Below are 72,089 nucleotides of genomic sequence, written 5' to 3' on the forward strand. Positions count from 1 at the left end.
ACGGATTCTCCTGTACAGTGGCAGATATGTAAATACGGGGTTTCCGTACCATTTCTTGCGCATTACGGTTCGAACACTCGAACACCTATACGGATTCTTCTGCACAGTGGCAGATATGTAAATACGGTGTTTACATACCATTTCTTGCGCATTATGGTTCGAACACTCGAACACCTATACGGATTCTCCTGCACAGTGGCAGATATGTAAATACGGGGTTTCGGGACCATTTCTTGCACATTACGGTTCGAACACTCGAACACCTATACGGATTCTCCTGCACAGTGGCAGATATGTAAATACGGGGTTTACATACCATTTCTTGCGCAATACGGTTCGAACACTCGAAAACCTATACGGATTCTCCTGCATAGTGGCAGATATGTAAATACGGGGTTTACATACCATTTCTTGCGCATTACGGTTCGAACACTCGAACACCTATACGGATTCTCTTGCACAGTGGCAAATATGTAAATACGGGGTTTCCGTACCATTTCTTGCGCATTACGGTTCGAACACTCGAACACCTATACGGATTCTCCTGCACAGTGGCAGATATGTAAATACGGGATTTACGTAACATTTCTTACGCATTACGGTTCGAACACTCGAACACCTATACGGATTCTCCTGCACAGTGGCAGATATGTAAATACGGGGTTTCCGTACCATTTCTTGCGCATTACGGTTCGAACACTCGAACACCTATACGGATTCTCCTGCACAGTGGCAGATATGTAAATACAGGGTTTCCGTACCATTTCTTGCGCATTACGGTTGGAACACTATAACACCAATACGGATTCTCTTGCACAGTGGCAGATATGTAAATACGGGATTTCTGTACCATTTCTTGCGCATTACGGTTCGAACACTCGAACACCTATACGGATTCTCCTGCACAGTGGCAGATATGTAAATACGGGGTTTACATACCATTTCTTGCGCATTACGGTTCGAACACTCGAACACCTATACGGATTCTCTTGCACAGGGGCAGATATGTAAATACGGTGTTTCCGTACCATTTTTTGCGCATTACGGTTCGAACACTCGAACACTTATACGGATTCTCCTGCACAGTGGCAGATATGTAAATACGGTGTTTCCGTACCATTTCTTGCGCATTACGGTTCGAACACTCGAACACCTATACGGATTCTCCTGCACAGTGGCAGATATGTAAATACGGGGTTTCCGTACCATTTCTTGCGCATTACGGTTGGAACACTATAACACCAATACGGATTCTCTTGCACAGTGGCAGATATGTAAATACGGGGTTTCCGTACCATTTCTTGCGCATTACGGTTCGAACACTCGAACACCTATACGGATTCTCCTGCACAGTGGCAGATATGTAAATACGGGGTTTACGTAACATTTCTTGCGCATTACGGTTCGAACACTCGAACACCTATACGGATTCTTCTGCACAGTGGCAGATATGTAAATACGGTGTTTACATACCATTTCTTGCGCATTATGGTTCGAACACTCGAACACCTATACGGATTCTCCTGCACAGTGGCAGATATGTAAATACGGGGTTTCGGGACCATTTCTTGCACATTACGGTTCGAACACTCGAACACCTATACGGATTCTCCTGCACAGTGGCAGATATGTAAATACGGGGTTTACATACCATTTCTTGCGCATTACGGTTCGAACACTCGAAAACCTATACGGATTCTCCTGCATAGTGGCAGATATGTAAATACGGGGTTTACATACCATTTCTTGCACATTACGGTTCGAACACTCGAACACCTATACGGATTCTCTTGCACAGTGGCAAATATGTAAATACGGGGTTTCCGTACCATTTCTTGCGCATTACGGTTCGAACACTCGAACACCTATACGGATTCTCCTGCACAGTGGCAGATATGTAAATACGGGATTTACGTAACATTTCTTGCGCATTACGGTTCGAACACTCGAACACCTATACGGATTCTCCTGCACAGTGGCAGATATGTAAATACGGGGTTTCCGTACCATTTCTTGCGCATTACGGTTCGAACACTCGAACACCTATACGGATTCTCCTGCACAGTGGCAGATATGTAAATACAGGGTTTCCGTACCATTTCTTGCGCATTACGGTTGGAACACTATAACACCAATACGGATTCTCTTGCACAGTGGCAGATATGTAAATACGGGGTTTCCGTACCATTTCTTGCGCATTACGGTTCGAACACTCGAACACCTATACGGATTCTCTTGCACAGTGGCAGATATGTAAATACGGGGTTTACATACCATTTCTTGCGCATTACGGTTCGAACAGTCGAACACCTATACGGATTCTCTTGCACAGGGGCAGATATGTAAATACGGTGTTTCCGTACCATTTTTTGCGCATTACGGTTCGAACACTCGAACACTTATACGGATTCTCCTGCACAGTGGCAGATATGTAAATACGGTGTTTCCGTACCATTTCTTGCGCATTACGGTTCGAACACTCGAACAACTATACGGATTCTCCTGCACAGTGGCAGATATGTAAATACGGGGTTTCCGTACCATTTCTTGCGCATTACGGTTGGAACACTATAACACCAATACGGATTCTCTTGCACAGTGGCAGATATGTAAATACGGGGTTTCCGTACCATTTCTTGCGCATTACGGTTCGAACACTCGAACACCTATACGGATTCTCCTGCACAGTGACAGATATGTAAATACGGGGTTTACGTAACATTTCTTGCGCATTACGGTTCGAACACTCGAACACCTATACGGATTCTCCTGTACAGTGGCAGATATGTAAATACGGGGTTTCCGTACCATTTCTTGCGCATTACGGTTCGAACACTCGAACACCTATACGGATTCTTCTGCACAGTGGCAGATATGTAAATACGGTGTTTACATACCATTTCTTGCGCATTATGGTTCGAACACTCGAACACCTATACGGATTCTTCTGCACAGTGGCAGATATGTAAATACGGGGTTTCGGGACCATTTCTTGCACATTACGGTTCGAACACTCGAACACCTATACGGATTCTCCTGCACAGTGGCAGATATGTAAATACGGGGTTTACATACCATTTCTTGCGCAATACGGTTCGAACACTCGAAAACCTATACGGATTCTCCTGCATAGTGGCAGATATGTAAATACGGGGTTTACATACCATTTCTTGCGCATTACGGTTCGAACACTCGAACACCTATACGGATTCTCTTGCACAGTGGCAAATATGTAAATACGGGGTTTCCGTACCATTTCTTGCGCATTACGGTTCGAACACTCGAACACCTATACGGATTCTCCTGCACAGTGGCAGATATGTAAATACGGGATTTACGTAACATTTCTTACGCATTACGGTTCGAACACTCGAACACCTATACGGATTCTCCTGCACAGTGGCAGATATGTAAATACGGGATTTACGTAACATTTCTTACGCATTACGGTTCGAACACTCGAACACCTATACGGATTCTCCTGCACAGTGGCAGATATGTAAATACGGGGTTTCCGTACCATTTCTTGCGCATTACGGTTCGAACACTCGAACACCTATACGGATTCTCCTGCACAGTGGCAGATATGTAAATACAGGGTTTCCGTACCATTTCTTGCGCATTACGGTTGGAACACTATAACACCAATACGGATTCTCTTGCACAGTGGCAGATATGTAAATACGGGATTTCTGTACCATTTCTTGCGCATTACGGTTCGAACACTCGAACACCTATACGGATTCTCCTGCACAGTGGCAGATATGTAAATACGGGGTTTACATACCATTTCTTGCGCATTACGGTTCGAACACTCGAACACCTATACGGATTCTCTTGCACAGGGGCAGATATGTAAATACGGTGTTTCCGTACCATTTTTTGCGCATTACGGTTCGAACACTCGAACACTTATACGGATTCTCCTGCACAGTGGCAGATATGTAAATACGGTGTTTCCGTACCATTTCTTGCGCATTACGGTTCGAACACTCGAACACCTATACGGATTCTCCTGCACAGTGGCAGATATGTAAATACGGGGTTTCCGTACCATTTCTTGCGCATTACGGTTGGAACACTATAACACCAATACGGATTCTCTTGCACAGTGGCAGATATGTAAATACGGGGTTTCCGTACCATTTCTTGCGCATTACGGTTCGAACACTCGAACACCTATACGGATTCTCCTGCACAGTGGCAGATATGTAAATACGGGGTTTACGTAACATTTCTTGCGCATTACGGTTCGAACACTCGAACACCTATACGGATTCTTCTGCACAGTGGCAGATATGTAAATACGGTGTTTACATACCATTTCTTGCGCATTATGGTTCGAACACTCGAACACCTATACGGATTCTCCTGCACAGTGGCAGATATGTAAATACGGGGTTTCGGGACCATTTCTTGCACATTACGGTTCGAACACTCGAACACCTATACGGATTCTCCTGCACAGTGGCAGATATGTAAATACGGGGTTTACATACCATTTCTTGCGCATTACGGTTCGAACACTCGAAAACCTATACGGATTCTCCTGCATAGTGGCAGATATGTAAATACGGGGTTTACATACCATTTCTTGCGCATTACGGTTCGAACACTCGAACACCTATACGGATTCTCTTGCACAGTGGCAGATATGTAAATACGGGGTTTCCGTACCATTTCTTGCGCATTACGGTTCGAACACTCGAACACCTATACGGATTCTCCTGCACAGTGGCAGATATGTAAATACGGGAATTACGTACCATTTCTTGCGCATTACGGTTCGAACACTCGAACACCTATACGGATTCTCCTGCACAGTGGCAGATATGTAAATACGGGGTTTCCGTACCATTTCTTGCGCATTACGGTTCGAACACTCGAACACCTATACGGATTCTCCTGCACAGTGGCAGATATGTAAATACGGGGTTTACATACCATTTCTTGCGCATTACGGTTCGAACACTGGAACACTTATACGGATTCTCCTGCACAGTGGCAGATATGTAAATACGGTGTTTCCGTACCATTTCTTGCGCATTACGGTTCGAACACTCGAACACCTATACGGATTCTCCTGCACAGTGGCAGATATGTAAATACGGGGTTTCCGTACCATTTCTTGCGCATTACGGTTGGAACACTATAACACCAATACGGATTCTCTTGCACAGTGGCAGATATGTAAATACGGGGTTTCCGTACCATTTCTTGCGCATTACGGTTCGAACACTCGAACACCTATACGGATTCTCCTGCACAGTGGCAGATATGTAAATACGGGGTTTACGTAACATTTCTTGCGCATTACGGTTCGAACACTCGAACACCTATACGGATTCTTCTGCACAGTGGCAGATATGTAAATACGGTGTTTACATACCATTTCTTGCGCATTATGGTTCGAACACTCGAACACCTATACGGATTCTCCTGCACAGTGGCAGATATGTAAATACGGGGTTTCGGGACCATTTCTTGCACATTACGGTTCGAACACTCGAACACCTATACGGATTCTCCTGCACAGTGGCAGATATGTAAATACGGGGTTTACATACCATTTCTTGCGCATTACGGTTCGAACACTCGAAAACCTATACGGATTCTCCTGCATAGTGGCAGATATGTAAATACGGGGTTTACATACCATTTCTTGCGCATTACGGTTCGAACACTCGAACACCTATACGGATTCTCTTGCACAGTGGCAGATATGTAAATACGGGGTTTCCGTACCATTTCTTGCGCATTACGGTTCGAACACTCGAACACCTATACGGATTCTCCTGCACAGTGGCAGATATGTAAATACGGGATTTACGTACCATTTCTTGCGCATTACGGTTCGAACACTCGAACACCTATACGGATTCTCCTGCACAGTGGCAGATATGTAAATACGGGGTTTCCGTACCATTTCTTGCGCATTACGGTTCGAACACTCGAACACCTATACGGATTCTTCTGCAGAGTGGCAGATATGTAAATACGGTGTTTACATACCATTTCTTGCGCATTATGGTTCGAACACTCGAACACCTATACGGATTCTCCTGCACAGTGGCAGATATGTAAATACGGGGTTTCGGGACCATTTCTTGCACATTACGGTTCGAACACTCGAACACCTATACGGATTCTCCTGCACAGTGGCAGATATGTAAATACGGGGTTTACATACCATTTCTTGCGCATTACGGTTCGAACACTCGAAAACCTATACGGATTCTCCTGCATAGTGGCAGATATGTAAATACGGGGTTTACATACCATTTCTTGCGCATTACGGTTCGAACACTCGAACACCTATACGGATTCTCTTGCACAGTGGCAGATATGTAAATACGGGGTTTCCGTACCATTTCTTGCGCATTACGGTTCGAACACTCGAACACCTATACGGATTCTCCTGCACAGTGGCAGATATGTAAATACGGGATTTATATACCATTTCTTGCGCATTATGGTTCTAACACTCGAACACCTATACGGATTCTCCTGCACAGTGGCAGATATGTAAATATGGGGTTTCCGTACAATTTTTTGCGCATTACGGTTCGAACACTCGAACACCTATACGGATTCCCCTGCACAGTGGCAGATATGTACATACGGGGTTTCCGTACCATTTCCTGCGCATTGCGGTTCGAACACTCGAACACCTATACGGATTGTCCTGCACAGGGGCAGATATGTAAATACGGGGTTTCCGTACCATTTCTTGCGCAATACGGTTCGAACACTCGAACACCTATACGGATTCTCCTGCACAGTGGCAGATATGTAAATACGGGGTTTACATACCATTTCTTGCGCATTACGGTTCGAACACTCGAACACCTATACGGATTCCCCTACACCGTGGCAGATATGTAAATACGGGGTTTCCGTACCATTTCTTGCGCATTACGGTTCGAACACTTGAACACCTATACGGATTCTCCTGCACAGTGGCAGATATGTAAATACGGGGTTTCCGTACCATTTCTTGCGCATTACGGTTCGAACACTCGAACACCTATACGGATTCTCCTGCACAGTGGCAGATATGTAAATACGGGGTTTCCGTACCATTTATTGCGCATTACGGTTCGAACACTCGAACACCTATACGGATTCTCCTGCACAGTGGCAGATATGTAAATACGGGGTTTCGGGACCATTTCTTGCGCATTACGGTTCTAACACTCGAACACCTGTACGGATTCTCCTGCACAGTGGCAGATATTTAAATACGGGGTTTACATACCATTTCTTGCGCATTACGGTTCTAACACTCGAACACCTATACGGATTCTCATGCACAGTGGCAGATATGTAAATATGGGGTTTCCGTACCATTTCTTGCGCATTACGGTTCGAACACTCGAACACCTATACGGATTCCCCTGCACAGTGGCAGATATGTAAATACGGGGTTTCCGTACCATTTCTTGCGCATTGCGGTTCGAACACTCGAACACCTATACGGATTCTCCTGCACAGTGGCAGATATTTAAATACGGGGTTTACATACCATTTCTTGCGCATTACGGTTCTAACACTCGAACACCTATACGGATTCTCCTGCACAGTGGCAGATATGTAAATACGGGGTTTCCGTACCATTTCTTGCGCATTACGGTTCGAACACTCGAACACCTATACGGATTCTCCTGCACAGTGGCAGATATGTAAATACGGGGTTTACGTAACATTTCTTGCGCATTATGGTTCGAACACTCGAACACCTATACGGATTCTCCTGCACAGTGGCAGATATGTAAATACGGGGTTTCCGTACCATTTCTTGCGCATTTTGGTTCGAACACTCGAACACCTATACGGATTCTCCTGCACAGTGGCAGATATGTAAATACGGGGTTTACATACCATTTCTTGCGCGTTACGGTTCGAACACTCGAACACCTATACGGATTCTCTTGCACAGGGGCAGATATGTAAATACGGTGTTTCCGTACCATTTTTTGCGCATTACGGTTCGAACACTCGAACACTTATACGGATTCTCCTGCACAGTGGCAGATATGTAAATACGGTGTTTCCGTACCATTTCTTGCGCATTACGGTTCGAACACTCGAACACCTATACGGATTCTCCTGCACAGTGGCAGATATGTAAATACGGGGTTTCCGTACCATTTCTTGCGCATTACGGTTGGAACACTATAACACCAATACGGATTCTCTTGCACAGTGGCAGATATGTAAATACGGGGTTTCCGTACCATTTCTTGCGCATTACGGTTCGAACACTCGAACACCTATACGGATTCTCCTGCACAGTGGCAGATATGTAAATACGGGGTTTACGTAACATTTCTTGCGCATTACGGTTCGAACACTCGAACACCTATACGGATTCTCCTGCACAGTGGCAGATATGTAAATACGGGGTTTCCGTACCATTTCTTGCGCATTACGGTTCGAACACTCGAACACCTATACGGATTCTTCTGCACAGTGGCAGATATGTAAATACGGTGTTTACATACCATTTCTTGCGCATTATGGTTCGAACACTCGAACACCTATACGGATTCTCCTGCACAGTGGCAGATATGTAAATACGGGGTTTCGGGACCATTTCTTGCACATTACGGTTCGAACACTCGAACACCTATACGGATTCTCCTGCACAGTGGCAGATATGTAAATACGGGGTTTACATACCATTTCTTGCGCATTACGGTTCGAACACTCGAAAACCTATACGGATTCTCCTGCATAGTGGCAGATATGTAAATACGGGGTTTACATACCATTTCTTGCGCATTACGGTTCGAACACTCGAACACCTATACGGATTCTCTTGCACAGTGGCAGATATGTAAATACGGGGTTTCCGTACCATTTCTTGCGCATTACGGTTCGAACACTCGAACACCTATACGGATTCTCCTGCACAGTGGCAGATATGTAAATACGGGATTTACGTAACATTTCTTGCGCATTACGGTTCGAACACTCGAACACCTATACGGATTCTCCTGCACAGTGGCAGATATGTAAATACGGGGTTTCCGTACCATTTCTTTCGCATTACGGTTCGAACACTCGAACACCTATACGGATTCTCCTGCACAGTGGCAGATATGTAAATACGGGGTTTCCGTACCATTTCTTGCGCATTACGGTTCGAACACTCGAACACCTATACGGATTCTCCTGCACAGTGGCAGATATTTAAATACGGCGATTACATACCATTTCTTGCGCATTACGGTTCTAACACTCGAACACCTATACGGATTCCCCTGCACAGTGGCAGATATGTAAATACGGGGTTTCCGTACCATTTCCTGCGCATTGCGGTTCGAACACTCGAACACCTATACGGATTGTCCTGCACAGGGGCAGATATGTAAATACGGGGTTTCCGTACCATTTCTTGCGCAATACGGTTCGAACACTCGAACACCTATACGGATTCTCCTGCACAGTGGCAGATATGTAAATACGGGGTTTACATACCATTTCTTGCGCATTACGGTTCGAACACTCGAACACCTATACGGATTCCCCTACACCGTGGCAGATATGTAAATACGGGGTTTCCGTACCATTTCTTGCGCATTACGGCCGAACACTTGAACACCTATACGGATTCTCCTGCACAGTGGCAGATATTTAAATACGGCGATTACATACCATTTCTTGCGCATTACGGTTCTAACACTCGAACACCTATACGGATTCCCCTGCACAGTGGCAGATATGTAAATACGGGGTTTCCGTACCATTTCCTGCGCATTGCGGTTCGAACACTCGAACACCTATACGGATTGTCCTGCACAGGGGCAGATATGTAAATACGGGGTTTCCGTACCATTTCTTGCGCATTACGGTTCGAACACTCGAACACCTATACGGATTCTCCTGCACAGTGGCAGATATGTAAATACGGGGTTTACATACCATTTCTTGCGCATTACGGTTCGAACACTCGAACACCTATACGGATTCTCTTGCACAGGGGCTGATATGTAAATACGGTGTTTCCATACCATTTTTTACGCATTACGGTTCGAACACTCGAACACTTATACGGATTCTCCTGCACAGTGGCAGATATGTAAATACGGTGTTTCCGTACCATTTCTTGCGCATTACGGTTCGAACACTCGAACACCTGTACGGATTCTCCTGCACAGTGGCAGATATGTAAATACGGGGTTTACATACCATTTCTTGCGCATTACGGTTCGAACACTCGAAAACCTATACGGATTCTCCTGCATAGTGGCAGATATGTAAATACGGGGTTTACATACCATTTCTTGCGCATTACGGTTCGAACACTCGAACACCTATACGGATTCTCTTGCACAGTGGCAGATATGTAAATACGGGGTTTCCGTACCATTTCTTGCGCATTACGGTTCGAACACTCGAACACCTATACGGATTCTCCTGCACAGTGGCAGATATGTAAATACGGGATTTACGTAACATTTCTTGCGCATTACGGTTCGAACACTCGAACACCTATACGGATTCTCCTGCACAGTGGCAGATATGTAAATACGGGGTTTCCGTACCATTTCTTTCGCATTACGGTTCGAACACTCGAACACCTATACGGATTCTCCTGCACAGTGGCAGATATGTAAATACGGGGTTTCCGTACCATTTTTGCGCATTACGGTTCGAACACTCGAACACCTATACGGATTCTCCTGCACAGTGGCAGATATTTAAATACGGCGATTACATACCATTTCTTGCGCATTACGGTTCTAACACTCGAACACCTATACGGATTCCCCTGCACAGTGGCAGATATGTAAATACGGGGTTTCCGTACCATTTCCTGCGCATTGCGGTTCGAACACTCGAACACCTATACGGATTGTCCTGCACAGGGGCAGATATGTAAATACGGGGTTTCCGTACCATTTCTTGCGCAATACGGTTCGAACACTCGAACACCTATACGGATTCTCCTGCACAGTGGCAGATATGTAAATACGGGGTTTACATACCATTTCTTGCGCATTACGGTTCGAACACTGGAACACTTATACGGATTCTCCTGCACAGTGGCAGATATGTAAATACGGTGTTTCCGTACCATTTCTTGCGCATTACGGTTCGAACACTCGAACACCTATACGGATTCTCCTGCACAGTGGCAGATATGTAAATACGGGGTTTCCGTACCATTTCTTGCGCATTACGGTTGGAACACTATAACACCAATACGGATTCTCTTGCACAGTGGCAGATATGTAAATACGGGGTTTCCGTACCATTTCTTGCGCATTACGGTTCGAACACTCGAACACCTATACGGATTCTCCTGCACAGTGGCAGATATGTAAATACGGGGTTTACGTAACATTTCTTGCGCATTACGGTTCGAACACTCGAACACCTATACGGATTCTTCTGCACAGTGGCAGATATGTAAATACGGTGTTTACATACCATTTCTTGCGCATTATGGTTCGAACACTCGAACACCTATACGGATTCTCCTGCACAGTGGCAGATATGTAAATACGGGGTTTCGGGACCATTTCTTGCACATTACGGTTCGAACACTCGAACACCTATACGGATTCTCCTGCACAGTGGCAGATATGTAAATACGGGGTTTACATACCATTTCTTGCGCATTACGGTTCGAACACTCGAAAACCTATACGGATTCTCCTGCATAGTGGCAGATATGTAAATACGGGGTTTACATACCATTTCTTGCGCATTACGGTTCGAACACTCGAACACCTATACGGATTCTCTTGCACAGTGGCAGATATGTAAATACGGGGTTTCCGTACCATTTCTTGCGCATTACGGTTCGAACACTCGAACACCTATACGGATTCTCCTGCACAGTGGCAGATATGTAAATACGGGATTTACGTACCATTTCTTGCGCATTACGGTTCGAACACTCGAACACCTATACGGATTCTCCTGCACAGTGGCAGATATGTAAATACGGGGTTTCCGTACCATTTCTTGCGCATTACGGTTCGAACACTCGAACACCTATACGGATTCTTCTGCACAGTGGCAGATATGTAAATACGGTGTTTACATACCATTTCTTGCGCATTATGGTTCGAACACTCGAACACCTATACGGATTCTCCTGCACAGTGGCAGATATGTAAATACGGGGTTTCGGGACCATTTCTTGCACATTACGGTTCGAACACTCGAACACCTATACGGATTCTCCTGCACAGTGGCAGATATGTAAATACGGGGTTTACATACCATTTCTTGCGCATTACGGTTCGAACACTCGAAAACCTATACGGATTCTCCTGCATAGTGGCAGATATGTAAATACGGGGTTTACATACCATTTCTTGCGCATTACGGTTCGAACACTCGAACACCTATACGGATTCTCTTGCACAGTGGCAGATATGTAAATACGGGGTTTCCGTACCATTTCTTGCGCATTACGGTTCGAACACTCGAACACCTATACGGATTCTCCTGCACAGTGGCAGATATGTAAATACGGGATTTATATACCATTTCTTGCGCATTATGGTTCTAACACTCGAACACCTATACGGATTCTCCTGCACAGTGGCAGATATGTAAATATGGGGTTTCCGTACAATTTTTTGCGCATTACGGTTCGAACACTCGAACACCTATACGGATTCCCCTGCACAGTGGCAGATATGTACATACGGGGTTTCCGTACCATTTCCTGCGCATTGCGGTTCGAACACTCGAACACCTATACGGATTGTCCTGCACAGGGGCAGATATGTAAATACGGGGTTTCCGTACCATTTCTTGCGCAATACGGTTCGAACACTCGAACACCTATACGGATTCTCCTGCACAGTGGCAGATATGTAAATACGGGGTTTACATACCATTTCTTGCGCATTACGGTTCGAACACTCGAACACCTATACGGATTCCCCTACACCGTGGCAGATATGTAAATACGGGGTTTCCGTACCATTTCTTGCGCATTACGGTTCGAACACTTGAACACCTATACGGATTCTCCTGCACAGTGGCAGATATGTAAATACGGGGTTTCCGTACCATTTCTTGCGCATTACGGTTCGAACACTCGAACACCTATACGGATTCTCCTGCACAGTGGCAGATATGTAAATACGGGGTTTCCGTACCATTTATTGCGCATTACGGTTCGAACACTCGAACACCTATACGGATTCTCCTGCACAGTGGCAGATATGTAAATACGGGGTTTCGGGACCATTTCTTGCGCATTACGGTTCTAACACTCGAACACCTGTACGGATTCTCCTGCACAGTGGCAGATATTTAAATACGGGGTTTACATACCATTTCTTGCGCATTACGGTTCTAACACTCGAACACCTATACGGATTCTCATGCACAGTGGCAGATATGTAAATATGGGGTTTCCGTACCATTTCTTGCGCATTACGGTTCGAACACTCGAACACCTATACGGATTCCCCTGCACAGTGGCAGATATGTAAATACGGGGTTTCCGTACCATTTCTTGCGCATTGCGGTTCGAACACTCGAACACCTATACGGATTCTCCTGCACAGTGGCAGATATTTAAATACGGGGTTTACATACCATTTCTTGCGCATTACGGTTCTAACACTCGAACACCTATACGGATTCTCCTGCACAGTGGCAGATATGTAAATACGGGGTTTCCGTACCATTTCTTGCGCATTACGGTTCGAACACTCGAACACCTATACGGATTCTCCTGCACAGTGGCAGATATGTAAATACGGGGTTTACGTAACATTTCTTGCGCATTATGGTTCGAACACTCGAACACCTATACGGATTCTCCTGCACAGTGGCAGATATGTAAATACGGGGTTTCCGTACCATTTCTTGCGCATTTTGGTTCGAACACTCGAACACCTATACGGATTCTCCTGCACAGTGGCAGATATGTAAATACGGGGTTTACATACCATTTCTTGCGCGTTACGGTTCGAACACTCGAACACCTATACGGATTCTCTTGCACAGGGGCAGATATGTAAATACGGTGTTTCCGTACCATTTTTTGCGCATTACGGTTCGAACACTCGAACACTTATACGGATTCTCCTGCACAGTGGCAGATATGTAAATACGGTGTTTCCGTACCATTTCTTGCGCATTACGGTTCGAACACTCGAACACCTATACGGATTCTCCTGCACAGTGGCAGATATGTAAATACGGGGTTTCCGTACCATTTCTTGCGCATTACGGTTGGAACACTATAACACCAATACGGATTCTCTTGCACAGTGGCAGATATGTAAATACGGGGTTTCCGTACCATTTCTTGCGCATTACGGTTCGAACACTCGAACACCTATACGGATTCTCCTGCACAGTGGCAGATATGTAAATACGGGGTTTACGTAACATTTCTTGCGCATTACGGTTCGAACACTCGAACACCTATACGGATTCTCCTGCACAGTGGCAGATATGTAAATACGGGGTTTCCGTACCATTTCTTGCGCATTACGGTTCGAACACTCGAACACCTATACGGATTCTTCTGCACAGTGGCAGATATGTAAATACGGTGTTTACATACCATTTCTTGCGCATTATGGTTCGAACACTCGAACACCTATACGGATTCTCCTGCACAGTGGCAGATATGTAAATACGGGGTTTCGGGACCATTTCTTGCACATTACGGTTCGAACACTCGAACACCTATACGGATTCTCCTGCACAGTGGCAGATATGTAAATACGGGGTTTACATACCATTTCTTGCGCATTACGGTTCGAACACTCGAAAACCTATACGGATTCTCCTGCATAGTGGCAGATATGTAAATACGGGGTTTACATACCATTTCTTGCGCATTACGGTTCGAACACTCGAACACCTATACGGATTCTCTTGCACAGTGGCAGATATGTAAATACGGGGTTTCCGTACCATTTCTTGCGCATTACGGTTCGAACACTCGAACACCTATACGGATTCTCCTGCACAGTGGCAGATATGTAAATACGGGATTTACGTAACATTTCTTGCGCATTACGGTTCGAACACTCGAACACCTATACGGATTCTCCTGCACAGTGGCAGATATGTAAATACGGGGTTTCCGTACCATTTCTTTCGCATTACGGTTCGAACACTCGAACACCTATACGGATTCTCCTGCACAGTGGCAGATATGTAAATACGGGGTTTCCGTACCATTTCTTGCGCATTACGGTTCGAACACTCGAACACCTATACGGATTCTCCTGCACAGTGGCAGATATTTAAATACGGCGATTACATACCATTTCTTGCGCATTACGGTTCTAACACTCGAACACCTATACGGATTCCCCTGCACAGTGGCAGATATGTAAATACGGGGTTTCCGTACCATTTCCTGCGCATTGCGGTTCGAACACTCGAACACCTATACGGATTGTCCTGCACAGGGGCAGATATGTAAATACGGGGTTTCCGTACCATTTCTTGCGCAATACGGTTCGAACACTCGAACACCTATACGGATTCTTCTGCACAGTGGCAGATATGTAAATACGGTGTTTACATACCATTTCTTGCGCATTATGGTTCGAACACTCGAACACCTATACGGATTCTCCTGCACAGTGGCAGATATGTAAATACGGGGTTTCGGGACCATTTCTTGCACATTACGGTTCGAACACTCGAACACCTATACGGATTCTCCTGCACAGTGGCAGATATGTAAATACGGGGTTTACATACCATTTCTTGCGCATTACGGTTCGAACACTCGAAAACCTATACGGATTCTCCTGCATAGTGGCAGATATGTAAATACGGGGTTTACATACCATTTCTTGCGCATTACGGTTCGAACACTCGAACACCTATACGGATTCTCTTGCACAGTGGCAGATATGTAAATACGGGGTTTCCGTACCATTTCTTGCGCATTACGGTTCGAACACTCGAACACCTATACGGATTCTCCTGCACAGTGGCAGATATGTAAATACGGGATTTACGTAACATTTCTTGCGCATTACGGTTCGAACACTCGAACACCTATACGGATTCTCCTGCACAGTGGCAGATATGTAAATACGGGGTTTCCGTACCATTTCTTTCGCATTACGGTTCGAACACTCGAACACCTATACGGATTCTCCTGCACAGTGGCAGATATGTAAATACGGGGTTTCCGTACCATTTCTTGCGCATTACGGTTCGAACACTCGAACACCTATACGGATTCTCCTGCACAGTGGCAGATATTTAAATACGGCGATTACATACCATTTCTTGCGCATTACGGTTCTAACACTCGAACACCTATACGGATTCCCCTGCACAGTGGCAGATATGTAAATACGGGGTTTCCGTACCATTTCCTGCGCATTGCGGTTCGAACACTCGAACACCTATACGGATTGTCCTGCACAGGGGCAGATATGTAAATACGGGGTTTCCGTACCATTTCTTGCGCAATACGGTTCGAACACTCGAACACCTATACGGATTCTCCTGCACAGTGGCAGATATGTAAATACGGGGTTTACATACCATTTCTTGCGCATTACGGTTCGAACACTCGAACACCTATACGGATTCCCCTACACCGTGGCAGATATGTAAATACGGGGTTTCCGTACCATTTCTTGCGCATTACGGCCGAACACTTGAACACCTATACGGATTCTCCTGCACAGTGGCAGATATTTAAATACGGCGATTACATACCATTTCTTGCGCATTACGGTTCTAACACTCGAACACCTATACGGATTCCCCTGCACAGTGGCAGATATGTAAATACGGGGTTTCCGTACCATTTCCTGCGCATTGCGGTTCGAACACTCGAACACCTATACGGATTGTCCTGCACAGGGGCAGATATGTAAATACGGGGTTTCCGTACCATTTCTTGCGCATTACGGTTCGAACACTCGAACACCTATACGGATTCTCCTGCACAGTGGCAGATATGTAAATACGGGGTTTACATACCATTTCTTGCGCATTACGGTTCGAACACTCGAACACCTATACGGATTCTCTTGCACAGGGGCTGATATGTAAATACGGTGTTTCCATACCATTTTTTACGCATTACGGTTCGAACACTCGAACACTTATACGGATTCTCCTGCACAGTGGCAGATATGTAAATACGGTGTTTCCGTACCATTTCTTGCGCATTACGGTTCGAACACTCGAACACCTATACGGATTCTCCTGCACAGTGGCAGATATGTAAATACGGGGTTTCCGTACCATTTCTTGCGCATTACGGTTGGAACACTATAACACCAATACGGATTCTCTTGCACAGTGGCAGATATGTAAATACGGGGTTTCCGTACCATTTCTTGCGCATTACGGTTCGAACACTCGAACACCTATACGGATTCTCCTGCACAGTGGCAGATATGTAAATACGGGGTTTACGTAACATTTCTTGCGCATTACGGTTCGAACACTCGAACACCTATACGGATTCTCCTGCACAGTGGCAGATATGTAAATACGGGGTTTCCGTACCATTTCTTGCGCATTACGGTTCGAACACTCGAACACCTATACGGATTCTTCTGCACAGTGGCAGATATGTAAATACGGTGTTTACATACCATTTCTTGCGCATTATGGTTCGAACACTCGAACACCTATACGGATTCTCCTGCACAGTGGCAGATATGTAAATACGGGGTTTCGGGACCATTTCTTGCACATTACGGTTCGAACACTCGAACACCTATACGGATTCTCCTGCACAGTGGCAGATATGTAAATAGGGGGTTTACATACCATTTCTTGCGCATTACGGTTCGAACACTCGAAAACCTATACGGATTCTCCTGCATAGTGGCAGATATGTAAATACGGGGTTTACATACCATTTCTTGCGCATTACGGTTCGAACACTCGAACACCTATACGGATTCTCTTGCACAGTGGCAAATATGTAAATACGGGGTTTCCGTACCATTTCTTGCGCATTACGGTTCGAACACTCGAACACCTATACGGATTCTCCTGCACAGTGGCAGATATGTAAATACGGGATTTACGTAACATTTCTTGCGCATTACGGTTCGAACACTCGAACACCTATACGGATTCTCCTGCACAGTGGCAGATATGTAAATACGGGGTTTCCGTACCATTTCTTGCGCATTACGGTTCGAACACTCGAACACCTATACGGATTCTCCTGCACAGTGGCAGATATGTAAATACAGGGTTTCCGTACCATTTCTTGCGCATTACGGTTGGAACACTATAACACCAATACGGATTCTCTTGCACAGTGGCAGATATGTAAATACGGGGTTTCCGTACCATTTCTTGCGCATTACGGTTCGAACACTCGAACACCTATACGGATTCTCCTGCACAGTGGCAGATATGTAAATACGGGGTTTACATACCATTTCTTGCGCATTACGGTTCGAACACTCGAACACCTATACGGATTCTCTTGCACAGGGGCAGATATGTAAATACGGTGTTTCCGTACCATTTTTTGCGCATTACGGTTCGAACACTCGAACACTTATACGGATTCTCCTGCACAGTGGCAGATATGTAAATACGGTGTTTCCGTACCATTTCTTGCGCATTACGGTTCGAACACTCGAACACCTATACGGATTCTCCTGCACAGTGGCAGATATGTAAATACGGGGTTTCCGTACCATTTCTTGCGCATTACGGTTGGAACACTATAACACCAATACGGATTCTCTTGCACAGTGGCAGATATGTAAATACGGGGTTTCCGTACCATTTCTTGCGCATTACGGTTCGAACACTCGAACACCTATACGGATTCTCCTGCACAGTGGCAGATATGTAAATACGGGGTTTACGTAACATTTCTTGCGCATTACGGTTCGAACACTCGAACACCTATACGGATTCTCCTGCACAGTGGCAGATATGTAAATACGGGGTTTCCGTACCATTTCTTGCGCATTACGGTTCGAACACTCGAACACCTATACGGATTCTTCTGCACAGTGGCAGATATGTAAATACGGTGTTTACATACCATTTCTTGCGCATTACGGTTCGAACACTCGAACACCTATACGGATTCTCCTGCACAGTGGCAGATATGTAAATACGGGGTTTCGGGACCATTTCTTGCACATTACGGTTCGAACACTCGAACACCTATACGGATTCTCCTGCACAGTGGCAGATATGTAAATACGGGGTTTACATACCATTTCTTGCGCATTACGGTTCGAACACTCGAAAACCTATACGGATTCTCCTGCATAGTGGCAGATATGTAAATACGGGGTTTACATACCATTTCTTGCGCATTACGGTTCGAACACTCGAACACCTATACGGATTCTCTTGCACAGTGGCAAATATGTAAATACGGGGTTTCCGTACCATTTCTTGCGCATTACGGTTCGAACACTCGAACACCTATACGGATTCTCCTGCACAGTGGCAGATATGTAAATACGGGATTTACGTAACATTTCTTGCGCATTACGGTTCGAACACTCGAACACCTATACGGATTCTCCTGCACAGTGGCAGATATGTAAATACGGGGTTTCCGTACCATTTCTTGCGCATTACGGTTCGAACACTCGAACACCTATACGGATTCTCCTGCACAGTGGCAGATATGTAAATACAGGGTTTCCGTACCATTTCTTGCGCATTACGGTTGGAACACTATAACACCAATACGGATTCTCTTGCACAGTGGCAGATATGTAAATACGGGGTTTCCGTACCATTTCTTGCGCATTACGGTTCGAACACTCGAACACCTATACGGATTCTCCTGCACAGTGGCAGATATGTAAATACGGGGTTTACATACCATTTCTTGCGCATTACGGTTCGAACACTCGAACACCTATACGGATTCTCTTGCACAGGGGCAGATATGTAAATACGGTGTTTCCGTACCATTTTTTGCGCATTACGGTTCGAACACTCGAACACTTATACGGATTCTCCTGCACAGTGGCAGATATGTAAATACGGTGTTTCCGTACCATTTCTTGCGCATTACGGTTCGAACACTCGAACAACTATACGGATTCTCCTGCACAGTGGCAGATATGTAAATACGGGGTTTCCGTACCATTTCTTGCGCATTACGGTTGGAACACTATAACACCAATACGGATTCTCTTGCACAGTGGCAGATATGTAAATACGGGGTTTCCGTACCATTTCTTGCGCATTACGGTTCGAACACTCGAACACCTATACGGATTCTCCTGCACAGTGGCAGATATGTAAATACGGGGTTTACGTAACATTTCTTGCGCATTACGGTTCGAACACTCGAACACCTATACGGATTCTCCTGTACAGTGGCAGATATGTAAATACGGGGTTTCCGTACCATTTCTTGCGCATTACGGTTCGAACACTCGAACACCTATACGGATTCTTCTGCACAGTGGCAGATATGTAAATACGGTGTTTACATACCATTTCTTGCGCATTATGGTTCGAACACTCGAACACCTATACGGATTCTCCTGCACAGTGGCAGATATGTAAATACGGGGTTTCGGGACCATTTCTTGCACATTACGGTTCGAACACTCGAACACCTATACGGATTCTCCTGCACAGTGGCAGATATGTAAATACGGGGTTTACATACCATTTCTTGCGCAATACGGTTCGAACACTCGAAAACCTATACGGATTCTCCTGCATAGTGGCAGATATGTAAATACGGGGTTTACATACCATTTCTTGCGCATTACGGTTCGAACACTCGAACACCTATACGGATTCTCTTGCACAGTGGCAAATATGTAAATACGGGGTTTCCGTACCATTTCTTGCGCATTACGGTTCGAACACTCGAACACCTATACGGATTCTCCTGCACAGTGGCAGATATGTAAATACGGGATTTACGTAACATTTCTTGCGCATTACGGTTCGAACACTCGAACACCTATACGGATTCTCCTGCACAGTGGCAGATATGTAAATACGGGGTTTCCGTACCATTTCTTGCGCATTACGGTTCGAACACTCGAACACCTATACGGATTCTCCTGCACAGTGGCAGATATGTAAATACAGGGTTTCCGTACCATTTCTTGCGCATTACGGTTGGAACACTATAACACCAATACGGATTCTCTTGCACAGTGGCAGATATGTAAATACGGGGTTTCCGTACCATTTCTTGCGCATTACGGTTCGAACACTCGAACACCTATACGGATTCTCCTGCACAGTGGCAGATATGTAAATACGGGGTTTACATACCATTTCTTGCGCATTACGGTTCGAACACTCGAACACCTATACGGATTCTCTTGCACAGGGGCAGATATGTAAATACGGTGTTTCCGTACCATTTTTTGCGCATTACGGTTCGAACACTCGAACACTTATACGGATTCTCCTGCACAGTGGCAGATATGTAAATACGGTGTTTCCGTACCATTTCTTGCGCATTACGGTTCGAACACTCGAGCAACTATACGGATTCTCCTGCACAGTGGCAGATATGTAAATACGGGGTTTCCGTACCATTTCTTGCGCATTACGGTTGGAACACTATAACACCAATACGGATTCTCTTGCACAGTGGCAGATATGTAAATACGGGGTTTCCGTACCATTTCTTGCGCATTACGGTTCGAACACTCGAACACCTATACGGATTCTCCTGCACAGTGGCAGATATGTAAATACGGGATTTACGTAACATTTCTTGCGCATTACGGTTCGAACACTCGAACACCTATACGGATTCTCCTGCACAGTGGCAGATATGTAAATACGGGGTTTCCGTACCATTTCTTGCGCATTACGGTTCGAACACTCGAACACCTATACGGATTCTCCTGCACAGTGGCAGATATGTAAATACAGGGTTTCCGTACCATTTCTTGCGCATTACGGTTGGAACACTATAACACCAATACGGATTCTCTTGCACAGTGGCAGATATGTAAATACGGGGTTTCCGTACCATTTCTTGCGCATTACGGTTCGAACACTCGAACACCTATACGGATTCTCCTGCACAGTGGCAGATATGTAAATACGGGGTTTACATACCATTTCTTGCGCATTACGGTTCGAACACTCGAACACCTATACGGATTCTCTTGCACAGGGGCAGATATGTAAATACGGTGTTTCCGTACCATTTTTTGCGCATTACGGTTCGAACACTCGAACACTTATACGGATTCTCCTGCACAGTGGCAGATATGTAAATACGGTGTTTCCGTACCATTTCTTGCGCATTACGGTTCGAACACTCGAACAACTATACGGATTCTCCTGCACAGTGGCAGATATGTAAATACGGGGTTTCCGTACCATTTCTTGCGCATTACGGTTGGAACACTATAACACCAATACGGATTCTCTTGCACAGTGGCAGATATGTAAATACGGGGTTTCCGTACCATTTCTTGCGCATTACGGTTCGAACACTCGAACACCTATACGGATTCTCCTGCACAGTGGCAGATATGTAAATACGGGGTTTACGTAACATTTCTTGCGCATTACGGTTCGAACACTCGAACACCTATACGGATTCTCCTGTACAGTGGCAGATATGTAAATACGGGGTTTCCGTACCATTTCTTGCGCATTACGGTTCGAACACTCGAACACCTATACGGATTCTTCTGCACAGTGGCAGATATGTAAATACGGTGTTTACATACCATTTCTTGCGCATTATGGTTCGAACACTCGAACACCTATACGGATTCTCCTGCACAGTGGCAGATATGTAAATACGGGGTTTCGGGACCATTTCTTGCACATTACGGTTCGAACACTCGAACACCTATACGGATTCTCCTGCACAGTGGCAGATATGTAAATACGGGGTTTACATACCATTTCTTGCGCAATACGGTTCGAACACTCGAAAACCTATACGGATTCTCCTGCATAGTGGCAGATATGTAAATACGGGGTTTACATACCATTTCTTGCGCATTACGGTTCGAACACTCGAACACCTATACGGATTCTCTTGCACAGTGGCAAATATGTAAATACGGGGTTTCCGTACCATTTCTTGCGCATTACGGTTCGAACACTCGAACACCTATACGGATTCTCTTGCACAGTGGCAGATATGTAAATACGGGATTTACGTAACATTTCTTGCGCATTACGGTTCGAACACTCGAACACCTATACGGATTCTCCTGCACAGTGGCAGATATGTAAATACGGGGTTTCCGTACCATTTCTTGCGCATTACGGTTCGAACACTCGAACACCTATACGGATTCTCCTGCACAGTGGCAGATATGTAAATACAGGGTTTCCGTACCATTTCTTGCGCATTACGGTTGGAACACTATAACACCAATACGGATTCTCTTGCACAGTGGCAGATATGTAAATACGGGGTTTCCGTACCATTTCTTGCGCATTACGGTTCGAACACTCGAACACCTATACGGATTCTCCTGCACAGTGGCAGATATGTAAATACGGGGTTTACATACCATTTCTTGCGCATTACGGTTCGAACACTCGAACACCTATACGGATTCTCTTGCACAGGGGCAGATATGTAAATACGGTGTTTCCGTACCATTTTTTGCGCATTACGGTTCGAACACTCGAACACTTATACGGATTCTCCTGCACAGTGGCAGATATGTAAATACGGTGTTTCCGTACCATTTCTTGCGCATTACGGTTCGAACACTCGAACAACTATACGGATTCTCCTGCACAGTGGCAGATATGTAAATACGGGGTTTCCGTACCATTTCTTGCGCATTACGGTTGGAACACTATAACACCAATACGGATTCTCTTGCACAGTGGCAGATATGTAAATACGGGGTTTCCGTACCATTTCTTGCGCATTACGGTTCGAACACTCGAACACCTATACGGATTCTCCTGCACAGTGGCAGATATGTAAATACGGGGTTTACGTAACATTTCTTGCGCATTACGGTTCGAACACTCGAACACCTATACGGATTCTCCTGTACAGTGGCAGATATGTAAATACGGGGTTTCCGTACCATTTCTTGCGCATTACGGTTCGAACACTCGAACACCTATACGGATTCTTCTGCACAGTGGCAGATATGTAAATACGGTGTTTACATACCATTTCTTGCGCATTATGGTTCGAACACTCGAACACCTATACGGATTCTCCTGCACAGTGGCAGATATGTAAATACGGGGTTTCGGGACCATTTCTTGCACATTACGGTTCGAACACTCGAACACCTATACGGATTCTCCTGCACAGTGGCAGATATGTAAATACGGGGTTTACATACCATTTCTTGCGCAATACGGTTCGAACACTCGAAAACCTATACGGATTCTCCTGCATAGTGGCAGATATGTAAATACGGGGTTTACATACCATTTCTTGCGCATTACGGTTCGAACACTCGAACACCTATACGGATTCTCTTGCACAGTGGCAAATATGTAAATACGGGGTTTCCGTACCATTTCTTGCGCATTACGGTTCGAACACTCGAACACCTATACGGATTCTCTTGCACAGTGGCAGATATGTAAATACGGGATTTACGTAACATTTCTTGCGCATTACGGTTCGAACACTCGAACACCTATACGGATTCTCCTGCACAGTGGCAGATATGTAAATACGGGGTTTCCGTACCATTTCTTGCGCATTACGGTTCGAACACTCGAACACCTATACGGATTCTCCCGCACAGTGGCAGATATGTAAATACAGGGTTTCCGTACCATTTCTTGCGCATTACGGTTGGAACACTATAACACCAATACGGATTCTCTTGCACAGTGGCAGATATGTAAATACGGGGTTTCTGTACCATTTCTTGCGCATTACGGTTCGAACACTCGAACACCTATACGGATTCTCCTGCACAGTGGCAGATATGTAAATACGGGGTTTACATACCATTTCTTGCGCATTACGGTTCGAACACTCGAACACCTATACGGATTCTCTTGCACAGGGGCAGATATGTAAATACGGTGTTTCCGTACCATTTTTTGCGCATTACGGTTCGAACACTCGAACACTTATACGGATTCTCCTGCACAGTGGCAGATATGTAAATACGGTATTTCCGTACCATTTCTTGCGCATTACGGTTCGAACACTCGAACACCTATACGGATTCTCCTGCACAGTGGCAGATATGTAAATACGGGGTTTCCGTACCATTTCTTGCGCATTACGGTTGGAACACTATAACACCAATACGGATTCTCTTGCACAGTTGCAGATATGTAAATACGGGGTTTCCGTACCATTTCTTGCGTATTACGGTTCGAACACTCGAACACCTATACGGATTCTCCTGCACAGTGGCAGATATGTAAATACGGGGTTTACGTAACATTTCTTGCGCATTACGGTTCGAACACTCGAACACCTATACGGATTCTCCTGCACAGTGGCAGATATGTAAATACGGGGTTTCCGTACCATTTCTTGCGCATTACGGTTCGAACACTCGAACACCTATACGGATTCTTCTGCACAGTGGCAGATATGTAAATACGGTGTTTACATACCATTTCTTGCGCATTATGGTTCGAACACTCGAACACCTATACGGATTCTCCTGCACAGTGGCAGATATGTAAATACGGGGTTTCGTGACCATTTCTTGCACATTACGGTTCGAACACTCGAACACCTATACGGATTCTCCTGCACAGTGGCAGATATGTAAATACGGGGTTTACATACCATTTCTTGCGCATTACGGTTCGAACACTCGAAAACCTATACGGATTCTCCTGCATAGTGGCAGATATGTAAATACGGGGTTTACATACCATTTCTTGCGCATTACGGTTCGAACACTCGAACACCTATACGGATTCTCTTGCACAGTGGCAGATATGTAAATACGGGGTTTCCGTACCATTTCTTGCGCATTACGGTTCGAACACTCGAACACCTATACGGATTCTCCTGCACAGTGGCAGATATGTAAATACGGGATTTATATACCATTTCTTGCGCATTATGGTTCTAACACTCGAACACCTATACGGATTCTCCTGCACAGTGGCAGATATGTAAATATGGGGTTTCCGTACAATTTTTTGCGCATTACGGTTCGAACACTCGAACACCTATACGGATTCCCCTGCACAGTGGTAGATATGTACATACGGGGTTTCCGTACCATTTCCTGCGCATTGCGGTTCGAACACTCGAACACCTATACGGATTGTCCTGCACAGGGGCAGATATGTAAATACGGGGTTTCCGTACCATTTCTTGCGCAATACGGTTCGAACACTCGAACACCTATACGGATTCTCCTGCACAGTGGCAGATATGTAAATACGGGGTTTACATACCATTTCTTGCGCATTACGGTTCGAACACTCGAACACCTATACGGATTCCCCTACACCGTGGCAGATATGTAAATACGGGGTTTCCGTACCATTTCTTGCGCATTACGGTTCGAACACTTGAACACCTATACGGATTCTCCTGCACAGTGGCAGATATGTAAATACGGGGTTTCCGTACCATTTCTTGCGCATTACGGTTCGAACACTCGAACACCTATACGGATTCTCCTGCACAGTGGCAGATATGTAAATACGGGGTTTCCGTACCATTTATTGCGCATTACGGTTCGAACACTCGAACACCTATACGGATTCTCCTGCACAGTGGCAGATATGTAAATACGGGGTTTCGGGACCATTTCTTGCGCATTACGGTTCTAACACTCGAACACCTGTACGGATTCTCCTGTACAGTGGCAGATATTTAAATACGGGGTTTACATACCATTTCTTGCGCATTACGGTTCTAACACTCGAACACCTATACGGATTCTCCTGCACAGTGGCAGATATGTAAATATGGGGTTTCCGTACCATTTCTTGCGCATTACGGTTCGAACACTCGAACACCTATACGGATTCCCCTGCACAGTGGCAGATATGTAAATACGGGGTTTCCGTACCATTTCTTGCGCATTGCGGTTCGAACACTCGAACACCTATACGGATTCTCCTGCACAGTGGCAGATATTTAAATACGGGGTTTACATACCATTTCTTGCGCATTACGGTTCTAACACTCAAACACCTATACGGATTCTCCTGCACAGTGGCAGATATGTAAATACGGGGTTTCCGTACCATTTCTTGCGCATTACGGTTCGAACACTCGAACACCTATACGGATTCTCCTGCACAGTGGCAGATATGTAAATACGGGGTTTACGTAACATTTCTTGCGCATTACGGTTCGAACACTCGAACACCTATACGGATTCTCCTGCACAGTGGCAGATATGTAAATACGGGGTTTCCGTACCATTTCTTGCGCATTTTGGTTCGAACACTCGAACACCTATACGGATTCTCCTGCACAGTGGCAGATATGTAAATACGGGGTTTACATACCATTTCTTGCGCGTTACGGTTCGAACACTCGAACACCTATACGGATTCTCTTGCACAGGGGCAGATATGTAAATACGGTGTTTCCGTACCATTTTTTGCGCATTACGGTTCGAACACTCGAACACTTATACGGATTCTCCTGCACAGTGGCAGATATGTAAATACGGTGTTTCCGTACCATTTCTTGCGCATTACGGTTCGAACACTCGAACACCTATACGGATTCTCCTGCACAGTGGCAGATATGTAAATACGAGGTTTCCGTACCATTTCTTGCGCATTACGGTTGGAACACTATAACACCAATACGGATTCTCTTGCACAGTGGCAGATATGTAAATACGGGGTTTCCATACCATTTCTTGCGCATTACGGTTCGAACACTCGAACACCTATACGGATTCTCCTGCACAGTGGCAGATATGTAAATACGGGGTTTACGTAACATTTCTTGCGCATTACGGTTCGAACACTCGAACACCTATACGGATTCTCCTGCACAGTGGCAGATATGTAAATACGGGGTTTCCGTACCATTTCTTGCGCATTACGGTTCGAACACTCGAACACCTATACGGATTCTTCTGCACAGTGGCAGATATGTAAATACGGTGTTTACATACCATTTCTTGCGCATTACGGTTCGAACACTCGAACACCTATACGGATTCTCCTGCACAGTGGCAGATATGTAAATACGGGGTTTCGGGACCATTTCTTGCACATTACGGTTCGAACACTCGAACACCTATACGGATTCTCCTGCACAGTGGCAGATATGTAAATACGGGGTTTACATACCATTTCTTGCGCATTACGGTTCGAACACTCGAAAACCTATACGGATTCTCCTGCATAGTGGCAGATATGTAAATACGGGGTTTACATACCATTTCTTGCGCATTACGGTTCGAACACTCGAACACCTATACGGATTCTCTTGCACAGTGGCAGATATGTAAATACGGGGTTTCCGTACCATTTCTTGCGCATTACGGTTCGAACACTCGAACACCTATACGGATTCTCCTGCACAGTGGCAGATATGTAAATACGGGATTTATGTAACATTTCTTGCGCATTACGGTTCGAACACTCGAACACCTATACGGATTCTCCTGCACAGTGGCAGATATGTAAATACGGGGTTTCCGTACCATTTCTTTCGCATTACGGTTCGAACACTCGAACACCTATACGGATTCTCCTGCACAGTGGCAGATATGTAAATACGGGGTTTCCGTACCATTTCTTGCGCATTACGGTTCGAACACTCGAACACCTATACGGATTCTCCTGCACAGTGGCAGATATTTAAATACGGCGATTACATACCATTTCTTGCGCATTACGGTTCTAACACTCGAACACCTATACGGATTCCCCTGCACAGTGGCAGATATGTAAATACGGGGTTTCCGTACCATTTCCTGCGCATTGCGGTTCGAACACTCGAACACCTATACGGATTGTCCTGCACAGGGGCAGATATGTAAATACGGGGTTTCCGTACCATTTCTTGCGCAATACGGTTCGAACACTCGAACACCTATACGGATTCTCCTGCACAGTGGCAGATATGTAAATACGGGGTTTACATACCATTTCTTGCGCATTACGGTTCGAACACTCGAACACCTATACGGATTCCCCTACACCGTGGCAGATATGTAAATACGGGGTTTCCGTACCATTTCTTGCGCATTACGGTTCGAACACTTGAACACCTATACGGATTCTCCTGCACAGTGGCAGATATGTAAATACGGGGTTTCCGTACCATTTCTTGCGCATTACGGTTCGAACACTCGAACACCTATACGGATTCTCCTGCACAGTGGCAGATATGTAAATACGGGGTTTCCGTACCATTTATTGCGCATTACGGTTCGAACACTCGAACACCTATACGGATTCTCCTGCACAGTGGCAGATATGTAAATACGGGGTTTCGGGACCATTTCTTGCGCATTACGGTTCTAACACTCGAACACCTGTACGGCATCTCCTGCACAGTGGCAGATATTTAAATACGGGGTTTACATACCATTTCTTGCGCATTACGGTTCGAACACTCGAACACCTATACGGATTCCCCTGCACAGTGGCAGATATGTAAATACGGGGTTTCCGTACCATTTCTTGCGCATTGCGGTTCGAACACTCGAACACCTATACGGATTCTCCTGCACAGTGGCAGATATTTAAATACGGGGTTTACCTACCATTTCTTGCGCATTACGGTTCTAACACTCGAACACCTATACGGATTCTCCTGCACAGTGGCAGATATGTAAATACGGGGTTTCCATACCATTTCTTGCGCATTACGGTTCGAACACTCGAACACCTATACGGATTCTCCTGCACAGTGGCAGATATGTAAATACGGGGTTTACATACCATTTCTTGCGCATTACGGTTCGAACACTCGAACACCTATACGGATTCTCCTGCACAGTGGCAGATATGTAAATACGGGGTTTCCGTACCATTTCTTGCGCATTACGGTTCGAACACTCGAACACCTATACGGATTCTCCTGCACAGTGGCAGATATGTAAATACGGGGTTTCGGTACCATTTCTTGCGCATTACGGTTCGAACACTCGAACACCTATACGGATTCTCCTGCACAGTGGCAGATATATAAATACGGGGTTTCGGTACCATTTCTTGCGCATTACGGTTCGAACACTCGAACACCTATACGGATTCTCCTGCACAGTGGCAGATATGTAAATACGGTGTTTCCGTACCATTTCTTGCGCATTACGGTTCGAACACTCGAACACCTATACGGATTCTCCTGCACAGTGGCAGATATGTAAATACGGGGTTTCCGTACCATTTCTTGAGCATTACGGTTCGAACACTCGACCACCTATACGGATTCTCCTCCACAGTGGCAGATATGTAAATACGGGGTTTACACACCATTTCTTGCGCATTACGGTTCGAACACTCGAACACCTATACGGATTCTCCTGCACAGTGGCAGATATGTAAATACGGTGTTTCCGTACCATTTCTTGCGCATTACGGTTCGAACACTCGAACACTTATACGGATTCCCCTGCACAGTGGCAGATATGTAAATACGGGGTTTACATACCATTTCTTGCGCATTACGGTTCGAACACTCGAACACCTATACGGATTCTCCTGCACAGTGGCAGATATGTAAATACGGTGTTTCCGTACCATTTCTTGCGCATTACGGTTCGAACACTCGAACACTTATACGGATTCCCCTGCACAGTGGCAGATATGTAAATACGGGGTTTACAAACCATTTCTTGCGCATTACGGTTCGAACACTCGAACACCTATACGGATTCTCCTGCACAGTGGCAGATATATAAATACGGGGTTTCGGTACCATTTCTTGCGCATTACGGTTCGAACACTCGAACACCTATACGGATTCTCCTGCACAGTGGCAGATATGTAAATACGGTGTTTCCGTACCATTTCTTGCGCATTACGGTTCGAACACTCGAACACCTATACGGATTCTCCTGCACAGTGGCAGATATGTAAATACGGGGTTGCCGTACCATTTCTTGAGCATTACGGTTCGAACACTCGACCACCTATACGGATTCTCCTCCACAGTGGCAGATATGTAAATACGGGGTTTACACACCATTTCTTGCGCATTACGGTTCGAACACTCGAACACCTATACGGATTCTCCTGCACAGTGGCAGATATGTAAATACGGTGTTTCCGTACCATTTCTTGCGCATTACGGTTCGAACACTCGAACACTTATACGGATTCCCCTGCACAGTGGCAGATATGTAAATACGGGGTTTACATACCATTTCTTGCGCATTACGGTTCGAACACTCGAACACCTATACGGATTCTCCTGCACAGTGGCAGATATATAAATACGGGGTTTCGGTACCATTTCTTGCGCATTACGGTTCGAACACTCGAACACCTATACGGATTCTCCTGCACAGTGGCAGATATGTAAATACGGGGTTTCCGTACCATTTCTTGCGCGTTACGGTTCGAACACTCGAACACCTATACGGATTCTCCTACACAGTGGCAGATATGTAAATACGGGGTTTCCGTACCATTTCTTGCGCATTACGGTTCGAACACTCGAACACCTATACGGATTCTCCTGCACAGTGGCAGATATGTCAATACGGGGTTTACTTACCATTTCTTGCGCATTACGGTTCGAAAACTCGAAAACCTATACGGATTCTCCTGCACAGTGGCAGATATGTAAATACGGGGTTTCTATACCATTTCTTGCGCATTACGGTTCGAACACTCGAACACCTATACGGATTCTCCTGCACAGTGGCAGATATGTAAATACGGGGTTTCGGTACCATTTCTTGCGCATTACGGTTCGAACACTCAAACACCTATACGGATTCTCCTGCACAGTGGCAGATATGTAAACACAGGGTTTCCGTACCATTTCTTGCGCATTACGGTTCGAACACTCGAACAGCTATACGGATTCTCCTACACAGTGGCAGATATGTAAATACGGGGTTTACATACCATTTCTTGCGCATTACGGTTCGAACACTCGAAAACCTATACGGATTCTCCTGCACAGTGGCAGATATGTAAATACGGGGTTTCGATACCATTTCTTGCACATTACGGTTCGAACACTCGAACACCTATAAGGATTCTCCCGCAAAGTGGCAGATATGTAAATACGGGGTTTCCGTACCACTTCTTGCGCATTACGGTTCGAACACTCGAACACCTATACGGATTCTCCTGCACAGTGGCAGATATGTAAATACGGGGTTTCGGGACCATTTCTTGCACATTACGGTTCGAACACTCGAACACCTATATGGATTCTCCTGCACAGTGGCAGATATGTAAATACGGGGTTTACATACCATTTCTTGCGCATTACGGTTCGAACACTCGAACACCTATACGGATTCTCCTGCACAGTGGCAGATATGTAAATACGGTGTTTCCGTACCATTTCTTGCGCATTACGGTTCGAACACTCGAACACTTATACGGATTCCCCTGCACAGTGGCAGATATGTAAATACGGGGTTTACAAACCATTTCTTGCGCATTACGGTTCGAACACTCGAACACCTATACGGATTCTCCTGCATAGTGGCAGATATATAAATACGGGGTTTCGGTACCATTTCTTGCGCATTACGGTTCGAACACTCGAACACCTATACGGATTCTCCTGCACAGTGGCAGATATGTAAATACGGTGTTTCCGTACCATTTCTTGCGCATTACGGTTCGAACACTCGAACACCTATACGGATTCTCCTGCACAGTGGCAGATATATAAATACGGGGTTTCGGTACCATTTCTTGCGCATTACGGTTCGAACACTCGAACACCTATACGGATTCTCCTGCACAGTGGCAGATATGTAAATACGGTGTTTCCGTACCATTTCTTGCGCATTACGGTTCGAACACTCGAACACCTATACGGATTCTCCTGCACAGTGGCAGATATGTAAATACGGGGTTTCCGTACCATTTCTTGAGCATTACGGTTCGAACACTCGACCACCTATACGGATTCTCCTCCACAGTGGCAGATATGTAAATACGGGGTTTACACACCATTTCTTGCGCATTACGGTTCGAACACTCGAACACCTATACGGATTCTCCTGCACAGTGGCAGATATGTAAATACGGTGTTTCCGTACCATTTCTTGCGCATTACGGTTCGAACACTCGAACACTTATACGGATTCCCCTGCACAGTGGCAGATATGTAAATACGGGGTTTACATACCATTTCTTGCGCATTACGGTTCGAACACTCGAACACCTATACGGATTCTCCTGCACAGTGGCAGATATGTAAATACGGTGTTTCCGTACCATTTCTTGCGCATTACGGTTCGAACACTCGAACACTTATACGGATTCCCCTGCACAGTGGCAGATATGTAAATACGGGGTTTACAAACCATTTCTTGCGCATTACGGTTCGAACACTCGAACACCTATACGGATTCTCCTGCACAGTGGCAGATATATAAATACGGGGTTTCGGTACCATTTCTTGCGCATTACGGTTCGAACACTCGAACACCTATACGGATTCTCCTGCACAGTGGCAGATATGTAAATACGGTGTTTCCGTACCATTTCTTGCGCATTACGGTTCGAACACTCGAACACCTATACGGATTCTCCTGCACAGTGGCAGATATGTAAATACGGGGTTGCCGTACCATTTCTTGAGCATTACGGTTCGAACACTCGACCACCTATACGGATTCTCCTCCACAGTGGCAGATATGTAAATACGGGGTTTACACACCATTTCTTGCGCATTACGGTTCGAACACTCGAACACCTATACGGATTCTCCTGCACAGTGGCAGATATGTAAATACGGTGTTTCCGTACCATTTCTTGCGCATTACGGTTCGAACACTCGAACACTTATACGGATTCCCCTGCACAGTGGCAGATATGTAAATACGGGGTTTACATACCATTTCTTGCGCATTACGGTTCGAACACTCGAACACCTATACGGATTCTCCTGCACAGTGGCAGATATATAAATACGGGGTTTCGGTACCATTTCTTGCGCATTACGGTTCGAACACTCGAACACCTATACGGATTCTCCTGCACAGTGGCAGATATGTAAATACGGGGTTTCCGTACCATTTCTTGCGCGTTACGGTTCGAACACTCGAACACCTATACGGATTCTCCTACACAGTGGCAGATATGTAAATACGGGGTTTCCGTACCATTTCTTGCGCATTACGGTTCGAACACTCGAACACCTATACGGATTCTCCTGCACAGTGGCAGATATGTCAATACGGGGTTTACTTACCATTTCTTGCGCATTACGGTTCGAAAACTCGAAAACCTATACGGATTCTCCTGCACAGTGGCAGATATGTAAATACGGGGTTTCTATACCATTTCTTGCGCATTACGGTTCGAACACTCGAACACCTATACGGATTCTCCTGCACAGTGGCAGATATGTAAATACGGGGTTTCGGTACCATTTCTTGCGCATTACGGTTCGAACACTCAAACACCTATACGGATTCTCCTGCACAGTGGCAGATATGTAAACACAGGGTTTCCGTACCATTTCTTGCGCATTACGGTTCGAACACTCGAACAGCTATACGGATTCTCCTACACAGTGGCAGATATGTAAATACGGGGTTTACATACCATTTCTTGCGCATTACGGTTCGAACACTCGAAAACCTATACGGATTCTCCTGCACAGTGGCAGATATGTAAATACGGGGTTTCGATACCATTTCTTGCACATTACGGTTCGAACACTCGAACACCTATAAGGATTCTCCCGCAAAGTGGCAGATATGTAAATACGGGGTTTCCGTACCACTTCTTGCGCATTACGGTTCGAACACTCGAACACCTATACGGATTCTCCTGCACAGTGGCAGATATGTAAATACGGGGTTTCGGGACCATTTCTTGCACATTACGGTTCGAACACTCGAACACCTATATGGATTCTCCTGCACAGTGGCAGATATGTAAATACGGGGTTTACATACCATTTCTTGCGCATTACGGTTCGAACACTCGAACACCTATACGGATTCTCCTGCACAGTGGCAGATATGTAAATACGGTGTTTCCGTACCATTTCTTGCGCATTACGGTTCGAACACTCGAACACTTATACGGATTCCCCTGCACAGTGGCAGATATGTAAATACGGGGTTTACAAACCATTTCTTGCGCATTACGGTTCGAACACTCGAACACCTATACGGATTCTCCTGCATAGTGGCAGATATATAAATACGGGGTTTCGGTACCATTTCTTGCGCATTACGGTTCGAACACTCGAACACCTATACGGATTCTCCTGCACAGTGGCAGATATGTAAATACGGTGTTTCCGTACCATTTCTTGCGCATTACGGTTCGAACACTCGAACACCTATACGGATTCTCCTGCACAGTGGCAGATATGTAAATACGGGGTTTCCGTACCATTTCTTGAGCATTACGGTTCGAACACTCGACCACCTATACGGATTCTCCTCCACAGTGGCAGATATGTAAATACGGGGTTTACACACCATTTCTTGCGCATTACGGTTCGAACACTCGAACACCTATACGGATTCTCCTGCACAGTGGCAGATATGTAAATACGGTGTTTCCGTACCATTTCTTGCGCATTACGGTTCGAACACTCGAACACTTATACGGATTCCCCTGCACAGTGGCAGATATGTAAATACGGGGTTTACATACCATTTCTTGCGCATTACGGTTCGAACACTCGAACACCTATACGGATTCTCCTGCACAGTGGCAGATATGTAAATACGGGGTTTCCGTACCATTTCTTGCGCATTACGGTTCGAACACTCGAACACCTATACGGATTCTCCTGCACAGTGGCAGATATGTAAATACGGGGTTTCCGTACCATTTCTTGCGCATTACGGTTCGAACACTCGAACACCTATACGGATTCTCCTGCACAGTGGCAGATATGTAAATACGGTGTTTCCGTACCATTTCTTGAGCATTACGGTTCGAACACTCGACCACCCATACGGATTCTCCTCCACAGTGGCAGATATGTAAATACGGGGTTTACACACCATTTCTTGCGCATTACGGTTCGAACACTCGAACACCTATACGGATTCTCCTGCACAGTGGCAGATATGTAAATACGGTGTTTCCGTACCATTTCTTGCGCATTACGGTTCGAACACTCGAACACTTATACGGATTCCCCTGCACAGTGGCAGATATGTAAATACGGGGTTTACATACCATTTCTTGCGCATTACGGTTCGAACACTCGAACACCTATACGGATTCTCCTGCACAGTGGCAGATATATAAATACGGGGTTTCGGTACCATTTCTTGCGCATTACGGTTCGAACACTCGAACAACTATACGGATTCTCCTGCACAGTGGCAGATATGTAAATACGGGGTTTCCGTACCATTTCTTGCGCATTACGGTTCGAACACTCGAACACCTATACGGATTCTCCTGCACAGTGGCAGATATGTAAATACGGGGTTTCCGTACCATTTCTTGCGCATTACGGTTCGAACACTCGAACACCTATATGGATTCTCCTGCACAGTGGCAGATATGTAAATACGGGGTTTACTTACCATTTCTTGCGCATTACGGTTCGAAAACTCGAAAACCTATACGGATTCTCCTACACAGTGGCAGATATGTAAATACGGGGTTTCCATACCATTTCTTGCGCATTACGGTTCGAACACTCGAACACCTATACGGATTCTCCTGCACAGTGGCAGATATGTAAATACGGGGTTTCCGTACCATTTCTTGCGCATTACGGTTCGAACACTCGAACACCTCTACGGATTCTCCTGCACAGTGGCAGATTTGTAAATACGTGGTTTACATACCATTTCTTGCGCATTACGGTTCGAACACTCGAACACCTATACGGATTCTCCTGCACAGTGGCAGATATGTAAATACGGGGTTTCCGTACCATTTCTTGCGCATTACGGTTCGAACACTCGAACACCTATACGGATTCTCCTACACAGTGGCAGATATGTAAATACGGGGTTTCCGTACCATTTCTTGAGCATTACGGTTCGAACACTCGAACACCTATACGGATTCTCCTCCACAGTGGCAGATATGTAAATACGGGGTTTACACACCATTTCTTGCGCATTACGGTTCGAACACTCGAACACCTATACGGATTCTCCTGCACAGTGGCAGATATGTAAATACGGGGTTTCGGGACCATTTCTTGCACATTACGGTTCGAACACTCGAACACCTATACGGATTCTCCTACACAATGGCAGATATGTAAATACGGGGTTTACATACCATTTCTTGCGCATTACGGTTCGAACACTCGAAAACCTATACGGATTCTCCTGCACAGTGGCAGATATGTAAATACGGGGTTTCGATACCATTTCTTGCACATTACGGTTCGAACACTCGAACACCTATAAGGATTCTCCCGCAAAGTGGCAGATATGTAAATACGGGGTTTCCGTACCACTTCTTGCGCATTACGGTTCGAACACTCGAACACCTATACGGATTCTCCTGCATAGTGGCAGAAATGTAAATACGGGGTTTCGGGACCATTTCTTGCACATTACGGTTCGAACACTCGAACACCTATATGGATTCTCCTGCACAGTGGCAGATATGTAAATACGGGGTTTACATACCATTTCTTGCGCATTACGGTTCGAACACTCGAACACCTATACGGATTCTCCTGCACAGTGGCAGATATGTAAATACGGTGTTTCCGTACCATTTCTTGCGCATTACGGTTCGAACACTCGAACACTTATACGGATTCCCCTGCACAGTGGCAGATATGTAAATACGGGGTTTACAAACCATTTCTTGCGCATTACGGTTCGAACACTCGAACACCTATACGGATTCTCCTGCACAGTGGCAGATATATAAATACGGGGTTTCGGTACCATTTCTTGCGCATTACGGTTTGAACACTCGAACACCTATACGGATTCTCCTGCACAGTGGCAGATATGTAAATACGGTGTTTCCGTACCATTTCTTGCGCATTACGGTTCGAACACTCGAACACCTATACGGATTCTCCTGCACAGTGGCAGATATGTAAATACGGGGTTTCCGTACCATTTCTTGAGCATTACGGTTCGAACACTCGACCACCTATACGGATTCTCCTCCACAGTGGCAGATATGTAAATACGGGGTTTACACACCATTTCTTGCGCATTACGGTTCGAACACTCGAACACCTATACGGATTCTCCTGCACAGTGGCAGATATGTAAATACGGTGTTTCCGTACCATTTCTTGCGCATTACGGTTCGAACACTCGAACACCTATACGGATTCTCCTGCACAGTGGCAGATATATAAATACGGTGTTTCCGTACCATTTCTTGCGCATTACGGTTCGAACACTCGAACACTTATACGGATTCCCCTGCACAGTGGCAGATATGTAAATACGGGGTTTACATACCATTTCTTGCGCATTACGGTTCGAACACTCGAACACCTATACGGATTCTCCTGCACAGTGGCAGATATATAAATACGGGGTTTCGGTACCATTTCTTGCGCATTACGGTTCGAACACTCGAACACCTATATGGATTCTCCTGCACAGTGGCAGATTTGTAAATACGGGGTTTCCGTACCATTTCTTGCGCATTACGGTTCGAACACTCGAACACCTATACGGATTCTCCTGCACAGTGGCAGATATGTAAATACGGGGTTTCCGTACCATTTCTTGCGCATTACGGTTCGAACACTCGAACACCTATACGGATTCTCCTACACAGTGGCAGATATGTAAATACGGGGTTTACTTACCATTTCTTGCGCATTACGGTTCGAACACTCGAACACCTCTACGGATTCTCCTGCACAGTGGCAGATTTGTAAATACGTGGTTTACATACCATTTCTTGCGCATTACGGTTCGAACACTCGAACACCTATACGGATTCTCCTGCACAGTGGCAGATATGTAAATACGGGGTTTCCGTACCATTTCTTGCGCATTACGGTTCGAACACTCGAACACCTATACGGATTCTCCTACACAGTGGCAGATATGTAAATACGGGGTTTCCGTACCATTTCTTGAGCATTACGGTTCGAACACTCGAACACCTATACGGATTCTCCTCCACAGTGGCAGATATGTAAATACGGGGTTTACACACCATTTCTTGCGCATTACGGTTCGAACACTCGAACACCTATACGGATTCTCCTGCACAGTGGCAGATATGTAAATACGGGGTTTCGGGACCATTTCTTGCACATTACGGTTCGAACACTCGAACACCTATACGGATTCTCCTACACAATGGCAGATATGTAAATACGGGGTTTACATACCATTTCTTGCGCATTACGGTTCGAACACTCGAAAACCTATACGGATTCTCCTGCACAGTGGCAGATATGTAAATACGGGGTTTCGATACCATTTCTTGCACATTACGGTTCGAACACTCGAACACCTATAAGGATTCTCCCGCAAAGTGGCAGATATGTAAATACGGGGTTTCCGTACCACTTCTTGCGCATTACGGTTCGAACACTCGAACACCTATACGGATTCTCCTGCATAGTGGCAGAAATGTAAATACGGGGTTTCGGGACCATTTCTTGCACATTACGGTTCGAACACTCGAACACCTATATGGATTCTCCTGCACAGTGGCAGATATGTAAATACGGGGTTTACATACCATTTCTTGCGCATTACGGTTCGAACACTCGAACACCTATACGGATTCTCCTGCACAGTGGCAGATATGTAAATACGGTGTTTCCGTACCATTTCTTGCGCATTACGGTTCGAACACTCGAACACTTAAACGGATTCCCCTGCACAGTGGCAGATATGTAAATACGGGGTTTACAAACCATTTCTTGCGCATTACGGTTCGAACACTCGAACACCTATACGGATTCTCCTGCACAGTGGCAGATATATAAATACGGGGTTTCGGTACCATTTCTTGCGCATTACGGTTCGAACACTCGAACACCTATACGGATTCTCCTGCACAGTGGCAGATATGTAAATACGGTGTTTCCGTACCATTTCTTGCGCATTACGGTTCGAACACTCGAACACCTATACGGATTCTCCTGCACAGTGGCAGATATGTAAATACGGGGTTTCCGTACCATTTCTTGAGCATTACGGTTCGAACACTCGACCACCTATACGGATTCTCCTCCACAGTGGCAGATATGTAAATACGGGGTTTACACACCATTTCTTGCGCATTACGGTTCGAACACTCGAACACCTATACGGATTCTCCTGCACAGTGGCAGATATGTAAATACGGTGTTTCCGTACCATTTCTTGCGCATTACGGTTCGAACACTCGAACACCTATACGGATTCTCCTGCACAGTGGCAGATATATAAATACGGTGTTTCCGTACCATTTCTTGCGCATTACGGTTCGAACACTCGAACACTTATACGGATTCCCCTGCACAGTGGCAGATATGTAAATACGGGGTTTACATACCATTTCTTGCGCATTACGGTTCGAACACTCGAACACCTATACGGATTCTCCTGCACAGTGGCAGATATGTAAATACGGTGTTTCCGTACCATTTCTTGCGCATTACGGTTCGAACACTCGAACACTTATACGGATTCCCCTGCACAGTGGCAGATATGTAAATACGGGGTTTACATACCATTTCTTGCGCATTACGGTTCGAACACTCGAACACCTATACGGATTCTCCTGCACAGTGGCAGATATGTAAATACGGGGTTTCCGTACCATTTCTTGCGCATTACGGTTCGAACACTCGAACACCTATACGGATTCTCCTGCACAGTGGCAGATATGTAAATACGGGGTTTCCGTACCATTTCTTGCGCATTACGGTTCGAACACTCGAACACCTATACGGATTCTCCTGCACAGTGGCAGATATGTAAATACGGTGTTTCCGTACCATTTCTTGAGCATTACGGTTCGAACACTCGACCACCCATACGGATTCTCCTCCACAGTGGCAGATATGTAAATACGGGGTTTACACACCATTTCTTGCGCATTACGGTTCGAACACTCGAACACCTATACGGATTCTCCTGCATAGTGGCAGATATATAAATACGGGGTTTCGGTACCATTTCTTGCGCATTACGGTTCGAACACTCGAACACCTATACGGATTCTCCTGCACAGTGGCAGATATGTAAATACGGTGTTTCCGTACCATTTCTTGCGCATTACGGTTCGAACACTCGAACACCTATACGGATTCTCCTGCACAGTGGCAGATATGTAAATACGGGGTTTCCGTACCATTTCTTGAGCATTACGGTTCGAACACTCGACCACCTATACGGATTCTCCTCCACAGTGGCAGATATGTAAATACGGGGTTTACACACCATTTCTTGCGCATTACGGTTCGAACACTCGAACACCTATACGGATTCTCCTGCACAGTGGCAGATATGTAAATACGGTGTTTCCGTACCATTTCTTGCGCATTACGGTTCGAACACTCGAACACTTATACGGATTCCCCTGCACAGTGGCAGATATGTAAATACGGGGTTTACATACCATTTCTTGCGCATTACGGTTCGAACACTCGAACACCTATACGGATTCTCCTGCACAGTGGCAGATATGTAAATACGGGGTTTCCGTACCATTTCTTGCGCATTACGGTTCGAACACTCGAACACCTATACGGATTCTCCTGCACAGTGGCAGATATGTAAATACGGGGTTTCCGTACCATTTCTTGCGCATTACGGTTCGAACACTCGAACACCTATACGGATTCTCCTGCACAGTGGCAGATATGTAAATACGGTGTTTCCGTACCATTTCTTGAGCATTACGGTTCGAACACTCGACCACCCATACGGATTCTCCTCCACAGTGGCAGATATGTAAATACGGGGTTTACACACCATTTCTTGCGCATTACGGTTCGAACACTCGAACACCTATACGGATTCTCCTGCACAGTGGCAGATATGTAAATACGGTGTTTCCGTACCATTTCTTGCGCATTACGGTTCGAACACTCGAACACTTATACGGATTCCCCTGCACAGTGGCAGATATGTAAATACGGGGTTTACATACCATTTCTTGCGCATTACGGTTCGAACACTCGAACACCTATACGGATTCTCCTGCACAGTGGCAGATATATAAATACGGGGTTTCGGTACCATTTCTTGCGCATTACGGTTCGAACACTCGAACAACTATACGGATTCTCCTGCACAGTGGCAGATATGTAAATACGGGGTTTCCGTACCATTTCTTGCGCATTACGGTTCGAACACTCGAACACCTATACGGATTCTCCTGCACAGTGGCAGATATGTAAATACGGGGTTTCCGTACCATTTCTTGCGCATTACGGTTCGAACACTCGAACACCTATATGGATTCTCCTGCACAGTGGCAGATATGTAAATACGGGGTTTACTTACCATTTCTTGCGCATTACGGTTCGAAAACTCGAAAACCTATACGGATTCTCCTACACAGTGGCAGATATGTAAATACGGGGTTTCCATACCATTTCTTGCGCATTACGGTTCGAACACTCGAACACCTATACGGATTCTCCTGCACAGTGGCAGATATGTAAATACGGGGTTTCCGTACCATTTCTTGCGCATTACGGTTCGAACACTCGAACACCTCTACGGATTCTCCTGCACAGTGGCAGATTTGTAAATACGTGGTTTACATACCATTTCTTGCGCATTACGGTTCGAACACTCGAACACCTATACGGATTCTCCTGCACAGTGGCAGATATGTAAATACGGGGTTTCCGTACCATTTCTTGCGCATTACGGTTCGAACACTCGAACACCTATACGGATTCTCCTACACAGTGGCAGATATGTAAATACGGGGTTTCCGTACCATTTCTTGAGCATTACGGTTCGAACACTCGAACACCTATACGGATTCTCCTCCACAGTGGCAGATATGTAAATACGGGGTTTACACACCATTTCTTGCGCATTACGGTTCGAACACTCGAACACCTATACGGATTCTCCTGCACAGTGGCAGATATGTAAATACGGGGTTTCGGGACCATTTCTTGCACATTACGGTTCGAACACTCGAACACCTATACGGATTCTCCTACACAATGGCAGATATGTAAATACGGGGTTTACATACCATTTCTTGCGCATTACGGTTCGAACACTCGAAAACCTATACGGATTCTCCTGCACAGTGGCAGATATGTAAATACGGGGTTTCGATACCATTTCTTGCACATTACGGTTCGAACACTCGAACACCTATAAGGATTCTCCCGCAAAGTGGCAGATATGTAAATACGGGGTTTCCGTACCACTTCTTGCGCATTACGGTTCGAACACTCGAACACCTATACGGATTCTCCTGCATAGTGGCAGAAATGTAAATACGGGGTTTCGGGACCATTTCTTGCACATTACGGTTCGAACACTCGAACACCTATATGGATTCTCCTGCACAGTGGCAGATATGTAAATACGGGGTTTACATACCATTTCTTGCGCATTACGGTTCGAACACTCGAACACCTATACGGATTCTCCTGCACAGTGGCAGATATGTAAATACGGTGTTTCCGTACCATTTCTTGCGCATTACGGTTCGAACACTCGAACACTTATACGGATTCCCCTGCACAGTGGCAGATATGTAAATACGGGGTTTACAAACCATTTCTTGCGCATTACGGTTCGAACACTCGAACACCTATACGGATTCTCCTGCACAGTGGCAGATATATAAATACGGGGTTTCGGTACCATTTCTTGCGCATTACGGTTCGAACACTCGAACACCTATACGGATTCTCCTGCACAGTGGCAGATATGTAAATACGGTGTTTCCGTACCATTTCTTGCGCATTACGGTTCGAACACTCGAACACCTATACGGATTCTCCTGCACAGTGGCAGATATGTAAATACGGGGTTTCCGTACCATTTCTTGAGCATTACGGTTCGAACACTCGACCACCTATACGGATTCTCCTCCACAGTGGCAGATATGTAAATACGGGGTTTACACACCATTTCTTGCGCATTACGGTTCGAACACTCGAACACCTATACGGATTCTCCTGCACAGTGGCAGATATGTAAATACGGTGTTTCCGTACCATTTCTTGCGCATTACGGTTCGAACACTCGAACACCTATACGGATTCTCCTGCACAGTGGCAGATATATAAATACGGTGTTTCCGTACCATTTCTTGCGCATTACGGTTCGAACACTCGAACACTTATACGGATTCCCCTGCACAGTGGCAGATATGTAAATACGGGGTTTACATACCATTTCTTGCGCATTACGGTTCGAACACTCGAACACCTATACGGATTCTCCTGCACAGTGGCAGATATATAAATACGGGGTTTCGGTACCATTTCTTGCGCATTACGGTTCGAACACTCGAACACCTATATGGATTCTCCTGCACAGTGGCAGATTTGTAAATACGGGGTTTCCGTACCATTTCTTGCGCATTACGGTTCGAACACTCGAACACCTATACGGATTCTCCTGCACAGTGGCAGATATGTAAATACGGGGTTTCCGTACCATTTCTTGCGCATTACGGTTCGAACACTCGAACACCTATACGGATTCTCCTACACAGTGGCAGATATGTAAATACGGGGTTTACTTACCATTTCTTGCGCATTACGGTTCGAACACTCGAACACCTCTACGGATTCTCCTGCACAGTGGCAGATTTGTAAATACGTGGTTTACATACCATTTCTTGCGCATTACGGTTCGAACACTCGAACACCTATACGGATTCTCCTGCACAGTGGCAGATATGTAAATACGGGGTTTCCGTACCATTTCTTGCGCATTACGGTTCGAACACTCGAACACCTATACGGATTCTCCTACACAGTGGCAGATATGTAAATACGGGGTTTCCGTACCATTTCTTGAGCATTACGGTTCGAACACTCGAACACCTATACGGATTCTCCTCCACAGTGGCAGATATGTAAATACGGGGTTTACACACCATTTCTTGCGCATTACGGTTCGAACACTCGAACACCTATACGGATTCTCCTGCACAGTGGCAGATATGTAAATACGGGGTTTCGGGACCATTTCTTGCACATTACGGTTCGAACACTCGAACACCTATACGGATTCTCCTACACAATGGCAGATATGTAAATACGGGGTTTACATACCATTTCTTGCGCATTACGGTTCGAACACTCGAAAACCTATACGGATTCTCCTGCACAGTGGCAGATATGTAAATACGGGGTTTCGATACCATTTCTTGCACATTACGGTTCGAACACTCGAACACCTATAAGGATTCTCCCGCAAAGTGGCAGATATGTAAATACGGGGTTTCCGTACCACTTCTTGCGCATTACGGTTCGAACACTCGAACACCTATACGGATTCTCCTGCATAGTGGCAGAAATGTAAATACGGGGTTTCGGGACCATTTCTTGCACATTACGGTTCGAACACTCGAACACCTATATGGATTCTCCTGCACAGTGGCAGATATGTAAATACGGGGTTTACATACCATTTCTTGCGCATTACGGTTCGAACACTCGAACACCTATACGGATTCTCCTGCACAGTGGCAGATATGTAAATACGGTGTTTCCGTACCATTTCTTGCGCATTACGGTTCGAACACTCGAACACTTATACGGATTCCCCTGCACAGTGGCAGATATGTAAATACGGGGTTTACAAACCATTTCTTGCGCATTACGGTTCGAACACTCGAACACCTATACGGATTCTCCTGCACAGTGGCAGATATATAAATACGGGGTTTCGGTACCATTTCTTGCGCATTACGGTTCGAACACTCGAACACCTATACGGATTCTCCTGCACAGTGGCAGATATGTAAATACGGTGTTTCCGTACCATTTCTTGCGCATTACGGTTCGAACACTCGAACACCTATACGGATTCTCCTGCACAGTGGCAGATATGTAAATACGGGGTTTCCGTACCATTTCTTGAGCATTACGGTTCGAACACTCGACCACCTATACGGATTCTCCTCCACAGTGGCAGATATGTAAATACGGGGTTTACACACCATTTCTTGCGCATTACGGTTCGAACACTCGAACACCTATACGGATTCTCCTGCACAGTGGCAGATATGTAAATACGGTGTTTCCGTACCATTTCTTGCGCATTACGGTTCGAACACTCGAACACCTATACGGATTCTCCTGCACAGTGGCAGATATATAAATACGGTGTTTCCGTACCATTTCTTGCGCATTACGGTTCGAACACTCGAACACTTATACGGATTCCCCTGCACAGTGGCAGATATGTAAATACGGGGTTTACATACCATTTCTTGCGCATTACGGTTCGAACACTCGAACACCTATACGGATTCTCCTGCACAGTGGCAGATATATAAATACGGGGTTTCGGTACCATTTCTTGCGCATTACGGTTCGAACACTCGAACACCTATATGGATTCTCCTGCACAGTGGCAGATTTGTAAATACGGGGTTTCCGTACCATTTCTTGCGCATTACGGTTCGAACACTCGAACACCTATACGGATTCTCCTGCACAGTGGCAGATATGTAAATACGGGGTTTCCGTACCATTTCTTGCGCATTACGGTTCGAACACTCGAACACCTATACGGATTCTCCTACACAGTGGCAGATATGTAAATACGGGGTTTACTTACCATTTCTTGCGCATTACGGTTCGAAAACTCGAAAACCTATACGGATTCTCCTGCACAGTGGCAGATATGTAAATACGGGGTTTCCATACCATTTCTCGCGCATTACGGTTCGAACACTCGAACACCTATACGGATTCTCCTGCACAGTGGCAGATATGTAAATACGGGGTTTCCGTACCATTTCTTGCGCATTACGGTTCGAACACTCGAACACCTATACGGATTCTCCTACACAGTGGCAGATATGTAAATACGGGGTTTCCGTACCATTTCTTGAGCATTACGGTTCGAACACTCGAACACCTATACGGATTCTCCTCCACAGTGGCAGATATGTAAATACGGGGTTTACACACCATTTCTTGCGCATTACGGTTCGAACACTCGAACACCTATACGGATTCTCCTGCACAGTGGCAGATATGTAAATACGGGGTTTCGGGACCATTTCTTGCACATTACGGTTCGAACACTCGAACACCTATACGGATTCTCCTACACAATGGCAGATATGTAAATACGGGGTTTACATACCATTTCTTGCGCATTACGGTTCGAACACTCGAAAACCTATACGGATTCTCCTGCACAGTGGCAGATATGTAAATACGGGGTTTCGATACCATTTCTTGCACATTACGGTTCGAACACTCGAACACCTATAAGGATTCTCCCGCAAAGTGGCAGATATGTAAATACGGGGTTTCCGTACCACTTCTTGCGCATTACGGTTCGAACACTCGAACACCTATACGGATTCTCCTGCATAGTGGCAGAAATGTAAATACGGGGTTTCGGGACCATTTCTTGCACATTACGGTTCGAACACTCGAACACCTATATGGATTCTCCTGCACAGTGGCAGATATGTAAATACGGGGTTTACATACCATTTCTTGCGCATTACGGTTCGAACACTCGAACACCTATACGGATTCTCCTGCACAGTGGCAGATATGTAAATACGGTGTTTCCGTACAATTTCTTGCGCATTACGGTTCGAACACTCGAACACTTATACGGATTCCCCTGCACAGTGGCAGATATGTAAATACGGGGTTTACAAACCATTTCTTGCGCATTACGGTTCGAACACTCGAACACCTATACGGATTCTCCTGCACAGTGGCAGATATATAAATACGGGGTTTCGGTACCATTTCTTGCGCATTACGGTTCGAACACTCGAACACCTATACGGATTCTCCTGCACAGTGGCAGATATGTAAATACGGTGTTTCCGTACCATTTCTTGCGCATTACGGTTCGAACACTCGAACACCTATACGGATTCTCCTGCACAGTGGCAGATATGTAAATACGGGGTTTCCGTACCATTTCTTGAGCATTACGGTTCGAACACTCGACCACCTATACGGATTCTCCTCCACAGTGGCAGATATGTAAATACGGGGTTTACACACCATTTCTTGCGCATTACGGTTCGAACACTCGAACACCTATACGGATTCTCCTGCACAGTGGCAGATATGTAAATACGGTGTTTCCGTACCATTTCTTGCGCATTACGGTTCGAACACTCGAACACCTATACGGATTCTCCGGCACAGTGGCAGATATATAAATACGGTGTTTCCGTACCATTTCTTGCGCATTACGGTTCGAACACTCGAACACTTATACGGATTCCCCTGCACAGTGGCAGATATGTAAATACGGGGTTTACATACCATTTCTTGCGCATTACGGTTCGAACACTCGAACACCTATACGGATTCTCCTGCACAGTGGCAGATATATAAATACGGGGTTTCGGTACCATTTCTTGCGCATTACGGTTCGAACACTCGAACACCTATATGGATTCTCCTGCACAGTGGCAGATTTGTAAATACGGGGTTTCCGTACCATTTCTTGCGCATTACGGTTCGAACACTCGAACACCTATACGGATTCTCCTGCACAGTGGCAGATATGTAAATACGGGGTTTCCGTACCATTTCTTGCGCATTACGGTTCGAACACTCGAACACCTATACGGATTCTCCTACACAGTGGCAGATATGTAAATACGGGGTTTACTTACCATTTCTTGCGCATTACGGTTCGAAAACTCGAAAACCTATACGGATTCTCCTGCACAGTGGCAGATATGTAAATACGGGGTTTCCATACCATTTCTTGCGCATTACGGTTCGAACACTCGAACACCTATACGGATTCTCCTGCACAGTGGCAGATATGTAAATACGGGGTTTCGGTACCATTTCTTGCGCATTACGGTTCGAACACTCGAACACCTATACGGATTCTCCTGCACAGTGGCAGATATGTAAATACAGGGTTTCCGTACCATTTCTTGCGCATTACGGTTCGAACACTCGAACACCTATACGGATTCTCCTGCACAGTGGCAGATATGTAAATACGGGGTTTCCGTACCATTTCTTTCGCATTACGGTTCGAACACTCGAACACCTATACGGATTCTCCTGCACAGTGGCAGATATGTAAATACGGGGTTTCCGTACCATTTCTTGAGCATTACGGTTCGAACACTCGACCACCTATACGGATTCTCCTCCACAGTGGCAGATATGTAAATACGGGGTTTACACACCATTTCTTGCGCAGTACGGTTCGAACACTCGAACACCTATACGGATTCTCCTGCACAGTGGCAGATATGTAAATACGGTGTTTCCGTACCATTTCTTGCGCATTACGGTTCGAACACTCGAACACTTATACGGATTCCCCTGCACAGTGGCAGATATGTAAATACGGGGTTTACATACCATTTCTTGCGCATTACGGTTCGAACACTCGAACACCTATACGGATTCTCCTGCACAGTGGCCGATATATAAATACGGGGTTTCGGTACCATTTCTTGCGCATTACGGTTCGAACACTCGAACACCTATACGGATTCTCCTGCACAGTGGCAGATATGTAAATACGGGGTTTCCGTACCATTTCTTGCGCATTACGGTTCGAACACTCGAACACCTATACGGATTCTCCTGCACAGTGGCAGATATGTAAATACGGGGTTTCCGTACCATTTCTTGCGCATTACGGTTCGAACACTCGAACACCTATACGGATTCTCCTGCACAGTGGCAGATATGTAAATACGGGGTTTACTTACCATTTCTTGCGCATTACGGTTCGAAAACTCGAAAACCTATACGGATTCTCCTGCACAGTGGCAGATATGTAAATACGGGGTTTCCATACCATTTCTTGCGCATTACGGTTCGAACACTCGAACACCTATACGGATTCTCCTGCATAGTGGCAGATATGTAAATACGGGGTTTTGGTACCATTTCTTGCGCATTACGGTTCGAACACTCGAACACCTATACGGATTCTCCTACACAGTGGCAGATATGTAAATACGGGGTTTACATACCATTTCTTGCGCATTACGGTTCGAACACTCGAACACCTATACGGATTCTCCTGCACAGTGGCAGATATGTAAATACGGGGTTTCGATACCATTTCTTGCACATTACGGTTCGAACACTCGAACACATATAAGGATTCTCCCGCAAAGTGGCAGATATGTAAATACGGGGTTTCCGTACCACTTCTTGCGCATTACGGTTCGAACACTCGAACACCTATACGGATTCTCCTGCACAGTGGCAGAAATGTAAATACGGGGTTTCGGGACCATTTCTTGCACATTACGGTTCGAACACTCGAACACCTATATGGATTCTCCTGCACAGTGGCAGATATGTAAATACGGGGTTTACATACCATTTCTTGCGCATTACGGTTCCAACACTCGAACACCTATACGGATTCTCCTGCACAGTGGCAGATATGTAAATACGGTGTTTCCGTACCATTTCTTGCGCATTACGGTTCGAACACTCGAACACTTATACGGATTCCCCTGCACAGTGGCAGATATGTAAATACGGGGTTTACAAACCATTTCTTGCGCATTACGGTTCGAACACTCGAACACCTATACGGATTCTCCTACACAGTGGCAGATATGTAAATACGGGGTTTACATACCATTTCTTGCGCATTACGGTTCGAACACTCGAAAACCTATACGGATTCTCCTGCACAGTGCCAGATATGTAAATACGGGGTTTCGGGACCATTTCTTCCACATTACGGTTCGAACACTCGAACACCTATATGGATTCTCCTGCACAGTGGCAGATATGTAAATACGGGGTTTAAATACCATTTCTTGCGCATTACGGTTCGAACACTCGAACACCTATACGGATTCTCCTGCACAGTGGCAGATATGTAAATACGGGGTTTCCGTACCATTTCTTGCGCATTACGGTTCGAACACTCGAACACCTATACGGATTCTCCTGCACAGTGGCAGATATGTAAATACGGGGTTTCCGTACTATTTCTTGCGCATTACGGTTCGAACACTCGAACACATATACGGATTCTCCTGCATAGTGGCAGATATGTAAATACGGGGTTTACATACCATTTCTTGCGCATTACGGTTCGAACACTCGAACACCTATACGGATTCTCCTGCACAGTGGCAGATATGTAAATACGGGGTTTACATACCATTTCTTGCGCATTACGGTTCGAACACTCGAACACCTATACGGATTCTCCTGCACAGTGGCAGATATGTAAATACGGGGTTTACATACCATTTCTTGTGCATTACGGTTTGAACACTCGAACACCTATACGGATTCTCCTGCACAGTGGCGGATATGTAAATACGGGGTTTCCGTACCATTTCTTGCGCATTACGGTTCGAACAGTCGAACACCTATACGGATTCTCCTACACAGTGGCAGATATGTAAATACGGGGTTTACATAACATTTCTTGCGCATTACGGTTCGAACACTCGAACACCTATACGGATTCTCCTGCACAATGGCAGATATGTAAATACGGGGTTTCCGTACAATTTCTTGCGCATTACGGTTCGAACACTCGAACACCTATACGGATTCTCCTGCACAGTGGCAGATATGTAAATACGGGGTTTACATACCATTTCTTGCGCATTACGGTTCGAACACTCGAACACCTATACGGATTCTCCTGCACAGTGCCAGATATGTAAATACGGGGTTTACATACCATTTCTTGCGCATTACGGTTCGAACACTCGAACACCTATACGGATTCTCCTGCACAGTGCCAGATATGTAAATACGGGGTTTCGGGACCATTTCTTCCACATTACGGTTCGAACACTCGAACACCTATATGGATTCTCCTGCACAGTGGCAGATATGTAAATACGGGGTTTAAATACCATTTCTTGCGCATTACGGTTCGAACACTCGAACACCTATACGGATTCTCCTCCACAGTGGCAGATATGTAAATACGGGGTTTCCGTACCATTTCTTGCGCATTACGGTTCGAACACTCGAACACCTATACGGATTCTCCTGCACAGTGGCAGATATGTAAATACGGGGTTTCGGGACCATTTCTTGCACATTACGGTTCCAACACTCGAACACCTATACGGATTCTCCTACACAGTGGCAGATATGTAAATACGGGGTTTACAAACCATTTCTTGCGCATTACGGTTCGAACACTCGAACACCTATAAGGATTCTCCCGCAAAGTGGCAGATATGTAAATACGGGGTTTCCGTACCATTTCTTGCGCATTACGGTTCGAACACTCGAACACCTATACGGATTCTCCTACGCAGTGGCAGATATGTAAATACGGGGTTTCCGTACCACTTCTTGCGCATTACGGTTCGAACACTCGAACACCTATACGGATTCTCCTGTACAGTGGCAGATATGTAAATACGGGGTTTCCGTACCATTTCTTGCGCATTACGGTTCGAACACTCGAATACCTATACGGATTCTCCTCCACAGTGGCAGATATGTAAATACGGGGTTTCCGTACCATTTCTTGAGCATTACGGTTCGAACACTCGAACACCTATACGGATTCTCCTGCATAGTGGCAGATATGTAAATACGGGGTTTCTGTACCATTTCTTGCGCATTACGGTTCGAACACTCGAACACCTATACGGATTCTCCTGCACAGTGGCAGATATGTAAATACGGGGTTTCGGGACCATTTCTTGCGCATTACGGTTCGAACACTCGAACACCTATACGGATTCTCCTACGCAGTGGCAGATATGTAAATACGGGGTTTCCGTACCACTTCTTGCGCATTACGGTTCGAACACTCGAACACCTATACGGATTTTCCTGTACAGTGGCAGATATGTAAATACGGGGTTTCCGTACCATTTCTTGCGCATTACGGTTCGAACACTCGAACACCTATACGGATTCTCCTGCACAGTGGCAGATATGTAAATACGGGGTTTCCGTACCATTTCTTGCGCATTACGGTTCGAACACTCGAACACCTATACGGATTCTCCTGCACAGTGGCAGATATGTAAATACGGGGTTTCCGTACTATTTCTTGCGCATTACGGTTCGAACACTCGAACACATATACGGATTCTCCTGCATAGTGGCAGAGATGTAAATACGGGGTTTACATACCATTTCTTGCGCATTACGGTTCGAACACTCGAACACCTATACGGATTCTCCTGCACAGTGGCAGATATGTAAATACGGGGTTTACATACCATTTCTTGCGCATTACGGTTCGAACACTCGAACACCTATACGGATTCTCCTGCACAGTGGCAGATATGTAAATACGGGGTTTACATACCATTTCTTGTGCATTACGGTTCGAACACTCGAACACCTATACGGATTCTCCTGCACAGTGGCGGATATGTAAATACGGGGTTTCCGTACCATTTCTTGCGCATTACGGTTCGAACAGTCGAACACCTATACGGATTCTCCTACACAGTGGCAGATATGTAAATACGGGGTTTACATAACATTTCTTGCGCATTACGGTTCGAACACTCGAACACCTATACGGATTCTCCTGCACAATGGCAGATATGTAAATACGGGGTTTCCGTACAATTTCTTGCGCATTACGGTTCGAACACTCGAACACCTATACGGATTCTCCTGCACAGTGGCAGATATGTAAATACGGGGTTTACATACCATTTCTTGCGCATTACGGTTCGAACACTCGAACACCTATATGGATTCTCCTGCACAGTGGTAGATATGTAAATACGGGGTTTAAATACCATTTCTTGCGCATTACGGTTCGAACACTCGAACACCTATACGGATTCTCCTGCACAGTGGCAGATATGTAAATACGGGGTTTCCGTACCATTTCTTGCGCATTACGGTTCGAACACTCGAACACCTATACGGATTCTCCTGCACAGTGGCAGATATGTAAATACGGGGTTTCCGTACTATTTCTTGCGCATTACGGTTCGAACACTCGAACACATATACGGATTCTCCTGCATAGTGGCAGATATGTAAATACGGGGTTTACATACCATTTCTTGCGCATTACGGTTCGAACACTCGAACACCTATACGGATTCTCCTGCACAGTGGCAGATATGTAAATACGGGGTTTACATACCATTTCTTGCGCATTACGGTTCGAACACTCGAACACCTATACGGATTCTCCTGCACAGTGGCAGATATGTAAATACGGGGTTTACATACCATTTCTTGTGCATTACGGTTCGAACACTCGAACACCTATACGGATTCTCCTGCACAGTGGCGGATATGTAAATACGGGGTTTCCGTACCATTTCTTGCGCATTACGGTTCGAACAGTCGAACACCTATACGGATTCTCCTACACAGTGGCAGATATGTAAATACGGGGTTTACATAACATTTCTTGCGCATTACGGTTCGAACACTCGAACACCTATACGGATTCTCCTGCACAATGGCAGATATGTAAATACGGGGTTTCCGTACAATTTCTTGCGCATTACGGTTCGAACACTCGAACACCTATACGGATTCTCCTGCACAGTGGCAGATATGTAAATACGGGGTTTACATACCATTTCTTGCGCATTACGGTTCGAACACTCGAACACCTATATGGATTCTCCTGCACAGTGGTAGATATGTAAATACGGGGTTTAAATACCATTTCTTGCGCATTACGGTTCGAACACTCGAACACCTATACGGATTCTCCTGCACAGTGGCAGATATGTAAATACGGGGTTTCCGTACCATTTCTTGCGCATTACGGTTCGAACACTCGAACACCTATACGGATTCTCCTGCACAGTGGCAGATATGTAAATACGGGGTTTCCGTACTATTTCTTGCGCATTACGGTTCGAACACTCGAACACATATACGGATTCTCCTGCATAGTGGCAGATATGTAAATACGGGGTTTACATACCATTTCTTGCGCATTACGGTTCGAACACTCGAACACCTATACGGATTCTCCTGCACAGTGGCAGATATGTAAATACGGGGTTTACATACCATTTCTTGCGCATTACGGTTCGAACACTCGAACACCTATACGGATTCTCCTGCACAGTGGCAGATATGTAAATACGGGGTTTACATACCATTTCTTGTGCATTACGGTTTGAACACTCGAACACCTATACGGATTCTCCTGCACAGTGGCGGATATGTAAATACGGGGTTTCCGTACCATTTCTTGCGCATTACGGTTCGAACAGTCGAACACCTATACGGATTCTCCTACACAGTGGCAGATATGTAAATACGGGGTTTACATAACATTTCTTGCGCATTACGGTTCGAACACTCGAACACCTATACGGATTCTCCTGCACAATGGCAGATATGTAAATACGGGGTTTCCGTACAATTTCTTGCGCATTACGGTTCGAACACTCGAACACCTATACGGATTCTCCTGCACAGTGGCAGATATGTAAATACGGGGTTTACATACCATTTCTTGCGCATTACGGTTCGAACACTCGAACACCTATACGGATTCTCCTGCACAGTGCCAGATATGTAAATACGGGGTTTACATACCATTTCTTGCGCATTACGGTTCGAACACTCGAACACCTATACGGATTCTCCTGCACAGTGCCAGATATGTAAATACGGGGTTTCGGGACCATTTCTTCCACATTACGGTTCGAACACTCGAACACCTATATGGATTCTCCTGCACAGTGGCAGATATGTAAATACGGGGTTTAAATACCATTTCTTGCGCATTACGGTTCGAACACTCGAACACCTATACGGATTCTCCTCCACAGTGGCAGATATGTAAATACGGGGTTTCCGTACCATTTCTTGCGCATTACGGTTCGAACACTCGAACACCTATACGGATTCTCCTGCACAGTGGCAGATATGTAAATACGGGGTTTCGGGACCATTTCTTGCACATTACGGTTCCAACACTCGAACACCTATACGGATTCTCGTACACAGTGGCAGATATGTAAATACGGGGTTTACAAACCATTTCTTGCGCATTACGGTTCGAACACTCGAACACCTATAAGGATTCTCCCGCAAAGTGGCAGATATGTAAATACGGGGTTTCCGTACCATTTCTTGCGCATTACGGTTCGAACACTCGAACACCTATACGGATTCTCCTACGCAGTGGCAGATATGTAAATACGGGGTTTCCGTACCACTTCTTGCGCATTACGGTTCGAACACTCGAACACCTATACGGATTCTCCTGTACAGTGGCAGATATGTAAATACGGGGTTTCCGTACCATTTCTTGCGCATTACGGTTCGAACACTCGAATACCTATACGGATTCTCCTCCACAGTGGCAGATATGTAAATACGGGGTTTCCGTACCATTTCTTGCGCATTACGGTTCGAACACTCGAACACCTATACGGATTCTCCTGCATAGTGGCAGATATGTAAATACGGGGTTTCTGTACCATTTCTTGCGCATTACGGTTCGAACACTCGAACACCTATACGGATTCTCCTGCACAGTGGCAGATATGTAAATACAGGGTTTCGGGACCATTTCTTGCGCATTACGGTTCGAACACTCGAACACCTATACGGATTCTCCTACGCAGTGGCAGATATGTAAATACGGGGTTTCCGTACCACTTCTTGCGCATTACGGTTCGAACACTCGAACACCTATACGGATTTTCCTGTACAGTGGCAGATATGTAAATACGGGGTTTCCGTACCATTTCTTGCGCATTACGGTTCGAACACTCGAACACCTATACGGATTCTCCTGCACAGTGGCAGATATGTAAATACGGGGTTTCCGTACCATTTCTTGCGCATTACGGTTCGAACACTCGAACACCTATACGGATTCTCCTGCACAGTGGCAGATATGTAAATACGGGGTTTCCGTACTATTTCTTGCGCATTACGGTTCGAACACTCGAACACATATACGGATTCTCCTGCATAGTGGCAGATATGTAAATACGGGGTTTACATACCATTTCTTGCGCATTACGGTTCGAACACTCGAACACCTATACGGATTCTCCTGCACAGTGGCAGATATGTAAATACGGGGTTTACATACCATTTCTTGCGCATTACGGTTCGAACACTCGAACACCTATACGGATTGTCCTGCACAGTGGCAGATATGTAAATACGGGGTTTACATACCATTTCTTGTGCATTACGGTTCGAACACTCGAACACCTATACGGATTCTCCTGCACAGTGGCGGATATGTAAATACGGGGTTTCCGTACCATTTCTTGCGCATTACGGTTCGAACAGTCGAACACCTATACGGATTCTCCTACACAGTGGCAGATATGTAAATACGGGGTTTACATAACATTTCTTGCGCATTACGGTTCGAACACTCGAACACCTATACGGATTCTCCTGCACAATGGCAGATATGTAAATACGGGGTTTCCGTACAATTTCTTGCGCATTACGGTTCGAACACTCGAACACCTATACGGATTCTCCTGCATAGTGGCAGATATGTAAATACGGGGTTTACATACCATTTCTTGCGCATTACGGTTCGAACACTCGAACACCTATATGGATTCTCCGGCACAGTGGCAGATATGTAAATACGGGGTTTAAATACCATTTCTTGCGCATTACGGTTCGAACACTCGAACACCTATACGGATTCTCCTGCACAGTGGCAGATATGTAAATACGGGGTTTCCGTACCATTTCTTGCGCATTACGGTTCGAACACTCGAACACCTATACGGATTCTCCTGCACAGTGGCAGATATGTAAATACGGGGTTTCCGTACTATTTCTTGCGCATTACGGTTCGAACACTCGAACACATATACGGATTCTCCTGCATAGTGGCAGATATGTAAATACGGGGTTTACATACCATTTCTTGCGCATTACGGTTCGAACACTCGAACACCTATACGGATTCTCCTGCACAGTGGCAGATATGTAAATACGGGGTTTACATACCATTTCTTGCGCATTACGGTTCGAACACTCGAACACCTATACGGATTCTCCTGCACAGTGGCAGATATGTAAATACGGGGTTTACATACCATTTCTTGTGCATTACGGTTTGAACACTCGAACACCTATACGGATTCTCCTGCACAGTGGCGGATATGTAAATATGGGGTTTCCGTACCATTTCTTGCGCATTACGGTTCGAACAGTCGAACACCTATACGGATTCTCCTACACAGTGGCAGATATGTAAATACGGGGTTTACATAACATTTCTTGCGCATTACGGTTCGAACACTCGAACACCTATACGGATTCTCCTGCACAATGGCAGATATGTAAATACGGGGTTTCCGTACAATTTCTTGCGCATTACGGTTCGAACACTCGAACACCTATACGGATTCTCCTGCACAGTGGCAGATATGTAAATACGGGGTTTACATACCATTTCTTGCGCATTACGGTTCGAACACTCGAACACCTATACGGATTCTCCTGCACAGTGCCAGATATGTAAATACGGGGTTTACATACCATTTCTTGCGCATTACGGTTCGAACACTCGAACACCTATACGGATTCTCCTGCACAGTGCCAGATATGTAAATACGGGGTTTCGGGACCATTTCTTCCACATTACGGTTCGAACACTCGAACACCTATATGGATTCTCCTGCACAGTGGCAGATATGTAAATACGGGGTTTAAATACCATTTCTTGCGCATTACGGTTCGAACACTCGAACACCTATACGGATTCTCCTCCACAGTGGCAGATATGTAAATACGGGGTTTCCGTACCATTTCTTGCGCATTACGGTTCGAACACTCGAACACCTATACGGATTCTCCTGCACAGTGGCAGATATGTAAATACGGGGTTTCGGGACCATTTCTTGCACATTACGGTTCCAACACTCGAACACCTATACGGATTCTCCTACACAGTGGCAAATATGTAAATACGGGGTTTACAAACCATTTCTTGCGCATTACGGTTCGAACACTCGAACACCTATAAGGATTCTCCCGCAAAGTGGCAGATATGTAAATACGGGGTTTCCGTACCATTTCTTGCGCATTACGGTTCGAACACTCGAACACCTATACGGATTCTCCTACGCAGTGGCAGATATGTAAATACGGGGTTTCCGTACCACTTCTTGCGCATTACGGTTCGAACACTCGAACACCTATACGGATTCTCCTGTACAGTGGCAGATATGTAAATACGGGGTTTCCGTACCATTTCTTGCGCATTACGGTTCGAACACTCGAATACCTATACGGATTCTCCTCCACAGTGGCAGATATGTAAATACGGGGTTTCCGTACCATTTCTTGAGCATTACGGTTCGAACACTCGAACACCTATACGGATTCTCCTGCATAGTGGCAGATATGTAAATACGGGGTTTCTGTACCATTTCTTCCGCATTACGGTTCGAACACTCGAACACCTATACGGATTCTCCTGCACAGTGGCAGATATGTAAATACGGGGTTTCGGGACCATTTCTTGCGCATTACGGTTCGAACACTCGAACACCTATACGGATTCTCCTACGCAGTGGCAGATATGTAAATACGGGGTTTCCGTACCACTTCTTGCGCATTACGGTTCGAACACTCGAACACCTATACGGATTTTCCTGTACAGTGGCAGATATGTAAATACGGGGTTTCCGTACCATTTCTTGCGCATTACGGTTCGAACACTCGAACACCTATACGGATTCTCCTGCACAGTGGCAGATATGTAAATACGGGGTTTCCGTACCATTTCTTGCGCATTACGGTTCGAACACTCGAACACCTATACGGATTCTCCTGCACAGTGGCAGATATGTAAATACGGGGTTTCCGTACTATTTCTTGCGCATTACGGTTCGAACACTCGAACACATATACGGATTCTCCTGCATAGTGGCAGATATGTAAATACGGGGTTTACATACCATTTCTTGCGCATTACGGTTCGAACACTCGAACACCTATACGGATTCTCCTGCACAGTGGCAGATATGTAAATACGGGGTTTACATACCATTTCTTGCGCATTACGGTTCGAACACTCGAACACCTATACGGATTCTCCTGCACAGTGGCAGATATGTAAATACGGGGTTTACATACCATTTCTTGTGCATTACGGTTCGAACACTCGAACACCTATACGGATTCTCCTGCACAGTGGCGGATATGTAAATACGGGGTTTCCGTACCATTTCTTGCGCATTACGGTTCGAACAGTCGAACACCTATACAGATTCTCCTACACAGTGGCAGATATGTAAATACGGGGTTTACATAACATTTCTTGCGCATTACGGTTCGAACACTCGAACACCTATATGGATTCTCCTGCACAATGGCAGATATGTAAATACGGGGTTTCCGTACAATTTCTTGCGCATTACGGTTCGAACACTCGAACACCTATACGGATTCTCCTGCACAGTGGCAGATATGTAAATACGGGGTTTACATACCATTTCTTGCGCATTACGGTTCGAACACTCGAACACCTATACGGATTCTCCTGCATAGTGCCAGATATGTAAATACGGGGTTTACATACCATTTCTTGCGCATTACGGTTCGAACACTCGAACACCTATACGGATTCTCCTGCACAGTGCCAGATATGTAAATACGGGGTTTCGGGACCATTTCTTCCACATTACGGTTCGAACACTCGAACACCTATATGGATTCTCCTGCACAGTGGCAGATATGTAAATACGGGGTTTAAATACCATTTCTTGCGCATTACGGTTCGAACACTCGAACACCTATACGGATTCTCCTGCACAGTGCCAGATATGTAAATACGGGGTTTCCGTACCATTTCTTGCGCATTACGGTTCGAACACTCGAACACCTATACGGATTCTCCTGCACAGTGGCAGATATGTAAATACGGGGTTTACTTACCATTTCTTGCGCATTACGGTTCGAAAACTCGAAAACCTATACGGATTCTCCTGCACAGTGGCAGATATGTAAATACGGGGTTTCCATACCATTTCTTGCGCATTACGGTTCGAACACTCGAACACCTATACGGATTCTCCTGCATAGTGGCAGATATGTAAATACGGGGTTTCGGTACCATTTCTTGCGCATTACGGTTCGAACACTCGAACACCTATACGGATTCTCCTCCACAGTGGCAGATATGTAAATACGGGGTTTCCGTACCATTTCTTGAGCATTACGGTTCGAACACTCGACCACCTATACGGATTCTCCTCCACAGTGGCAGATATGTAAATACGGGGTTTACACACCATTTCTTGCGCATTACGGTTCGAACACTCGAACACCTATACGGATTCTCCTGCACAGTGGCAGATATGCAAATACGGTGTTTCCGTACCATTTCTTGCGCATTACGGTTCGAACACTCGAACACTTATACGGATTCCCCTGCACAGTGGCAGATATGTAAATACGGGGTTTACATACCATTTCTTGCGCATTACGGTTCGAACACTCGAACACCTATACGGATTCTCCTGCACAGTGGCCGATATATAAATACGGGGTTTCGGTACCATTTCTTGCGCATTACGGTTCGAACACTCGAACACCTATACGGATTCTCCTGCACAGTGGCAGATATGTAAATACGGGGTTTCCGTATCATTTCTTGCGCATTACGGTTCGAACACTCGAACACCTATACGGATTCTCCTGCACAGTGGCAGATATGTAAATACGGGGTTTCCGTACCATTTCTTGCGCATTACGGTTCGAACACTCGAACACCTATACGGATTCTCCTGCACAGTGGCAGATATGTAAATACGGGGTTTACTTACCATTTCTTGCGCATTACGGTTCGAAAACTCGAAAACCTATACGGATTCTCCTGCACAGTGGCAGATATGTAAATACGGGGTTTCCATACCATTTCTTGCGCATTACGGTTCGAACACTCGAACACCTATACGGATTCTCCTGCACAGTGGCAGATATGTAAATACGGGGTTTCGGTACCATTTCTTGCGCATTACGGTTCGAACACTCGAACACCTATACGGATTCTCCTGCACAGTGGCAGAAATGTAAATACGGGGTTTCGGGACCATTTCTTGCACATTACGGTTCGAACACTCGAACACCTATATGGATTCTCCTGCACAGTGGCAGATATGTAAATACGGGGTTTACATACCATTTCTTGCGCATTACGGTTCGAACACTCGAACACCTATACGGATTCTCCTGCACAGTGGCAGATATGTAAATACGGGGTTTACATACCATTTCTTGTGCATTACGGTTCGAACACTCGAACACCTATACGGATTCTCCTGCACAGTGGCGGATATGTAAATACGGGGTTTCCGTACCATTTCTTGCGCATTACGGTTCGAACAGTCGAACACCTATACGGATTCTCCTACACAGTGGCAGATATGTAAATACGGGGTTTACATAACATTTCTTGCGCATTACGGTTCGAACACTCGAACACCTATACGGATTCTCCTGCACAATGGCAGATATGTAAATACGGGGTTTCCGTACAATTTCTTGCGCATTACGGTTCGAACACTCGAACACCTATACGGATTCTCCTGCACAGTGGCAGATATGTAAATACGGGGTTTACATACCATTTCTTGCGCATTACGGTTCGAACACTCGAACACCTATATGGATTCTCCTGCACAGTGCCAGATATGTAAATACGGGGTTTACATACCATTTCTTGCGCATTACGGTTCGAACACTCGAACACCTATACGGATTCTCCTGCACAGTGCCAGATATGTAAATACGGGGTTTCGGGACCATTTCTTCCACATTACGGTTCGAACACTCGAACACCTATATGGATTCTCCTGCACAGTGGCAGATATGTAAATACGGGGTTTAAATACCATTTCTTGCGCATTACGGTTCGAACACTCGAACACCTATACGGATTCTCCTGCACAGTGCCAGATATGTAAATACGGGGTTTCCGTACCATTTCTTGCGCATTACGGTTCGAACACTCGAACACCTATACGGATTCTCCTGCACAGTGGCAGATATGTAAATACGGGGTTTACTTACCATTTCTTGCGCATTACGGTTCGAAAACTCGAAAACCTATACGGATTCTCCTGCACAGTGGCAGATATGTAAATACGGGGTTTCCATACCATTTCTTGCGCATTACGGTTCGAACACTCGAACACCTATACGGATTCTCCTGCACAGTGGCAGATATGTAAATACGGGGTTTCGGTACCATTTCTTGCGCATTACGGTTCGAACACTCGAACACCTATACGGATTCTCCTGCACAGTGGCAGATATGTAAATACAGGGTTTCCGTACCATTTCTTGCGCATTACGGTTCGAACACTCGAACACCTATACGGATTCTCCTGCACAGTGGCAGATATGTAAATACGGGGTTTCCGTACCATTTCTTGCGCATTACGGTTCGAACACTCGAACACCTATACGGATTCTCCTGCACAGTGGCAGATATGTAAATACGGGGTTTCCGTACCATTTCTTGAGCATTACGGTTCGAACACTCGACCACCTATACGGATTCTCCTCCACAGTGGCAGATATGTAAATACGGGGTTTACACACCATTTCTTGCGCATTACGGTTCGAACACTCGAACACCTATACGGATTCTCCTGCACAGTGGCAGATATGCAAATACGGTGTTTCCGTACCATTTCTTGCGCATTACGGTTCGAACACTCGAACACTTATACGGATTCCCCTGCACAGTGGCAGATATGTAAATACGGGGTTTACATACCATTTCTTGCGCATTACGGTTCGAACACTCGAACACCTATACGGATTCTCCTGCACAGTGGCCGATATATAAATACGGGGTTTCGGTACCATTTCTTGCGCATTACGGTTCGAACACTCGAACACCTTTACGAATTCTCCTGCACAGTGGCAGATATGTAAATACGGGGTTTCCGTATCATTTCTTGCGCATTACGGTTCGAACACTCGAACACCTATACGGATTCTCCTGCACAGTGGTAGATATGTAAATACGGGGTTTCCGTACCATTTCTTGCGCATTACGGTTCGAACACTCGAACACCTATACGGATTCTCCTGCACAGTGGCAGATATGTAAATACGGGGTTTACTTACCATTTCTTGCGCATTACGGTTCGAAAACTCGAAAACCTATACGGATTCTCCTGCACAGTGGCAGATATGTAAATACGGGGTTTCCATACCATTTCTTGCGCATTACGGTTCGAACACTCGAACACCTATACGGATTCTCCTGCACAGTGGCAGATATGTAAATACGGGGTTTCGGTACCATTTCTTGCGCATTACGGTTCGAACACTCGAACACCTATACGGATTCTCCTGCACAGTGGCAGAAATGTAAATACGGGGTTTCGGGACCATTTCTTGCACATTACGGTTCGAACACTCGAACACCTATATGGATTCTCCTGCACAGTGGCAGATATGTAAATACGGGGTTTACATACCATTTCTTGCGCATTACGGTTCGAACACTCGAACACCTATACGGATTCTCCTGCACAGTGGCAGATATGTAAATACGGTGTTTCCGTACCATTTCTTGCGCATTACGGTTCGAACACTCGAACACTTATATGGATTCCCCTGCACAGTGGCAGATATGTAAATACGGGGTTTACAAACCATTTCTTGCGCATTACGGTTCGAACACTCGAAAACCTATACGGATTCTCCTGCACAGTGGCAGATATGTAAATACGGGGTTTCCATACCATTTCTTGCGCATTACGGTTCGAACACTCGAACACCTATAAGGATTCTCCCGCAAAGTGGCAGATATGTAAATACGGGATTTCCGTACCATTTCTTGCGCATTACGGTTCGAACACTCGAACACCTATACGGCTTCTCCTACGCAGTGGCAGATATGTAAATACGGGGTTTCCGTACCACTTCTTGCGCATTACGGTTCGAACACTCGAACACCTATACGGATTCTCCTGCACAGTGGCAGATATGTAAATACGGGGTTTCCGTACCATTTCTTGCGCATTACGGTTCGAACACTCGAACACCTATATGGATTCTCCTGCACAGTGGCAGATATGTAAATACGGGGTTTACATACCATTTCTTGCGCATTACGGTTCGAACACTCGAACACCTATACGGATTCTCCTGCACAATGGCAGATATGTAAATACGGTGTTTCCGTACCATTTCTTGCGCATTACGGTTCGAACACTCGAACACCTATACGGATTCTCCAGCACAATGGCTGATATGTAAATACGGTGTTTCCGTACCATTTCTTGCGCATTACGGTTCGAACACTCGAACACCTATACGGATTCTCCTGCACAATGGCAGATATGTAAATACGGTGTTTCCGTACCATTTCTTGCGCATTACGGTTCGAACACTCGAACACCTATACGGATTCTCCTGCACAGTGGCAGATATGTAAATACGGGGTTTCCGTACCATTTCTTGCGCATTACGGTTCGAACACTCGAACACCTATACGGATTCTCCTGCACAGTGGCAGATATGTAAATACGGGGTTTCCGTACCATTTCTTGAGCATTACGGTTCGAACACTCGACCACCTATACGGATTCTCCTCCACAGTGGCAGATATGTAAATACGGGGTTTACACACCATTTCTTGCGCATTACGGTTCGAACACTCGAACACCTATACGGATTCTCCTACACAGTGGCAGATATGTAAATACGGTGTTTCCGTACCATTTCTTGCGCATTACGGTTCGAACACTCGAACACTTATACGGATTCCCCTGCACAGTGGCAGATATGTAAATACGGGGTTTACATACCATTTCTTGCGCATTACGGTTCGAACACTCGAACACCTATACGGATTCTCCTGCACAGTGGCTGATATATAAATACGGGGTTTCGGTACCATTTCTTGCGCATTACGGTTCGAACACTCGAACACCTATACGGATTCTCCTGCACAGTGGCAGATATGTAAATACGGGGTTTCCGTACCATTTCTTGCGCATTACGGTTCGAACACTCGAACACCTATACGGATTCTCCTGCACAGTGGCAGATATGTAAATACGGGGTTTACTTACCATTTCTTGCGCATTACGGTTCGAAAACTCGAAAACCTATACGGATTCTCCTGCACAGTGGCAGATATGTAAATACGGGGTTTCCATACCATTTCTTGCGCATTACGGTTCGAACACTCGAACACCTATACGGATTCTCCTGCACAGTGGCAGATATGTAAATACGGGGTTTCGGTACCATTTCTTGCGCATTACGGTTCGAACACTCGAACACCTATACGGATTCTCCTGCACAGTGGCAGATATGTAAATACGGGGTTTCGATACCATTTCTTGCACATTACGGTTCGAACACTCGAACACCTATAAGGATTCTCCCGCAAAGTGGCAGATATGTAAATACGGGGTTTCCGTACCACTTCTTGCGCATTACGGTTCGAACACTCGAACACCTATACGGATTCTCCTGCACAGTGGCAGAAATGTAAATACGGGGTTTCGGGACCATTTCTTGCACATTACGGTTCGAACACTCGAACACCTATATGGATTCTCCTGCACAGTGGCAGATATGTAAATACGGGGTTTACATACCATTTCTTGCGCATTACGGTTCGAACACTCGAACACCTATACGGATTCTCCTGCACAGTGGCAGATATGTAAATACGGTGTTTCTGTACCATTTCTTGCGCATTACGGTTCGAACACTCGAACACTTATACGGATTCCCCTGCACAGTGGCAGATATGTAAATACGGGGTTTACAAACCATTTCTTGTGCATTACGGTTCGAACACTCGAACACCTATACGGATTCTCCTGCACAGTGCCAGATATGTAAATACGGGGTTTCGGGACCATTTCTTGCACATTACGGTTCGAACACTCGAACACCTATATGGATTCTCCTGCACAGTGGCAGATATGTAAATACGGGGTTTAAATACCATTTCTTGCGCATTACGGTTCGAACACTCGAACACCTATACGGATTCTCCTGCACAGTGCCAGATATGTAAATACGGGGTTTCCGTACCATTTCTTGCGCATTACGGTTCGAACACTCGAACACCTATACGGATTCTCCTGCACAGTGGCAGATATGTAAATACAGGGTTTCCGTACCATTTCTTGCGCATTACGGTTCGAACACTCGAACACCTATACGGATTCTCCTGCACAGTGGCAGATATGTAAATACGGGGTTTCCGTACCATTTCTTGCGCATTACGGTTCGAACACTCGAACACCTATACGGATTCTCCTGCACAGTGGCAGATATGTAAATACGGGGTTTCCGTACCATTTCTTGAGCATTACGGTTCGAACACTCGACCACCTATACGGATTCTCCTCCACAGTGGCAGATATGTAAATACGGGGTTTACACACCATTTCTTGCGCATTACGGTTCGAACACTCGAACACCTATACGGATTCTCCTGCACAGTGGTAGATATGTAAATACGGTGTTTCCGTACCATTTCTTGCGCATTACGGTTCGAACACTCGAACACTTATACGGATTCCCCTGCACAGTGGCAGATATGTAAATACGGGGTTTACATACCATTTCTTGCGCATTACGGTTCGAACACTCGAACACCTATACGGATTCTCCTGCACAGTGGCAGATATGTAAATACGGGGTTTCGATACCATTTCTTGCACATTACGGTTCGAACACTCGAACACCTATAAGGATTCTCCCGCAAAGTGGCAGATATGTAAATACGGGGTTTCCGTACCACTTCTTGCGCATTACGGTTCGAACACTCGAACACCTATACGGATTCTCCTGCACAGTGGCAGAAATGTAAATACGGGGTTTCGGGACCATTTCTTGCACATTACGGTTCGAACACTCGAACACCTATATGGATTCTCCTGCACAGTGGCAGATATGTAAATACGGGGTTTACATACCATTTCTTGCGCATTACGGTTCGAACACTCGAACACCTATACGGATTCTCCTGCACAGTGGCAGATATGTAAATACGGTGTTTCCGTACCATTTCTTGCGCATTACGGTTCGAACACTCGAACACTTATACGGATTCCCCTGCACAGTGGCAGATATGTAAATACGGGGTTTACAAACCATTTCTTGCGCATTACGGTTCGAACACTCGAACACCTATACGGATTCTCCTACACAGTGGCAGATATGTAAATACGGGGTTTACATACCATTTCTTGCGCATTACGGTTCGAACACTCGAACACCTATACGGATTCTCCTGCACAGTGGCAGATATGTAAATACGGGGTTTCGATACCATTTCTTGCACATTACGGTTCGAACACTCGAACACCTATAAGGATTCTCCCGCAAAGTGGCAGATATGTAAATACGGGGTTTCCGTACCACTTCTTGCGCATTACGGTTCGAACACTCGATCACCTATACGGATTCTCCTGCACAGTGGCAGAAATGTAAATACGGGGTTTCGGGACCATTTCTTGCACATTACGGTTCGAACACTCGAACACCTATATGGATTCTCCTGCACAGTGGCAGATATGTAAATACGGGGTTTACATACCATTTCTTGCGCATTACGGTTCGAACACTCGAACACCTATACGGATTCTCCTGCACAGTGGCAGATATGTAAATACGGTGTTTCCGTACCATTTCTTGCGCATTACGGTTCGAACACTCGAACACTTATACGGATTCCCCTGCACAGTGGCAGATATGTAAATACGGGGTTTACAAACCATTTCTTGCGCATTACGGTTCGAACACTCGAACACCTATACGGATTCTCCTGCACAGTGCCAGATATGTAAATACGGGGTTTCGGGACCATTTCTTGCACATTACGGTTCGAACACTCGAACACCTATATGGATTCTCCTGCACAGTGGCAGATATGTAAATACGGGGTTTAAATACCATTTCTTGCGCATTACGGTTCGAACACTCGAACACCTATACGGATTCTCCTGCACAGTGCCAGATATGTAAATACGGGGTTTCTGTACCATTTCTTGCGCATTACGGTTCGAACACTCGAACACCTATACGGATTCTCCTGCACAGTGGCAGATATGTAAATACGGGGTTTACTTACCATTTCTTGCGCATTACGGTTCGAAAACTCGAAAACCTATACGGATTCTCCTGCACAGTGGCAGATATGTAAATACGGGGTTTCCATACCATTTCTTGCGCATTACGGTTCGAACACTCGAACACCTATACGGATTCTCCTGCACAGTGGCAGATATGTAAATACGGGGTTTCGGTACCATTTCTTGCGCATTACGGTTCGAACACTCGAACACCTATACGGATTCTACTGCACAGTGGCAGATATGTAAATACAGGGTTTCCGTACCATTTCTTGCGCATTACGGTTCGAACACTCGAACACCTATACGGATTCTCCTGCACAGTGGCAGATATGTAAATACGGGGTTTCCGTACCATTTCTTGCGCATTACGGTTCGAACACTCGAACACCTATACGGATTCTCCTGCACAGTGGCAGATATGTAAATACGGGGTTTCCGTACCATTTCTTGAGCATTACGGTTCGAACACTCGACCACCTATACGGATTCTCCTCCACAGTGGCAGATATATAAATACGGGGTTTACACACCATTTCTTGCGCATTACGGTTCGAACACTCGAACACCTATACGGATTCTCCTGCACAGTGGCAGATATGTAAATACGGTGTTTCCGTACCATTTCTTGCGCATTACGGTTCGAACACTCGAACACTTATACGGATTCCCCTGCACAGTGGCTGATATGTAAATACGGGGTTTACATACCATTTCTTGCGCATTACGGTTCGAACACTCGAACACCTATACGGATTCTCCTGCACAGTGGCCGATATATAAATAGGGGGTTTCGGTACCATTTCTTGCGCATTACGGTTCGAACACTCGAACACCTATACGGATTCTCCTGCACAGTGGCAGATATGTAAATACGGGGTTTCCGTACCATTTCTTGCGCATTACGGTTCGAACACTCGAACACCTATACGGATTCTCCTGCACAGTGGCAGATATGTAAATACGGGGTTTCCGTACCATTTCTTGCGCATTACGGTTCGAACACTCGAACACCTATACGGATTCTCCTGCACAGTGGAAGATATGTAAATACGGGGTTTACTTACCATTTCTTGCGCATTACGGTTCGAAAACTCGAAAACCTATACGGATTCTCCTGCACAGTGGCAGATATGTAAATACGGGGTTTCCATACCATTTCTTGCGCATAACGGTTCGAACACTCGAACACCCATACGGATTCTCCTGCACCGTGGCAGATATGTAAATACGGGGTTTCGGTACCATTTCTTGCGCATTACGGTTCGAACACTCGAACACCTATACGGATTCTCCTACACAGTGGCAGATATGTAAATACGGGGTTTACATACCATTTCTTGCGCATTACGGTTCGAACACTCGAACACCTATACGGATTCTCCTACACAGTGGCAGATATGTAAATACGGGGTTTCGATACCATTTCTTGCACATTACGGTTCGAACACTCGAACACCTATAAGGATTCTCCCGCAAAGTGGCAGATATGTAAATACGGGGTTTCCGTACCACTTCTTGCGCATTTCGGTTCGAACACTCGAACACCTATACGGATTCTCCTGCACAGTGGCAGAAATGTAAATACGGGGTTTCGGGACCATTTCTTGCACATTACGGTTCGAACACTCGAACACCTATATGGATTCTCCTGCACAGTGGCAGATATGTAAATACGGGGTTTACATACCATTTCTTGCGCATTACGGTTCGAACACTCGAACACCTATACGGATTCTCCTGCACAGTGGCAGATATGTAAATACGGTGTTTCCGTACCATTTCTTGCGCATTACGGTTCGAACACTCGAACACTTATACGGATTCCCCTGCACAGTGGCAGATATGTAAATACGGGGTTTACAAACCATTTCTTGCGCATTACGGTTCGAACACTCGAACACCTATACGGATTCTCCTACACAGTGGCAGATATGTAAATACGGGGTTTACATACCATTTCTTGCGCATTACGGTTCGAACACTCGAAAACCTATACGGATTCTCCTGCACAGTGGCAGATATGTAAATACGGGGTTTCCATACCATTTCTTGCGCATTACGGTTCGAACACTCGAACACCTATAAGGATTCTCCCGCAAAGTGGCAGATATGTAAATACGGGGTTTCCGTACCATTTCTTGCGCATTACGGTTCGAACACTCGAACACCTATACGGCTTCTCCTACGCAGTGGCAGATATGTAAATACGGGGTTTCCGTACCACTTCTTGCGCATTACGGTTCGAACACTCGAACACCTATACGGATTCTCCTGCACAGTGGCAGATATGTAAATACGGGGTTTCCGTACCATTTCTTGCGCATTACGGTTCGAACACTCGAACACCTATATGGATTCTCCTGCACAGTGGCAGATATGTAAATACGGGGTTTACATACCATTTCTTGCGCATTACGGTTCGAACACTCGAACACCTATACGGATTCTCCTGCACAATGGCAGATATGTAAATACGGTGTTTCCGTACCATTTCTTGCGCATTACGGTTCGAACACTCGAACACCTATACGGATTCTCCTGCACAATGGCTGATATGTAAATACGGTGTTTCCGTACCATTTCTTGCGCATTACGGTTCGAACACTCGAACACCTATACGGATTCTCCTGCACAATGGCAGATATGTAAATACGGTGTTTCCGTACCATTTCTTGCGCATTACGGTTCGAACACTCGAACACCTATACGGATTCTCCTGCACAGTGGCAGATATGTAAATACGGGGTTTCCGTACCATTTCTTGCGCATTACGGTTCGAACACTCGAACACCTATACGGATTCTCCTGCACAGTGGCAGATATGTAAATACGGGGTTTCCGTACCATTTCTTGAGCATTACGGTTCGAACACTCGACCACCTATACGGATTCTCCTCCACAGTGGCAGATATGTAAATACGGGGTTTACACACCATTTCTTGCGCATTACGGTTCGAACACTCGAACACCTATAC

This window comes from Camellia sinensis, chromosome 12 (genome assembly GCF_055761805.1).
Source record: "Camellia sinensis isolate YWXY chromosome 12, ASM5576180v1, whole genome shotgun sequence".
NCBI lineage: Eukaryota > Viridiplantae > Streptophyta > Magnoliopsida > Ericales > Theaceae > Camellia > Camellia sinensis.